General features: G+C 46.2%; 1 protein-coding gene and 2 long non-coding RNA genes across 3 annotated transcripts; all 3 read right to left on the bottom strand.

Annotated features, from left to right (window-relative positions):
• Window positions 1-26,013: 26,013 nt before the first annotated feature.
• On the bottom strand, window positions 26,014-26,661 carry LOC133722448 (uncharacterized). The gene is made up of 2 exons (XR_009852743.1): window positions 26,433-26,661; window positions 26,014-26,309 (listed from the first exon to the last, which is right to left on the bottom strand). It is a non-coding gene; the product is annotated as an uncharacterized LOC133722448 (long non-coding RNA).
• A 24,831-nt stretch (window positions 26,662-51,492) lies between these two features.
• On the bottom strand, window positions 51,493-52,712 carry LOC133720452 (uncharacterized). Its single transcript, XR_009851871.1, has 5 exons — window positions 52,633-52,712; window positions 52,464-52,526; window positions 52,017-52,083; window positions 51,780-51,912; window positions 51,493-51,672 (listed from the first exon to the last, which is right to left on the bottom strand). It is a non-coding gene; the product is annotated as an uncharacterized LOC133720452 (long non-coding RNA).
• Window positions 52,713-55,505: 2,793 nt separating this feature from the next.
• Window positions 55,506-57,640, bottom strand: LOC133723437 (uncharacterized). The gene is made up of 5 exons (XM_062150261.1): window positions 57,437-57,640; window positions 57,271-57,337; window positions 56,878-57,017; window positions 56,567-56,668; window positions 55,506-56,331 (listed from the first exon to the last, which is right to left on the bottom strand). Exons 3-5 carry the CDS (start codon window positions 56,985-56,987, stop codon window positions 56,133-56,135), a joined length of 411 nt encoding a protein of 136 aa, XP_062006245.1. The 5' UTR covers window positions 56,988-57,017; window positions 57,271-57,337; window positions 57,437-57,640; the 3' UTR covers window positions 55,506-56,132.
• Window positions 57,641-72,089: the final 14,449 nt, after the last annotated feature.

The following is a 72,089-nucleotide window of genomic DNA, read 5'->3' as shown; positions in this document are numbered from 1 at the left end:
ATCACACTCATAATTTATTGTAATAAACTCATCAAACGGTCGGTTTTTTCATTTTCTTTGAATTGATAGGGGTTGCTCTTTGGAGTGTATGATATATAAATATTGGTTTATAAGAGTAACTACGTTTGACCTAGTTGATCGAATTCGAAACGATAACCAAATTGGCTAGATTTTTTACAACCACCATAAAATATTACAATCTCTCAATCGAGCGGTTGGTTTCTCCAAATTCATCTTCCACTGCACGGTTGTTTTAGAATGGACCTCAACAATTTAAATGCAATGTATAAGTCATACAACTTTAGGAGACAAATTAGTATAGACCAACGTATTTGTAATTAAAAATTGAAATTTTTATCTTATGTCCACACACATCCATCGATGAAATATTTACAAACGTGATGTAAAAAAATAAGCAAGTTTTGTGTTCATCACGCCATCGGTCAACCAAGAAAACATGCAAGTGACTACAGTTGACCAATCCGATCGGGTTTGAAACTATGGTGAAATTGACTAAATTTTTAATCACACTCTTATTTTATTGTAATAATCACATCCAACGGTCAGTTTTCTCATTTTCTTTGAATTGCTATATGTTGCTCTTTGGAGTGTATGATGTATAAATATAGATTTATAAAAAATTAGTGCCTTTAAAAATGTATTTATCAATAAATTAGTATCTATATATAAATAAAGATTTTTTTTTGGTACAATATAGAATTATAGATATGTTATCTTTAATTGTATTTGATCATTATCCAATGAATTTCCAAAGCTTGATTAAAAAAAAAAAAATTTGTGTCTTTAAATATTTATTTATACATAAAGCCCGCAAGGCCAAGCCCGGCCCGGCCCGGCCCGAAAAAGCCCGCAAAGCCCGCTTTATATGGACGGGCTTGGATCCGTCTATTTTTAATAAAGCCCGGCCCGGCCCGGCCCGCTATTATTTAAAAATATAACAAGGCCCGGCCCGGCCCGGCCCGTTGACGACCCCTAGGTAAACTCAAACTGACTTGTGCTTTTTGTTTGTGGAATGATCAAATTGGACATGAGAGATAAAGATTGTATACCAAACAATGTTGTTCAAATGCTCTTGTTCTTATTTTTAATCTTTATTAATTTTTGTTAACTTTCAATTTTTATAAATCATAGTGACCATATGATTAATATTGGACCATATGTATAAGTTACTAGTTACTGTACCCGCGCGATGCTGCGGTAATATGATCAATACCATTCAATTTAATGCTCCTGAATTTAGATTGTATATTATATATTGTTTTAGATGTTCAAAAATCTGATAACTTGGCCAGATTTCAAAGTTAATAACTACAAAAAGTGTTCACAATGAAGGAGACACACTCCCAATACAGCTAATAACTCAACTTTAATCAATGTATCATCATTCTCCATTTAATCAAATGTATCATCATTCTTCATGAATGCAAACACGCACAGATATAGACATGGAATTTGATTATGAGACCCACCAACTGATTTTCCTCTGATGATCTCACTGCTAAGTAGCTCTTTTTAATTCTCTTTATTGCAGCATCCGACTCCCACCATGTACCAATCCCAATTCCCGTAGTTCTTCAAGATCAGTAGTTCTAATGATCTGAACATCAAAATTGAAAGATTGAAAGAAATTATTCCATAGTCAAAAGCTGCAAATATGCAAGTGCAGTAAGCAAGGTCTTCATAACCAAACACTAAATCAGTTACGATTCCATTGTAGTTGCATATCTCAACAAAAAGTGGGCTCATGGTTTCAAATCTCTACATTCGAAAGGATAAACATGAACAAACTGGTGAGGACTCATGGTTTCCGATCCCAAACTAGTAAAAATGGAGCATGGTTGAAGTCTAAACCTCGCAAATCTAACTAAGATAAAAAACAGAAACTAAATTAGTAGCTGGTTCCTGATTATATATATGTACACCTTACCCCAGTTACCTTACTTGTTGAGTAATTACCAAGTCATGAATCAACATATATACAAAAAATGAACAACCTATAACCCCAACATTTACTTTCTTGCTAGATCAACAATCAATACCCTTACAGCTTTAGGCAGCCATAACAATGTGCTCACAACCTTAAACAAAAAGTTAAACAAAAAGTTATACCTTAAACAATGTGCTCACAACCTTAAACAAAAAGTTTAACAGCTTAGACTTTTCTGTTACTTAGTTTACCCTCAGCTTTCAGAAGATCAAAACTTTATTGTATTTTAGAAGACAAACAATAGCACCAAGGATCCTAGAATCAAAAGAATTCTTTAATGTAGTCTTCTATGATTAATCTTCAATGGTGCAGAACTTTACAGTCTTTGAAGAAGAACCAAACAAGAATCAGAAAAGGAGGAATTAGCATTTTCTTGCAGAATCATGACTTTGATGTGAAGTCAACTCTCATAAGGGAAACTATTGTTGCTGAAATGCACCAATGCATAAAGAACATAGCATTAACAATTTAACATATTCAAATAGTTTAGTTTTTTAAACAACACGAAAGAATACAGCCAGACCTTGTGAAATATTTTCACTGATAATTCGAGCTGAGAGAGTCAAAACCAATCACCTTTTCAAGTTTTTCTTGTGCAACCAGCCTTCTTGACCTTGAGCTCAATAACCTTCTAAAATTTTGGGGCACCTCATTCTTTTTCTCCAAAACATACCTTTGCTGCATACAGAAATTTCTTTAGGAATAAAAAGTGAAAATCAAGCTATAAAAGGTAACATTCAGTACAACTCATGACAGTACAACAGTAATAGCAGGCAGAGAACATCTTCAGAGGCTTCCAAAACAAACTAAACTGGGAGAGTTTTTATTAAAATTTTCAGAAAACTTCATTCTTGGCAGCAAACGAAGTAAAAGAAAAGATCAAACAAATACTGAATATTTCTATACAATGATTTGGCCTATCTAACTGAAGAAAATTGACATACCGAGCTTGACTGGTAATAAAGTACTAAGATATATGGTATTAAATTACTGAGTTATATCATCTATCAATTAGCTAATATAGGATAGGTACATTGGTCTATATTTTCAAGAAGCAAAATGAAGTTGCAGCTTTAACATATGGACACAAGATGTACTATCACTCCCTAAAACTTGAATCTATTAGCTATAACTTGGAAGAGAATCGCAATTATACTTCACTTCACTTCAAAACTTGATGCATCCAGTAATTTCTATTCTATTAATGGTTCAAGAACAATGCTGATTATGTTCAACAAGGAAAACTCGTAACACCACTCAGTAATGGCTAAAACACAGAAAGTCGGAACTCACACTCCACGAGAATGTCTAATACTGTTGATCTAACTAACAAAACATGGAATCAAGCCAATTTTTTTTTTTTTTTTTTATAATATTGACCCGAACAAGGGCCTTCATTTTGATAAAAGTTCAAAGCTAGAAACCAACCAAAATCCATTCTTGTGAAAACACGTCAAGTATGATACTACTCCTTCAGCCATAAACATTCTCAAATTTTCCTCTGTGTATTCAATTAATCTCAAACGGGCCAATTGAAAGTGCATCAAGTTCATCACAGCCCATACAAATTCACTTAACCATTTTGATAATCATTCCCATAACTACGAAAATCAAAACAAATATAACAACAATTTGATTAAAGATAAGAACGAAGCAGAGGGAGAGAGACTGACATGCTCCTCCTTCCAGATCTCCCAACTAACCGGAATATCCAAACTGCCAGGTAGCCTTGCTTGATTGAGGCTTCGATTTCTTACCCGAAATCGTGACGAGATGCAAGTGAGGCAGCGTTAGAGGGAGAGAGATTGATGTGAGGCGTTCTGTGATCAGAGGGAGATCGAGGGTTTCATGGCAATCGAGTGTAATTGCTCCAACCAACGGAGAGTAGAAACCGGTATTAGCAAAACTTCATTAATCTACAGTAACAAGCGCCACAGTACTCTGCCAGCTTCTGGCTTCTAAAAGCAGGGGGGAGCGAGCTTCTCCTTTTCGATAGAAGCCGCATCAGCTTTTTCCAAAAGCCGAGTTACCAAACGTTTATAACTCTTCTGCTTATAAGCGGGGGAGCAGAAAAGCCCCCCCAAACGCAGCCTATGTCGTGCTAGGTTTTGTTTTCCTTCAGTTTTGTTTTTTTCTTTGGGACACAATGCGGCATGGCAATTAAACCTAGCAGAAAATTCTCAAGTTACTCACACAACAGAAACCTCACCAACTTTCGTGTACATAAAATCAAAATGTGGAAATATGGAGGGAAATATGCCGCCTACAGCATTTTGGCTCAAAATGTTGCCGCCTATGTTCCTACCTCACACAACAGAAAAGTATAACTTCTGTTGTCTAATTTCTACAGCTTGCACTAGGTGTACCGAGTGGAAGACATTCAAGCAAGCTTCCTGAAAATTTGGCATCCAATTTTCAATCACACAACGGAAATCTCAAGCACCGTTGTACCTAGTAGCCCAAATTTCAGATGTCAAGAGGCAACAAAGACTCGAGAGTGGAGGGAAATCTGCCGCTATATTTTTTAAGACTCAGACAACGGACAATACTTAATTGCGTTGTGCAATGTAGTTCTAAGAAAAAAGTTATCACTTTGTTGACATTCACACAACAGAACATCACTAATACCGTTGTACAATAGAGTTCACTTAAACACACAACAGACAATTTCTGTTCCGTTGTGTGATTAGTGTTGTGTGATTAACTTTTTGTAGTAGTGAATGCCTCCGTACTGACAGAGGTGGGGAATTTAATTCAAGTGAGTTCATTGAGTATTGCAAGCAGAATGGGATCAAAAGGCAGTTGACTGCTGCCTACACTCTGCAACAAAACAGAGTTGTAGAAAGGAAAAACAGGACAATTCTAAACATGGTTCGATCTATGCTCTCAGAAAAGAAAATGCCAAAAACATTTTGGCCTAAGGCAGTCAATTAGACCATGTTTGTACTGAATCGATGCCCTACCGTGTTTGTCAAGGATGTGACTTCACAAGAAGCATGGAGTGGAGAGATACCCTTGGTGGAATTCTTCAGAGTTTTCGGGTGCATAGCTCATGCTCATGTCCCTGATGTCAAGAGAACTAAATTAGAGAACAAGAGTGTTGCTTACGTGTTACTTGGTGTTAGCGAAGAATCTAAAGCCTACAGACTCTACAACCCTATCACCAAAAAGATAGTGATTAGTCGAGATATGGTTTTTGAAGAAGATAAGGACTGGGACTGGGACGCAAGCTATGAGGAGCAGCTATTGATGGATTTGGAATGGGGAGAAGATCAGAAGGACACCAATGGGAATGAAGACGAAGATTCAGATAGTGATGGTAAGAATGGAGCTGAAGACATGGAGAATGCTGGAGGGAGTGGTTCAAACACTGAGGAGGTGGAAGAAGATGTGATCAATTCACCAAATCAAGGTTTTGAAACTCCTGAAGCAAGAGAAGAGAGGAATAGACAACCACCAGTTTAGATGAGTGATTACACAAGTGGAGAATGGTTTTCTGATTTGGAACTAGAGGCAAACATGGCTCTAGTGATGTCCGACGATCCTGTTAGTTTCGAAGAGGCAGAAGGAAGCTTGAGGTGGAGAAAGGCCATGGATGCCGAGATAGAAGCAATTGAGAGAAACAAAATATAGACGCTAGTTAAGTTACCTGCAGGAGCAAAGAAGATAGGAGTAAAGTGGGTTTATAAGACCAAGTACAATGAGTCTGGGGAAGTTGACAAGCACAAGGCTCGATTAGTTGCCAAGGGCTACTCTCAACAACAAGGTGTGGATTTTACAGAAGTATATGCTCCGGTGGCTAGAATGGATACAGTAAGGTTGATACTTTCTTTGGCTGCTCAAAGGAGTTGGACAGTCTACCAACTTGATGTCAAATCAGCTTTTCTTCATGGTGACCTGAGTGAAGATGTATTCGTAGAGCAACCATTGAGGTATGAGAAGAAGGGTAGTGAAGACAAGGTGTACAAGCTACAGAAAGCGTTGTATGGGTTGAAATAAGCACCTCGTGCTTGGTTCAGCCGAATTGAAGCTTACTTCACAAAGGGGGGTTTTCAAAGGTGCAGCATTGAGCAAACTTTGTTCATCAAGACTGGTCGTGGAGGTAATATTTTAATAGTGAGTGTGTATATTGATGATCTCATTTACACTAGTGATGATGAGTTGATGATGGCTAATTTTAAAAGTTCCATGATGAAAGAATTTGAAATGACTGATTTGGGAAAAATGAGGTTCTTTCTTGGCTTAGAAGTGTTAAGGAGGATGGAATTTTTGTTTGTCAAAGGCAGTATGCCTTGGAGGTTCTCAAGAGGTTCGGTATGGAGAATAGTAATGAAGTGATGAGTCCAATTGTTCTTGGTTTCAAGTTAAGCAGAGATGGAGATGGTGTTCAAATTAATGAAACCTACTTCAAACAGATTGTAGGAAGTGTCATGTACATTACTGCTTCGAGGCCTGATTTGATGTTCGTTGTTAGCTTAATTAGCAGGTTCATGTCTCAACCGACTGAGTTACATTTGCAAGCAGATAAAAGAGTGTTGAGATAATTGAAGGGAACTATCAATTATGACATATATTACAAGAAGGAAGGAAACAAGGAGCTCATTACTCATACTGATAGTGACTACGTTGGAGATTTGGAGGATTGAAAGAGCATGTCAGGTTATGTGTTTATGCTTAGTGGAGGCGCTGTGTCATGGTCTTCAAAGAAGTAACCTATAGTCACTCTTTCGACTACTGAGGTAGAATATGTAGCTGCAGCGGCTTGTGCTTGTCAGGCAATCTGGGTGAGGAGGATCTTGGAGAAGATGAGCTATGTTCAAAATGGAAGCACCACTGTGATGTGTGATAACAGTTCCACTATCAAGCTTTCGAAGAATCCAGTTCTACATGAGCATAGCAAACACATTGATGTAAGATTTCATTTTCTTCGTAATCTGACTCAAGATGGTGCTGTAGAACTTGTGCATTGTGGTACACATGAACAGTTGGCAGATCTGCTAACTAAGCCGATGAAGTTGGTAGCCTTTCAGAGACTACGTGCTCAGATGGGAGTCTGTGACTTGATGGATGTAAACTAATTGCTCAAATTGCATTAGTTTAAGGGAGGGAATAATGGAGTTGTTGCATAATTTTAGGTTTCTTGTTACTCAAGTTTCCTTGTTAGAATAAAACCCTATATGCCAGGGTTACAATTTTAGTTTGTTTTGACTATTTCCTTATTGATTTACCACGTAGCATTGGTCTTGCGTAATGTGGGCTGCTATTTCTCATTCTGTTAGGATTATGTAATGGCTGTATAGCCATGTTCTTTGCTCTGAATAAGACAAGTCATTCCCCATATTGTTTTCATTGTTCTTAATTCATTGCTCATCTTGAATTGGTCAACAATACCTAACAAGGCCACCAAGAAATTTATCCTTTGGTACCTCTACAGGATCTGAAAATTGATCTTCTGAACCTATGAATTGCAAAAATGAAAAACAAACAGTAGAATATTGGAAGCTTTTATAAAGGGCTTTATCAAGTAACTCATAAGTAGACAACACATGGTTTTCAATTGGATCGCTCATAAGATACCTATGAAATCTGGAGCCAAGTTCTAGAATGGCAATGAGTGTGTCCAAAGCCAAAGTACCCCACAAAATTGTGGAGGGTAGGTCTGGAGGAGTGCGAGAGTAGCTGCCATTAATAATGGCCCTGTTGGGGTTTTGGGCAAATGGGTCTTTGCTTATATCATGGTTTTTTAGGGACATTAAAATAAGGGAGGGAGGTCTTCTACTTTAATGGGTGTCAGTGGTTTTGGTCCCTTGTGTCTCATATGGGTTTTAATTTTGGATATTTCTGGGTAGTTTAGAGGTGTTGTGCAGAAAACAATTAGTGGCTGGGGAATGCTAGATACACACTCACCTTGTGTCTGGATCTCACACCATACTGCCACGTGTTATGTGGCAGCTAAAAAGAAATCCTTAATTAATAAATTTTTTTCTTTGTCATTTTTGCCCTCCATTCTCTTTCTTCTTTATTTCTCCTCTTCTGCGAAAACAATTCTCTTTCTTCTTCTCTCTCATCAAACCCAATAAAACACCAGAACATATTTTGGAGACAATCACAAATTAGTAAGATTGGGCTTCAAGAACCTTGATGGGCTAGGACTGGTCCCAATCGGAGAGCCCAAAAGCACCCTTTTTCCTAGGCCTCATCAAAAAGCCCGCGGATCAAGTGGGCCGATGGAGGCCCGCCGGCCCTGAGGGCTAAAAGCCCGGCCCGGCCCGTTAAAAAGCCCGCCTCGGGTGGGTAGTGGGCCCGCCCGCAAAAGCTCGGCCCGCTAGGCCCGGCCCGTAAAAGCCAGTAAAATATTTTATATATATATATATATATATATATATATATATATATATATATATATATTTATTTATAAACACACACACACATATCTATATATATATATATATAGATATGTGTGTGTGTGTTTATAAATATATATATATACACACATATAGATATATATTTGTGTGTGTTTATATATATATATATATATGTGTGTGTGTGTGTGTGTGTGTGTGTGTGTGTGTTATATATAGATATATCTATATATGTGTGTGTGTGTTTATAAATATATATATATATATATATATATATATATATATATATATATATATTTGTGTGTGTGTTTATATAGATATATATATATATATATATAGAGGCCGGATCGAGAGCGGACGTCCGCAACCCAGAAAAAGTGCGGACGTCGCTCCTCCGGCGTCGGGAAGGCGGCGATCGCTGCGCTGCAGGTGCCGGACGCACCCTCTGGACATCCCGGACGACCTCGAGCAAGCGGCGAAGGCGAAGGTGATCGGAAACTCAGCGTTGTGCTGCGAGCTTGCCGGAAACCATGGAAGCCCATCGAGCTCGACGTCGATCCCTTCGTCGACGACTCCAGCCGCTTCTGAACTGCTCCACGTCGTGGCCTGGTTCCATCCGGCAGCAGAAACGCCGCCGTCGCTGCTCGATCGAGCCCGGAGGAGCGACGTCCGCACTTTTTCTGGGTTGCGGACGTCCGCTCTCGAATGGTTTTGTATATATATATATATATATATATATATATATATATATATATATATATATATATTCTAAATATCGGTTGACCAATTCAATCAGATTCGAAAATATGGTGAAATTGGCTAAATTTTTTACCACACTCATAATTTACTGTAATAAACTCATCAAACGGTCGGTTTTTCCATTTTCTTTGAATTGATAGGGGTTGCTCTTAGGAGTGTATGATATATAAATATAGGTTTATAAGAGTAACTACGTTTGACCTAGTGGATCGAATTCGAAACGATAACCAAATTTGCTAGATTTTTTACAACCACCATAAAATATTACAATCTCTCAATCAAGCTGTTGGTTTCTCCAAATTCATCTTCCACTTCATGGTTGTTTTAGAATGAACCTCAACAATTTAAATGCAATGTATAAGTCATACAACTTTAGGAGACAAATTAGTATAAGCCAACGTATTTGTAATTAAAAATTGAAATTTTTATCTTATGTCCACACACATCCATCGATGAATTATTTACAAGCGTGATGTAAAAAAATAAACAAGTTTTGCGTTCATCACGCCATCGGTCAACCAAGAAAACATGCAAATGACTACAGTTGACCAATCCGATCGAGTTCGAAACTATGGTGAAATTGACTAAATTTTTAACCACACTCACAATTTATTGTAATAATCACATCCAACGGTCGGTTTTCCCATTTTCTTTGAATTGATAGGGGTTGCTCTTTGGAGCGTGTGATATATAAATATAGGTTTAGAAGAGTAACTAGGTTTGACCTAGTTGATCGAATTCGAAACGAAAACCAAATTGGCTGTATTTTTTACAACCACCATAAAATATTACAATCTCTCAATCGAGCGGTTGGTTTCTCCAAATTCATCTTCCACTTTATGGTTGTTTTAGAATGGACCTCAACAATTTAAATGCAATGTATAAGTCATACGACTTTAGGAAGAAAATTGGTATAGGCCAATGTGTTTGTAATTAAAATTAATTTTTTTTTATCTTATGTCCATGCACATCCATCGATGGAATATATACAAACGTGATGTGAAAAAATAAGAACGTTTCGCGGTTGTCACGCCATCGGTCAACCAAGAAAACATATAAGTGACTACGGTTGACCAATCCGATCGAATTCGAAAATATGGTGAAATTGGCTAAATTTTTTATCACAGTCATAATTTATTGTAATAAACTCATCCAACGGTCGGTTTTTTCATTTTCTTTGAATTGATAGGGGTTGCTCTTTGGAGTGTATGATATATAAATATAGGTTTATAAGAGTAACTTCGTTTGACCTAGTTGATCGAATTCGAAACGATAACCAAATTGGCTAGATTTTTTACAACCACCATAAAATATTACAATCTCTCAATCGAGCGGTTGGTTTCTCCAAATTCATCTTCCACTTCACGGTTGTTTTAGAATGGACCTCAACAATTTAAATGCAATGTATAAGTCATACAACTTTAAGAGACAAATTAGTATAGGCCAGCGTATTTGTAATTAAAAATTAAATTTTTTATCTTATGTCCACACACATCCATCGATGAAATATTTACAAACGTGATGTAAAAAAATAAGCAAGTTTTGCGTTCATCACGCCATCGGTCAACCAAGAAAACATGCAAGTGACTACAGTTGACCAATCCGATCGGGTTTGAAACTATGGTGAAATTGACTAAATTTTTAACCACACTCTTATTTTATTGTAATAATCACATCCAACGGTCAGTTTTCTCATTTTCTTTGAATTGCTATATGTTGCTCTTTGGAGTGTATGATGTATAAATATAGATTTATAAAAAATTAGTGCCTTAAAAATTTATTTATCAATAAATTAGTATCTATATATAAATAAATATTTTTTTGGGTACAATATAGAATTATAGATATGTTATCTTTGATTGTATTTGATCATTATCCAATGAATTTCCAAAGCTTGATTAAAAAAAAAAAATTTGTGTCTTTAAATATTTATTTATACATAAAGCCCGCAAGGCCCGTCCCAAAAAAGCCCGCAAGGCCAAGCCCGACCCGGCCCGAAAAAGCCTGCAAAGCCCGCTTTATATGGACGGGCTTGGAATCGTCTATTTTTAATAAAGCCCAGCCCAGCCCGGCCCGCTATTATTTAAAAATATAGCAAGGCCCGGCCCGTTGACGACCCCTACTCTTTCCTACGACTTTGAACACCGCTCTGATGAAGAATGACGTCTCTAATCAAGGTCAAGATGGAGATAGAGAGGAAGAGGCAATCCACCAAGATGATGAACTAGGTGTATTTCAGCAGTATAGACGGTTGATCTGATCCAGCGGAATCACAAGGTGTACCTTGTCACTATCGCTATCGGTCTCGTTTATCTGTAAGACAAACAAAGGTCAGAGGGGAAGGCCAAGTGTGCCGGCCTTCGACGCTCTGATGGCTAAGTCAGTATCATTATGAGATTGTACATACATGTACATTTGCAAGCATAATTAGCTATAATGGGCCACGCTCATTGTACCGCCAAAGGTACTAATTCCAACCAAAGGAATGACATACAGGTGCACCGCTAGGCGGGCTACAACCTCAGCGTCGGATCACCCCCAGATCACCGCCGACGCGCCGCCACGCGCCGCTCCAAGATAGAATCAGAAGCTCCTGAAGCTGGGAACTGAAGCACATCAGTCCCACATCGAAAACAAGGAGGAGGTCAGCCTCCTCCTCACCTATAAAAGGTTCTCTCCTCTCTCCTCATTAATTACGCATTCAATACTTACCTACTGTTACTTTGTCAACATAAATACATTGACTAACTTAGGCATCGGAGAGTTGAAGACCGCCTGGCGCGGTCTCCCTCTGACGCCCTTTGTATTTTACTTGACAGGTAGCGGAAGCTTTGAGAGCATCACAAGTATCGATCCGCCCACTGGATCAGCGTTAACAAAGGTTCAGCTACCGCCGAACTTTTAGACATTAACATTGGCGCCGTCTGTGGGAATCCTTGAACAAAAGGTCATCCCACCACGTCCACCATGACTAACGGTAGCGGGGGAAACACTGAAGAGCAGACAGACCATTCCACCATTCCCCAACCCACTGACCCAGCGATAGGCGTTAACCGCGCATTATTCACCACACCGGCCAACCCCGGCATTGAGGCAAATCCAAGCAGCAGCCGCCCGCCGGGCCAAGATCTCGTCACTATGTACGAGCTAGCACTGGCGGATCTTCATAAAGCAAACAGAGAACGCGAGGAGGAGCGCAAGGAAAAGGCTGAGGCCCAAAAACAGGTGGCTACGCTCATGGCACGTTTTGAGGAACTGAAGAGGACGCTGGAGGCCACCGCCCGCTCAGCACAGAGCGAACAGTCACGTAGCACCAGGAGTAGTCGACCCGGCACTGGCACATTGATACCAGGGCCAGTCATACAGATGCAGGTACCGCTGGACCCACCTGAGCTGATGGGGATGGGATCACCGCCTGTTAATGTTAATGCTTGGATCCGTTGGGGATCTAATTAACGATAAGTAAAGAGAGAGAGAGCGACACAAGATGTATAGTGGTTCGCCTCCGCATGAGCGGGAGACTACGTCCACTTGAAAGCTATACTAGTGTGTCGAGCCTTGCGGCCTAACAAGATTACAAGAGATGTAATGAATGTGTTGAGTTGTGGGAGGAGGCATTCCCTTTATAGATGAAGGAATGCCCTTCCTATACTTATTCTTCGATGTGGGACAAGTTTCCACATATTTCTAGTCTAGAAAGCCTAGAAGCATGTAGAAAGCTATGTTGTGGTGGCATCTTGGCAAGGGCGGAAAGGTGGCTTCCCGGTGGCGGATTTGCGACTTCCGGATACCGCCGCGTAGCCTGAACATAGGGCTACACGATGCATGTCTCGGTTGGGCCTTGCCATGTCTTGTGGATGTCCCAAAGTGGGTGTTACTTATGCTTGGTGACGTAGTAAATACTCCATATTTATTGGAGGTATGTACACCGCCCATCCCTCAACTAATTTTAGAGCAGGAGGCGGAGTCACTACCGCACACCAACCGTTCGGAGGCTAGGACGAGAACTGAAGGCAATCCGCCTGTGCCAAGGCACAGGCAGGACCAGCGGATGATCCATTCTGGCTCCGCCGGCAATGCAACCGCCCAGATATTGGAAAGAATGAAACAACTGGAGCAGAGATTGATCTGGGCGGAGTCGGGCGCCTCAGCGCCAATGCAGAATTCACTTTTCGCTTCCAGACCTGGGCCCTTTACCGCTGGAATTCTGCAGGCTATTAGACCAGTGTATGCAAAGACCCCGAAGATGTCACACTATAGCGGCATGTCTGACCCCTTCGTCCATATGGACACCTTCAAGAAGGTCACCAACAACAAGGGATTTGACGACGCCACCTTGTGCCACTTGTTCAGCGAAACGTTGGATGGCGAGGCAATGAACTGGTTCTTTGAGTGTGCGCCGGGGTCCATCAGATCATTCCATGCACTATCACACGCCTTCCTCTCCCGGTTCATTTTATTGTCCGCCGGGCATCACAATACAAGTCAGCTGTTCAGCGTCAAGTAGGGGGAGGACGAATCACTGAAGGCATTCGTCACAAGATGGCGAGCGGCATCGTCTCAGTGCCGCGACCTAGACAAAACAATGGCATCGGCGACCTTCAAGCAGGGACTTCTCAAGGGGCCATTCCTCTATCACCTCAACTACAATCACCCAAATGCGGCGTACGACCACGTCATGAGTGAGGCGGTCATCCACGCCCAGGCGGAATTCATTACATATGGAGAAACCCCACCGCCACCAGCAACGCCAACAAAGTCAACACGGCCATCCCCCAGTCATCAGGAAACCGCTAACAAGACCCCTTCAACTCCGCCAACTGACAAGAAGAGGGAGTGGCAGCAGGGCCACCACCAGAACAAGCGGCAGAAGGACCAGCACTACAACAAGGGCAATCGCCCAACACATGGGGACAACCGCAATAAACAGGTGGAGTCCTCTCAGCGGTATGCAGTGTTCACGGTCCTCACGGCCTCGTATGAAGAAATCTACAATCAATGCAAGGATCAGATCCCACCGCCACCCCCTCCAAGGTACCCAAAAACGGGTAAACCCAGGAACACCGGCAAGTGGTGCAAATACCACGAGGACAGCGGTCACAACACCAATAGCTGCAAACCCAGGTCTCAAAACGGCCGTTGAGTCCGTGTACTGTGACGGCAAGATGGAGCAGTTCAAGGTGCGCCAACCACCACCAGTAATTGCCAACGTTGAGACCTTGGGCCGCATCAATACCATCAATGGCGGTGCTCCAATCACCAGCATGTCTCACAGGGCAAGAAAGCGCTATGCACGCGCCAATCATCCAAAGGAGGTCTGCAACATCCGCTACGAGAGATCCGCCAAGCTCCCAAAAGCAGGTTGGGAACCTATTACCTTCTCAGAGGAGGAGGAACGCGGGGTGCATCTACCACATGACGACCCATTCTTGGTCGACACCATTCTTGGCAAATTCTCAGTGGGGAGAATCTTGGTGGACAACGGGTCCGCTGTCAACGTCATCTTCAGCGGGTGCTACGACCACCTCAAGCGGAACAAGAAACTACTACAGGATCACGAGCCACTGCTCAGCTTCTCCGGGGACGTCACGCAACCGCTGGGGTCAGACTACATGAGGCTGGTCATTGGCACTAGTCCATGTATGGCGGAGGTACATACGGAATTCATAATTGTCGATTGCTTCAGTTCATATAACGCCATCATTGGGCGGCCGACACTCAACAAACTCAAGTGCATCATCGCCGGATAAATGCTTATCATGAAGTTCCCCACACCCAATGGTAAGGGCTGTGTGAGGGGAAGTCAGCAATTGGCACGAGAATGTTATTCAACGACCATAGCGCGGTCAGCGCGCCGCCATGAAATCCTGACGGTGGGTAATCAGGCACCGCCACCAAACATCTTTGAGGATCCTAGAGATGAGGAAAAGAAGTATGTAAAGAAGGAACCGGTCAACCCGGAAACGTCGTTGAAAGTCATCTGCATCTCGGACGAGCATCCTGAGCGGACGGTCCGCATAGGCGCCTAGCTAGACCCATAGGTAGCGGCGGAGCTCACTCAGTTCCTGCGTGATAATGCCGCCGTCTTTGCTTGGTCCTACGCTGACATGCCAGGTATCTCTCCTGAAATTATCACTCACAAGTTGACCATCAAACCATCTTTTTATCCCATCAAACAGAAACGGAGGGCCTTTGATGAGGAAAAATACCGGGCAATTGGAGAGGAGGTTGCCAAGCTCCAGAGCATTGGATTCATCCGCCAGGTCATCTACCCCCAGTGGATTTCTAACTTGGTCATGGTCAAGAAGCCCAGTGGAAAATGGAGGATGTGTGTCGACTTCAAAAATCTCAACAAGGCATGCCCAAAGGATAGTTTCCCGCTACCTCGTATCGATCAGCTAGTCGATGCAACCGCCGGACATGAGCTCCTCAGCATGATGGACGCTTTCTCCGGATATAATCAGATCAAGATGCACCCCGGCGAGCAGGAGTGCACCACCTTCACCATCGACAAAGGCCTCTACTGCTACAATGTCATGCCTTTCGGTTTGAAGAACGCCGGTGCAACTTATCAGCGGTTGATGAACGCCATGTTCGCTGAGCATCTGGGAAAAATCATCGAGGTCTACGTGGACGACATGCTAGTTAAGAGCATAAGGGCCAGCGGACATGTGGCAAACCTCAAGATCATAGTAACCATTCTCCTGGCCTATGGTATGCGCCTCAACCCAGAAAAATGTTTCTTTGGAGTCACCGCCAGCAAATTTCTGGGTTACATCGTCAGCGAGCGAGGCATCGAGGCTAACCCAGACAAGGTACAGGCCATCCTTGACCTGGCGGACCCGGAGTATAAGGTGGACGTCCAATGCCTCCAGGGAAAGTTGACCGCCCTTTCTCGATTCATCTCCAGACTCACTGATAAGTGTGCCCCATTTTTCAAGCTCCTCAAAACGACTCACAAGAAAGTCATCAACTGGAACCCAGAGTGTCAGGCGGCGTTCCAGGGCCTGAAGGAATACCTGGCGGCAGTCCCTCTCCTTTCTGTCCCTGTGCAAGGAGAGATACTGTTCATATACCTAGCGGTATCAGCATCAGAGGTAAGCTGCGCCATTGTCCGGCGGAAAGGCCAGGATGAGCTCCCAGTGTACTACGCCAGCAGAGGCATGAACGGAGCAGAAACAAGGTATCCTCCCTTGGAGCAATTAGCCCTCGCACTCATCGTTGCCGCTAGGTGCCTCTGCCAATACTTTCAGGCTCACACAATCCATGTGTTAACCAATCAACCGCTGAGGCAAGTAATGCAGAACCCTGAACACTCGGACCGCCTCAGCAAGTGGGCCATTGAGCTCAGTGAGTTCGACATTGATTACAAGCCAAGAACCGGCATAAAGGGCCAGGTAGTAGCGGACTTCATCGCTGAGCTCACCGAGCGACAGCTAGAGCCCGGAACAGACATGATAGCCGCTGAAGAAGCGGCTCCGCTACACTCAGACTGGAACCTGCATGTGGCCGGACGGCTCCGCTAGCGCCAAGGCCAGCGGCGCCGGAGTCATCTTAACAGGACCCGGGGGATTGAACGCGGAGTACGCGTTGAAATTCAACTTGAAAGCTTCAAACAACATGGCGGAGTACGAAGCACTCATCGCCGGCCTGCTCCTCGCCATTGATTCAGGGGCTGACAGCGTCAACATCTTCAGTGACTCTCAATTAGTCGTCAACCAGGTCAACGATAGCTTCCAGGCCAAGGACCAACAGTTAGCGGCATATTTGGGGTACGTGAAAACACTGCTCAAAAAATTCAAATTTCACACCATCACACAAATCCCCAAGGAGAATAATGCCAAGGCTGATTCACTGGCAAGACTGGCAACCGCCTAACCACACCAAAGTCCAACGGACACAAGAGTGGAGTGCCTTGACAGGCCAAGTATCACAAAGACCCTGGCAGAAATCTTCAGCATTGAGGTCAATCCTAGCTGGATGGACGAGATTATCGCATACAAGCGCAGCGGGACACTGCCGGAGGACAAGGTCCAAGTGCGACAGCTCAAGCGGAGAGCAACCCGCTACAACATCCAGAATGGCAAGCTTTACCGCCAGGGATTCACCCACCCCAACCTCCGCTGTCTAACCCCGGAGGAGGGAAGGGTTGTTCTAGCAGAGATCCACGGCGGAGAATGTGGAAACCACTCGGGCGCCAGATCCTTGGCCAACCGCACAATGCGACAGGGCTAGTTCTGACCCACATTTGGTGATGACGCCCGAAGGATTTCGAGGTCTTGCCACAAATGCCAACAGTTTGCAGATCTCCCACACGCACCGGCAGAACCACTGTCAGTCATCATCGGCCCTTGGATTCACTCCACGTGGGGCCTCGACTTGATGGGAAAATTCCAAACCCCCAAAGGCCAGTTCAAATACATCATTGTTGCTGTGGACTACAACAGCAAGTGGATAGAGGCAGAGCCACTGACGACAATAACCACCGCCAAGGTAATCCACTTCCTCTGGAAGAACATCTATTGCCGCTACGGTGTCCCACACACAATCATTACAGACAACGGCACGTAGTTCAACAACAAGGAACTCATCTCCTTTACCGCCAACCTTGGCACCAAGTTGAGTTTTGCATCTGTCGCCCATCCCCAAACCAACGGCCAGGTCGAAGCAGCAAACAAGATAATCAAGAAGCTGCTAAAAAAGAAGCTCGACGACGCCAAGGGTTTGTGGGCGGAAAAGCTTCCAGAGGTCCTATGGGCCATCCGGACAACTCCAACTACCGCCACCGGCGAAACCCCTTTTTGTATGATGTTCGGAACAGAGGCTGTCCTACCTGTTGAAGTAACTCAGCCTACCGCTAGGGTCGAAGGCTACTGCCCAGAGACCAACAGCGACGACGTCAACCTGGACAGGGACCTTCTAGAAGAAAAAAGACACAAGGCCCATTTGCACAACTTGCAAAACAAACGGCTGGTATCGCGTTTCTACAACGCCAGAGTCAGGGCCCGGAACCTCCAATTGGGAGACTGGGTAATGAAGGAAGTCATTCCCCCACCAACAAAACTCCGCCCAACTTGGGAAGGTCCATACAAAATTGTGGAAGTCGTTAGCCCAGGCACCTTCTACTTAATGGGCAAGGATGGCGTCACGTCGACCCACCCTTGGAATACCGAACACCTTCGGTATTACTACAAATAGTCAGACCGCTACCCAGGAGCATCTTGACTTAGCTAAATTTTTGTTCAATATTTAGCTAAGGGAAGCTACCCAACGGGTACTACCCCACTTTTGTACACGCTGATCAATCAGCTATCAATGAAACAAGGAATTATTCAAACCATTGTTACCAAGTCTAAGCACTGAGGGCAACTGGCAACGCCAGCAATCGTCAGCGGACCTTGTTTAATGTTTCATTGATTGGCAAAAGAAAAATCCAAGTCAAAATGCTAGACACAAACACATCACAACAAACACAAAAAAAAAAGACTTCATTCCATTTCAAAATACCCATTACAAATGTTCATGCCTTAGCGGCTACAAAAAATAATAATGATAATGGCAAAGGTTGGCATCAGGCGTTGCCCTCGGCATCTTCTGTTTCAGCATGCGGTGGCGGGATTGCGCGGCTCGTTTGATCAGACCCTCGAGCTGTGGGACTTGGGGTCTCTATCGTGCCGTCCGCCCGGGTGTGCACCGCCAGGACGCCAGCACGTGACACCTCCGACTGGGTAGGAGGAGGAGTCTGCTGGGGGCCTTCCGCCGTGCGTGCGCCGCTTTCTCCACTACCTGAGAGGGCACCTTCCGCTGGGGTAAGTACGACAACCTTCTCCGGCGGGCCATTCTTGACCGGCGGCACGTCGGGCTGGGACGCTTTTGCGAAGTCAATGGCGCCCTTCCGCTGCAGCAGCTCCACGTTTGCTATGGCCCCAGCCTTCGCTGCCTCAGTCATGGCCTTCTTGTACTCCGCCGACTGTTTGAATGCCTCGACGGCGGCGGCGTTGTTCCCCTCAGCCCTCAGCCGGGCAACTCGACCCTCCAGCCGCTTCACCTCAGTTAGTCTGGCGGCGGACTCCCGCTGCACGATGATGAGCTTCTTGTCCTTGGCGGCTACCCGCTCCTGCAGCAGGGCGACGTCCTGCTCCAACTTGGAGACGCGTTCATTCCTCTCCAAGTCCCGCTCAATGGCCACAGTGAGCTTACCGCGGGCGTCAGCGAAGTCACATTCCGCCTTGGCCAGACGCCTTTCTGTCTCCGCCAGCTCCCTCTGGAGACTTTGAATCTACTCCTTGAGCTCCCCTTCGACCAGGGGATGCTTCGACGCCGCCTCGAACATGGTGTGCAGCCCTGCTGATATTTGACCAAACGCCGAGCTGTAGGGCGATTGGTCAATCGCCGTGGGGGGCGAGTTCCCCGCTAGGCCGCCGAACCCTAGCCTTTCGCAGAGATGGAAGAGGAACTCCCGCTCACCATCCGTCATAAACTTCGTGTAGGCGGCGAAGGAGTCCAAGTCACTGGCGGCGGGCGCCTCCCCTTCCATCACAGCAGCTTTCGACGGGGCTTGACTGGCCTTCTTCTGCTGACGGGCCCCGATCGTCTCCACATCCTCCCCCTCTTCCTCGTCGGGGGAGTCTATCTGCCAGCGCTTCCTCTCAAGCGCCCTTGTGTTCCCGCCAGCGGCCCTCGTGCCCTTCGCCGGCAGTTCCTCCCTTGGCGTGGTGACAACCTCCGCCGGCTGCACCGTCCTTTCTTTATGGGAACCGCGCCTGAGGGCGGGTACTCTATCTTTCTGTGCCGCCGCTGTTGCGGCCCCTTTTTTCCCGCCACCTACGGGAGCCCCTGCCTGGACGACAGGCAAGCCATCGTCACCGAGGTGTGAGTGGTGCGGCATTGGCAGCACCACAGGAACCTCCGACTGACTCAGCGCCAGTGTCTCGGGGTTCACCAGGGTCTTCTGGGCCGCCAGACCCTCGACGTACATCGTCTCCAGGAAGTTGTCAACCTCCGCACGATCCATTGCTTTTTCAAAAGTGTCGCGACTCGCTTTGTTACCTGGCGGAGTTTCTAAAAAAAAAAAAAAAAAAAAAAAAAAAAAAACCAGTCAGCCTGGGATACTTATTACAAAAAAAGAGAGCAGTATGGCGGAGATTTCTTACCAACGGAGCGAGTTAGCCGCTGATCGACCAGCAACTCCCAACCGGTCAGAAGTCGGAAGTCCAGCAAGTTGCGGTTCCACCAGCAACCTCTGATCTGTGCTACGCGACACTCTTCTTCGCTCGTTAGGTTGTACCGCAGTCCCGCTGCACAAACACAATAGCCGTTAGTAAAAATACAAGTCTGCAAATACAAGAACCCGCCAACTACGTTCAGCGGAAACCGGTTACCAACCTCGGATGGGTTGGAACTCCGACTTAATCCTAAATGTCGGCCCTTCCTCGTTCGACCCAGCCTGGTACTCCCACCCCTCTGTGGCGACGCAGAAGGTCCCCCGCCAGTAGGACATTGAATCCCTTAGATTCTCGATCAGCTTGGGCGCCCCCTGGCGGCGGCTCAAGTTCACTTGCCCTCTGCAACCCTGGCGCTTCACGTAGACCAGCTCGTAGAAGTGAAGCACTTCCGCCACAGTAGGCCCCTCGCACCCGGACAACCGCCACAATGAGTTCATCACCAGTATCAGCCGCCACATGTTGGGGCAAATTTGCCCAAAGGCAAGGCCAAATTCGCACACCAGGATCTGAAGATTTGGCACCAGCTGGAGTGTCACTCCTTGGCGAAATATCGCCTCATGCACGGCGCCAAACCCCTCTGGGAGAATCGACGCCTTCTCATCCACCGTCGGTGGGCGCAGCTTCACCGAACCTGGCAACCGGAACATCTTCTTCACCCGAGTGACGGCGGCAGCAGTCATCCGCCCTCCTGCCTCGTCAAAGGCGGTGCCGTCCTGGAGGAACCACGCTGACTCAGCGTTCTCCCCCGCTGTTTCTTCTTCCCCAGCGGAGCCGCTGGCAGCGCTGTTGCCTGCCAACCGCTCGTCGCGCCTAGCTTTGGCGGCAGCGGCCTCACCCGCCCTAAAGCTCTCTGGACGTGGAGCACGACCCATAACTACTTCCCAAGGTATGGTCTGTAGCGGCTCAACCTCTAGCGGTTCTGGCAGTGAGGTTCCTGCATGGGCAGACGGACGCAACGAGTCAATAAATATTTTGTCTGCCGCGCTGAACGACACGTCAGACCCGGAATCCTCACTGCTCGAAATCTCTATGACGTTAGCCATCCCAAACCCTAAAACCCACACCAATTAGCACAAACACAGATCTAGCCTATTCTTGCATCAGTTTTAGCCAAGAACACCAGCAACAGTTTACCCAGAAAACTCCAAAACAAGAACAAACAAGCCCCAAACACTTAACCCAGATTCGACCATCTAGTAAACCCCAAAATCCCAACTGTGTCAAAAAATACCAAAACCCATCCCCAAAACCCACTTTACAGACTCAGAGTACGCCAATAAAGAACAGAGCACTCCAAAACCAAAAACCCAGAAAACCAACAGAAATAACTACACAGGAATTCAATGGAACAGGGACAAGATTCAGAATACCAACCTCAACGACGAAATCTGTGGTGCGCTTGAAGCCGCTTGTCTTTACCGGCAGAGGTTTCGTCCCCAAGATTCGATAACTCGGCAGATGTTCGTCTCCCGGAACTCTCTTCACAAATCGCAGAGCTTGGAGACGACAACTCAGGTTTGAAGTTTTCACAAAGTGTCAAATCTCGTTATGGTTCCCCCCCCTTTTATGTCAACATCAGCGCGTTCTAAGCCGTCTGCTAAAAAATGACATCACACACCAGCCGTACACGTGGCGCACGTCTCCACTTACTCTCCGGATTAACCGAGGCGTCGCCTCGGTTACGAAATCCATAATGACTAGCATTAATGGCGAGAAGACGGCCAGGCTTAGGAGACAAGCCTTCTCACGCTAACCCCCTACGGGTTGGACACGTGTCACCCACCATCAGACGAAGCGTCTAGTGGAAGTAACCATTTGGGATGAATTCACCAACCATCTCAAGTCTCCGCTGAGCGAAACCCCGCCAGCGGAACTTATCCCTTGTCATCTTCCAAGTGACGAAGTCTCCGCTGAGCGAAACCCCGCCAGCGGAACTTCTCCCTTGTCATTTTCCAAGTGACGAAGTCTCCGCTGAGCGAAACCCCGCCAGCGGAACTTCTCCCTTGCCATCTTCCAAGTGATGAAGTCTCCGCTGAGTGCATCACTGCCAGCGGAACTTCACCCTTGCCATCTTTCCAGCGGGTAACCTTCCGTTACAAAACCTCTAGCGGAACCTCCTGGTCATCTTGCAAACAGCGTATGATTGTTCAGAGCAATACCGCTCAACAACATACCGCTAAGGACGTCTACTGGACGCTGCTTCCTGCTACAACCAGAGGGGGGACATCCGCCGCTGGCAACGACCGCCACGCGGCGTTACGGCTAGACGGTCCCTACGGGACACGGGGACTTGTCAACAGTCTACGACGAACCTGACCAGGCACGTTGACCCCCGTCACTCGGGTACTAAGATTGGGTTCGCTACCCAACACCCTCAGCTCCGTGCAGCCCCCCCTCAACAAACAATTTGCCGACCATCCGGAGGTCTACCTTGGCCGGGGAGTGGGGGACTCCCTGAGGGGCCTAGCAGGGGCCCACCCGAAAGGGTATAAAGCGTTTGCTCACTAAATCCATGGTTGACAACGCACTGACGCTAATTATGCTCTTGCAAGTCTAGCGGAAGAAAACGCTTCAAACCGCCGAACAACTCCCCAACCAAGATTTCCCTCCTTGACTGGGGACTTGGGGGACTTGTACATACATGTACATTTGCAAGCTTAATTAGCTATAATGGGCCACGCTCATTGTACCGCCAAAGGTACTAATTCCAACCAAAGGAATGACATACAGGTGCACCGCCAAGCGGGCTACAACCTCAGCGTCAGATCACCCCCAGATCACCGCCGACGCGCCGCGCCAAGATAGCATCAGAAGCTCCTGAAGCTGGGAACTGAAGCACATCAGTCCCACATCGAAAACAAGGAGGAGGTCAGCCTCCTTCTCACCTATAAAAGGTTCTCTCCTCTCTCCTCATTAATTACGCATTCAATACTTACGTAGTGTTACTTTGTCAACATAAATATATTGACTAACTTAGGCATCGGAGAGTTGAAGACCGCCCGACGCGGTCTCCCTCTGACACCCTTTGTATTTTACTTGACAGGTAGCGGAAGCTTTGAGAGCATCACAAGTATCGATCCGCCCACCGGATCAGCGTTAACAAAGGTTCAGCTACCGCTGAACTTTTGACATTAACAGAGATAAAGATAATGGAGAGCGATAGTAAATAGTTACCTCTTTTGGATGTTGGAGATGACCCATTTGTAAGGGATTTGGAGGAGCATGATTTCCCTGTTTCTAATGCGGGACATTTGAGCTCTTGATACCGCCCAATGTGGGTATCAGGATCCCTACTTGGGAGCATGTTTGTCATTCTTTGGTGGCTTGATGATGTAGGACGAGAATGAGCCTGGTTTAGCCGGAAAACTAGAAAAATAAAGAAGCGGCGTGGAATCAAGAAGAGTGATGATGTAGGACGACATTTTAGCGAATTTCAACAAAGAATCTCGAAAAGAAAGAAGCGTCTTCACATCAAGAATAATAATTTGAATATTGAAAATTGGTATTCAAATAGGCTTCTTAATGATGGAATTAATCATAAATTACTATTTTGGATATATCGGGATTCTCGAACAAAATCTTGGTTGGGATTCCAATTATATATTTGTGTAATATTCTTTAGTATCTAGGATTCTATTTCTGATTTTTATTAGTCTATAATAAATTATCCTTTTTGTTTTCTAGTTGTATTAGGTTTATGCTATGTGCCCTACATATAAGGCACCTCTTAGATTGTAATTTTCATTCAATCATTCAAGTTATCAATAAAAAAAAAAAAAATTTAGAGAAGTTTCTCTATGTTTCTTACGGCTGTGCCCGTAATTGCTAGTGGATTCTAGCTCATCTCATATGGCTTTCGACGCTTGACGGAGCCTCTTGCTATCGTGTTCACGCTTCCCGCATCATTTAATGATGTAGGACGAGAATGGGCCTGGTTTAGCCGGAAAACTAGAAAAATAAAGAAGCGGCGTGGAATCAAGAAGAGTGATTGGAAAATAGGTAATTCACGCATAATGAGGTTACTAGCTGTAACGCCCCAAGCTGCACCTCACCAGCTTAAGCTCGTCACAGTGCCGCGAGTCTCTAAAACATAAACCGAACTCTCGATTTACATCCTAGAGAACCGCTAGGCATTTTGTTTGAAAAACTTTTTGTATAAACACAGCGGAAGCTACAAATATGCTTGAGGTGAAAAACTTGAGTTGCTGAAATCTATTTCACTCGTTCAGAACTTGGATAAAGACTCACACAAGGTTGAATTTCACTTTAAGAGAATTCAACTAAATGATGACACGAGACTAGATAACCACAAGTTCCAGAACACAAAGTTCGAGAAATAGAATTTAGAATAAGGTTCACACGGTAATTTACCGAACTTGTTCTGCACACCCAGCTCCATCCGCTATTGTCCCGTCACCAGTGCACAGTACCTGCATCCATATTGTTGTAGGGGTGAGCTTTCGTCCTCGCTGCTCAACAGGAACCCTAACTCGACTAGGTTTGAAAATTAACAAACATGTGTTTGGAGCGCTCCAGTATGAAAACATGCTTAAACCAAGTGTTTAAGAGAAACGACAAACTTTAATGTTTTTCAACTTGAAAACTGATGCATGATGCTCAAACAACTACGGCGCCAAGTCCAAGTTTTACCTGATGGCCGGTCCCATAGACCCACTACACGACCTTACCTCAATTTAATTTATCACCAGGTAAGCGTAGCGAGAGCGTCCGCTACCTAGCTACACACACGGATCGGGTCGTCATTGCGATCGCTCACCGTCCGACCGGTGTAACTAACCCTCCGGAGGTTTTGGGGATCGAACCCAAGGAAGTCAGAGCCACCCTTCGCTCTCAAGCCATCACATTTCTCACATGGTTTGGTTAGTATGCATTGCATTTGAACATAACCAAACCATACCAACTAACATGCATCATTTAATAACAATATAAGAAAATCACTAACCGAGGAGAGTCCTGAATCCCTACCTGGATTCCGATGCGTTCTCTCACGTACTCCGAGAGTGGCGAACCTTCTGTTCCTCGGGTAACTGGAGTCCTAGATTCCGACATTTCGATAGTTAATAACTTTTGAACAGTTAAACGAAATCTCAACGATTAGTATATCGTCCAAACCAACTTTTCCGGGTTTGACCAGGAGTTGACCAAGGGTTGACTATTTTGACCATTTGACCATGTTTGACCAACCGAGGTAGATTCGATAATTACCTAAATTATCGAACATTGACTTGAAGTTACGTTATCGACCAAACATATATTGAGTGCACCCGATTACTAAGGCCACCCAATACATGTATATTAATCCCTTACTTATTATCAAACCACGAAATACACAAGCAAACCAATAACGACTTCACTAACGAAAGATCTCGAATTTACTTAACCGTTTTGCGGCATAGTAATTCCACGGAATTTACTATGGACACCCAAGCTTTATAGCTTCACCATATTTTTGATTTTTCCACAACCAATTCATAAATTCTAAACAGCTATCACCTAAATAACAACAACCACAATCAAACATGATAGTCATAATCCATTCACATCGACACACAACCCATTCTGCACATGCAATCGAGCTTATACACATTCAAACAACCAACTATCCATTTCAAGGCCACAACAACAGGTTATCCACTCATTTTCAAACCCAACCTTGAGCAACCAAACTTAGAACAAGCGTAATACAATCTCAGCCAAACGACCCATTCAGTTCATCTAACCTCCAAGTATCACACCAAGATCAAAACTTGGTTCGAGAGTTGAAATATACCTTGAAAAGCTACTTCGAGCAAGCTCGATTGAACAGGGATGATGACGAACTGGGAATCCAACACCAGCTAGCAGTTCTTTGGAATTTAGCTTCAGTTTAGAACGACAAGCATCAACATGTGGAGACGAGATGAAGAGCGAACCAAGAGAGGCCAGAGAAGTCGCCTGCGTCGAAGAGCAGAACCGGAACCGAGAGGAATCCAGAAACCCAATTCATCAGAACTCACTCCAATCCGAAAACTAAGTATCAAATCGTGTATATTATGACGAAGGGATGAATTTCCATACCGAATGCGCCTTGAATGGTGGCCGGAAACTTGCAGAAATCGCCGGCGAAAGCTTGGACCTTCACCGTCGGCTCTTCGTCCTTGTCAGGTGCATGGACGATCCAAGAGCATCAGGCTATAGGCGACGAAGAGGCGAAGAAGATGGTGGTCGTCCGTCGTCGATCGGTGGCCGGACGAAGTAGCGCCGGTCAGACCCTGTTGCCGGTTTCTGGGTTTCGTTTCGGGTCAGAGAGAACTCTGATTCTCTCCTCTCTCTCGATCCTTCTGGATCTCCCAACAGAGCACACATAGATAAATAGACTGACCCAATTAAGGATGAACGGCTAGGATCAAGAGGTGGAGTCGGTGGATGGCTAGGATCGCGCCATCTGTTTCCTAATTTCTTAATTTAATATCTAAAATTCCTCAACTACGGAAAATAGTTAAAAAAATAGTTCGGGTCACCGAAAAATTCTCCGAAAATTTCCACGAACTCGTCATGACGTGTACTTCATTATCCAACTTCTAAATTGAGGATTTCACTTCACGAAATTTTCTGAAAATATTCTCGAGTACTTTAACTTTTATCGAAATCGATAAGTAAATTATCGAACTATTTCACTTAAGCTCGATAAATTTTTCCGGGGCTCACACTAGCCGCTGCAATATCCAAGAAAATTTGGTTTTGGACTTTTCAGGTTTCTCGTGCGAAAAGTCAGGTCTTAATTGTGAATCAGATTTGATCAACTTTTGGCCAGAATGTCCGTTTGAGATGCATGATACCTTTCTAGAATGGGAACGACGAGATCTTCAGGACTTACTGGAGTGAGCCCTAACAGATTTAGGCCAAAATATGTCGTTTTAATTATCCGATTCGGCATTTAATATTTTTAGGATAGTTTTACATTTGTTTTAGAATTCTTTTATTTTAGGTTTTTAGTTTCCTTTTTAATTTGGATTCTTTAGGATTTCTTGATACATTATGATTTAGGGTTTTGGATGCCTATATAAGCAACTGAAGGAGTTGTGTCCTAAAACAATCATTTTGATGAAATTATTATTAAGGGCAAGTTTATTGTTCATTGCTCATATTTAATTTTTTTTATTTTTAGAATTGCTTATATTTAATATTTGATTGAACAAGGTCCAAGGAATATGAGTTAAAGAGAAAGTAATCTAAATAGTTAGATGTGTGAGACCTTTACTCTTTCACACTCTTATCCTAAAAGGTTCCTAGTCATAGGATTATCACTTGGACATTGATAATCCGGAAAGACTAGCACATACTATGTATGCTCAATATGGAGGATGATATGTCTCTTGTCATTTGTGTAGAGACACTAATACAAGTATGTGGGTGCTCTTAACTTAAAGAGTACACTGAACGCGATCATTAGAGTTCTTGTATGGAGTCTTACTTACATGTCAAACTTGAACTCTAAATTGCAATAATACAAATTAGTCCTTTGACCTGAGACACCATAGTTGTCTTACGAGTGAATGGATTGTCTCTTGATGATGCAATAATATTGTGTCCCTTATTGGATATAATAGATGCATTCATTGGTGTAATCAATTCAGTCATGGAGACATGTGAGTGTACAATAAGGAATCTCTATCCATAAGTAAATAAGGTGTATGTTCAAAGATGTGATTCAATGAGTCTTTGGCCAAAACATTGAATGAGATTAAAAAGGAGTTTCTAATCACATTCTAAGAATCACATAAGAATGAAAATCACATAAGAATCACATAAGAATGAAAATCACATTAGGGGCCGGGATTGACATATCAATTCCATACCCCGATGATGTGATTTAGAACAGCGTGTTAGAGAAGGACCGTATTGTATTGTAATTCAAATTGAATAGGTTCTTTGTCATTCTACATTAACTAGGGTAGTCATGATATGTTGCAAGACGTCACTCATGACTTGTGAAGTCCACGAGGATTAATAAACATTTATAATCCTAATAACAAGGGAGAATCAAAAATGGAGTTTTTGATTCGTAAACAAAATAGAATGGTTTCTATAAGTTTCACTGCCTTGTTAATTAGAACCTAAGAGATTGCACACCATATAAGTGGATCCTTGAGATTGTATATGAAGAAGATTAAACAAGAGTTGGTTATGAGCAAATAATTAATTAGATTTATTATTTGAACATAATTAGGATTTTCGGGTAAAACCGAACCTATCGATTGTCTGGTTTTTGGTGTGTACTTGAGCTTCACTAAATGAGATTTATATGAAAGCCCAAGACACATTTTTAGTGCCCAATAACATGTATGGACCAGCCAAAATATTGGCTTTATGAAAGTCAATATTTTTCTTTTAGTAATTGGAGTTATTTCCTATTATATAAAAGTGAAAGCATGGACAAAGAAAGTGTTAATGCTCAAAGTCTGGCGGTAGCCAAACCTCCGTTTAACGCAGGTCCGGTGGGCGGACCGCTACTCTGTATACTTGATGATCTTCGCTGGCTACCAAATGAAAGACAGGGCGTCAGAGGGAGACCGCGTTGGGCGGTCTTCACTTCTCCGATGCCTAAGTCAGTTGACACATATAGGCAGCACAATAATAAATGAGTAGTTAATGCGTAATCTTAATGAAGAGAGAGAAGAGGACCTTTATAGGTGAGGAGAGGTCCGATCTTCTCCTTGTTTCCGATGTGGGACTGAAGTGCTTCAGTTCTCAGTTTCAGTAGCTTCTGATGCCGTCTTGGCGCAGCGCGTGGCGGCGCGTCAGCGGTGATCCCGGGGTAATCTTGTGCTCAGGCTGTAGCCCGCCTGGCTGCCTATCCGTGGGTCACTCCCTTGGCGGTAGTTGGTACCTCTGGCGGTACAATGAGCGTGGCTCATTATAGCTAATTATGCTTTGCAAATGTACATGTAGGTACAAGTCCCCCAAGTCCCCAGTCAAGGAGGGCAATCTTGGTTGGGGAGTTGATCGGCGGTTCGAAGCGTTTTCTTCCGCTAGACTTTGCAAAAGCATAATTAGCGTCAGTGCGTTGTCAGCCATGGATTTTACTGAGCAAACGCTTTATACCCTTTCGGGCGGGCCCCTGCTAGGCCCCCCAGGGAGTCCCCCACTCCCCGGCTAAGATGGACCTCCGGATGGTCGTAAAGTTGTTTGGGGAGGGGGAGCTGCACGGAGCAGAGGGTGTTGGGTAGCGAGCCCAATCTTTAGTACCCGAGTGACGGGGGTCAACGTACCTGATCAGGGCCGTCGTAGACTGTTGACTAGTCCCCGTGTCCCGTAGGGACAATCTGACTGTAACGCCGCGTGGCGGTCATTTGTCAGAATGAGGCGTGGCCTCGGGATCCGCCGCTGGCGGGTGTCCCCCCGCTGGTTATAGCAGTAAACAGTGTCCAGTAGACGTGCTTGGCGTTACTTGATTGAACGGTACCGCGCTGAATAAAGTACGCGACTTGCCAGATAAAAGAGGGTTCCGCTAGAGGTGTGTAGCGGGAGGCGCCCCGTTTGCATGATGACAAGGGAGAAGTTCCGCAGTTGGGAGACTTCGTGAATGACAGCTAGTAAAAAATTCCGCTGGCAGGGTTCCGCTCAGCGGAGACCGTCACTTGGAGAGGACAAGTGAGAAGTTCCGTTGGCAGGGTTTCGCTCAGCGGAGACAGTCACTTGGAGATGAAGTGAGAAGTTCCACTGGCGGGGTTTCGCTCAGCGGAGACAGTCACTTGGAGATGACAAGTGAGAAGTTCCGCTGGCGGGGTTTCGCTCAGCGGAGACAATCTCTTGGAGAGGACAAGTGAGAAGTTCCGCTGGCGGGGTTTCGCTCAGCGGAGACAGTCACTTGGAGATGATGACAAGACCCGCCCCGAATTCCACCCTGGAATCCGAAGTGGCCCTGCGGGACCCACCTTTAAAGGAGATTTACCAAAAATTTCGCCATAACCTCCCTTAAAAATGGATAACCCAAAATCCTGCGAAAAACCAAAATTCACTTCTAATCATCCAACCATAACTCCTGGAGCCACCCTGCTCCCAAATTCCTCCAAATCCGTCTCAAAGTTAAAAACATCATACATAATCTTCGAAATGTACAAGTTACTACAATCACCAAAGTTAGGCCATAGACCTCAAATATAATACATATAAGTTGGGTCACATATCCCTTAGTAATCAGAGCATTCTAGGAATATAAATAGACAAGGAATACAGTAGGTTAACCAGGTAACCTACAGAATGTGATGGCGGAAGCAGGTACGGTCACTATGGCTCACCCTCGTACACCGAGCAACAGTACTGCAATCTGGGCATTTGAAACCGAAGGGCCCAGGGGAAAGTACATAAAAACGTTAGCGTGAGTGGACAAAAATAAATAATTGTAAAAACATAAGAGTTTATACTTTCCCACATTTATCTTTTTAAAAAACCCGATGCATGCAACAATTTAAAGAAACACAACAATTTTAGTTCAGCTCAAGAAAACCGACTAGCCCCGCTAGCCACAACCAAGCAAAGAGGAAAGAACTCTGATACTCATGAAAATAAGACCAGCCCCGCTGGTTAAGGGAATCGGACTAGACCCCGCTAGCCCAGCAATAATATAATGAGTAGGGGAAGATGATAGCCATACGAATAAGCCACGCAGGCTTGGTTGGGTGATAGCCTCCCAGGCTAAAGAACTCCCATAACTCCCGTAATATACCCTTACGCCACTAAGTGTAGCGATAGGATACTGGGCTACAGAATTACTATCACAGAGACAGTAACCTGCGCCACAAAGGCGGAAGGGCTACGGTGATCCCATCACCGCGCCACAAAGGCGGAAAATCAATGCTGGCATGATAAAATCACCCCTCAGTATGGCACAGGGAAACATAACCGAAAATCCAGTAAATCCAAAATACATAAGGCTTCCCCCATCTCTCGTAAAAGAATTTCCAACGACGTGTCCCACACGCCAAAAGTATCACCAAATCAATAGCAGAAAGGCGAGATCAAACAAAATCACAATTCTCAAACCGAAATCATTACTAAGGCATTCCCAATGCCAAAACCAAAGATCGAATAAATAAACAAGAAATAATTCCATCGAAATCCCATTTCGAAACTCCTTTAAAAGTCTCAAATCGAAATAAAATATAATTAGAGAATAATTCCGGAAATAACCTCGGAAATAAGATAATTCACCATTAAGATTATAAATCAAAAGCAATTTCGGAAACGAATCAATAATGAAAGTATTTATATGAGATAATACGAAATCAATTTATAATCTCATACTCGAAATGTAAATTGATGAATAAATAGAGCATACTTTAAGAAATAATGCATGCATCAATTACTTAAAAACAAAAGTCCACTCACAATATGCTGTCAATCCTGACGTCGCTCGTGGTTCTCCTCGTATGGAGACTCCTCTCGTCCTGTACGAATAACAATCATAAATATGTATAATTCACAGGACTGAACTTTAACTTTACGATACTTATAATTGGAAATTCAAAATAATCCCCCTTCCTAAAACCGACTTCTCAACACTCTACAACATCCATCCTTAATACTCCGTCAATATTCAATCATCGATAAATTAATTCTCGAGTGAATTCGAAATAATTCCGGCATTCGAATTCACGCAAACCGTTAATTATACAATTTAAACTCAATCCGAAATTCCTCCGATGTCAACCAAACTTCACACATTACATTCTACAATCATTAACTGGTATAGGGGATTAAAACGACATCTAAAACCCTGCTATACGCGCCTCCACGCGCTACCTACAGTGGCGGCGCGTGGGGACCACGCGCCGGCGGCGACCTTCTCCGATGACCACCAAATTCCGGCAACAACATCATCTCAACAGACCCAAACAACTTCTCAACTACAACATTGATCAATTTTACCTCTAAGTGGCCGAATCGAGCCGGTGAAGGAAAGCCCCGAAGCTCCAAGAACCCTAGAATGGAAAATTATCAATTCGGATTCTACAATGCAAATTGGAACGAACCACCTTAGGGAAAATAATCACCATCAAAAACCGTACCTTCGATGGGAATATGGCGGCCGGAGGTGGCCGGAATGGCCGGAAATCGGCAAAATCCCAAAACTGCAACCGGGGAGGAATTCCTTCGATCCGAGCTTTTCCGGCCAAATCGTCCAAAGATACCTCCAGAGACGTGACCGGGGGAAGAAACCGAGCTTGGGGGTGGCCGGATTACGTCCGGAGTCGGCCGGAAGAGGAAGAAATCGAAGGGGAAAGAATTCGGCCGAGAGGGGAGGAAGAGTCGGGGAGAGAGAGAGAAAAAGGGGGGGGGGGGGTGGGTTTCCGGTTTTGGAAACCTACCCTGGTAAGTTTCTATTTTTATCCAAAATTACCATGAACAGTAATTTTTGAATTTCACTCATAACTTTTGCATACGAGCTCCGATTTTTACGTACCACATATGCACGCACTCGGTTTAACGTCCTCTACAACTTTCATGAAGGAAATTTTCTCAAATTTTTAACTCATAAAAAGTCAATTTTTAACCACCCCCTCAACGTTAAAATTATAACCGCAAACGGTAACCATAAGGAATTCCATGCAACTGAATAACAAGGGTATATCAGATATGGGGTGTAACAGATGACAAGTGAGAAGTTCCGCTGGCGGGGATGTGATTGCTTCCATGACACGCCTCGTCTGACGGCGGTTGACACGTGGCAAATAACTAGAGGGTTAGCGTGTGGAGACGCGTCTCCTCAGTCTGGCCGTCTTCTCTCCATTAATGCGAGTAATGATGGATTTCGTAACCGAGGCGACGCCTCGGTTAATCCGGAGGGTTAGAGCGAGCAGGGGACACGTGTACGGCTGGGGTGTGATGTCGTTTTCTAGCGGACGGCCCAAAAGCCTCTGATGTGGACATAAAAGGGGGGGAACGCATCGAGAATGGACACTGCGAAAACCATTCGAACCTTAGTCGTTTTCAAGCTCTGCCCATCCCAGATTGAAGAGAGAGTGTGCCGTGCGTTGGTGGGGTTCTCGTGGTCGGAGAGACGAAAACTTCTGCCGTCGGAGCATAGCGAGCATCACTACGCCAGAGAGTTCACGACTGAGGTTAGTGTTCTGCTTATCCTTCTTGTCGCATTCGTTTTTGTCGATTTATGGGTGTGGTGGATATTTCTGGGATTGGTGTGTGAACTCGTTATCTTGGTGTTCGTCGGGGGTGTAGGGTGAGATTTGGGGGTAGGTTATGGTGTTTGACAGAGGGTTGACACTTAAGGTTTTGCTAGATGGTGGAATCTGGGTTGAGGGGGTGTGTTCATATTTTGGTATTTTCTGGGTAGCTGTTCTTGGTGTTCTTTGCTATAACTGATGTAGGGATAGGTTAGATCCGTCTGTGGGCTAACTGATTTGGGTTTTAGGGTTTGGGATGGCCAACGTCATAGAGATCTCGAGCAGTGAGGACTCCGGGTCTGACGTGTCAATCAGTGCGGCGGATAGGGTTTTTATTGACTCGTTGCGTCCGTCTGCCTGTGCAGGAACCTCACTGCCAGAGCCGCTAGACATCGAGCCGCTGCAAACCATACCCTGGGAAGTAGTCATGGGTCGTACGTCGCGTCCGGAGAGTTCTAGGGCGGGTGAGGATGCTGCTGCGCGGAATAGGCGTGAGGAGCGGCTAGCAAGTAACAGCGCCGCCAGTGGTTCCGCTGACGGGGGAGGAAACAGAGTCGGCATGGGTTCTCCAGGATGGGACCCCGTTGACGAGGCGGGAGGGCGGATGACTGCCGCCGCTGTCAGCCGGATGAAGCGGATATACCGGCTGCCGGGAGTGGTGAAACTTCGTCAACCGACGGCGGACGAGAAGGCCTCAATTCTTCCAGCGGGGTTCGCCGCTGTTCACGAGGCAATATTCCGCCAAGGAGTGAAGTTGCCGCTTGTACCCAACCTTCAGATCTTGGTGTGCGAGTTCGGCGTCGCTTTTGGGCAGATCTGTCCCAACATGTGGTGGTTGATGCTGGCGATGAACTCACTGTGGCGGCTATCCGGGTGTGAGGGGCCGACTGTGGCGGAGGTACTGCACTTCTACGAACTGGTGTACGTGAATCGCCAAGGTTGCAGAGGGCAAGTAAATTTGAGCCGCCGGCAGGGAGCGCCCAAGCTGATAGAGAATTTGAGGGATTCGATGTCCTACTGGCGGGGGACGTTTTGCGTGGCAATGACGGGGTGGGAGTATCAAGCGGAGTCCAACGAGGGGGAGCCGACGTTTAGGATTAAGTCGGAGTTTCAGCCAATCCGAGGTTGTCCGTCGATCTCCGCTGAACATAGTTGGCGGTTTATTGTATATGTATTGCAACCGTTTTACTGACGCCTCTCTTCTTGTTTTGTAGCGGGACTGCGTTATAACCTGACGCGTGAGGAAGAGTGCTGTGTTGCGCGTATCAAAGGCTGTTGGCGAAATCGCAATTTGCTGGACTTCCGTCTCCTCACCGGCTGGGAGTTGTTGGTCGATCAACAACTAACGCGCGCTATTGGTAAGAGATCTCCGCCACATTGTATCTCTCGATAACTTGGTTAAAGCTGACGGGTGTTTGCATATTCTCAGATACTCCGCCAGGCAACAAAGCGAGCCGCGACGCTTTTGACAAAGCCATGGACCGCGCTGAGATCGACAATTTCTTGGAGGCGATGTATGCCTCAGGGGAGGCGGCCCAAATGACGGTTGTGAACCCGGAGACTCTGGCGGTGAGCGCATCCGAGGTTCCGGTGGTGCTGCCCATGCCGCACCACTCCCACCTAGGGGCCGACGGTCTGCTCACCGTGCAGGCGGATGGAAATGCGGGCGGGGATAAAAAGGGGTCCTCTATCGTGCCGCAGAAGGAAAGAGTGGTCGCCACTCGACGTGGGCCACAGAAGGAAAGAGTTGTGGAGCCGGCGGGGGCTGCCGCTACTGCGGTGGAGAGACAACCGCACAAGGGGTCCAGGGCTGCGCCCACTGGAGATACAAGTGGGATCCTGTGGAAGCGGCGCCAATGCGACTCGGCCGGGGAGGAGGATGAGGACGAGACCATTGGGGTCCATATGCAGAAGAAGGCCCGAGAAGACCCGTTGAAGGCCCCCGTGACGGCCGAGAGAGAGATGCCTGTGAGCAATCTGGACTCCTTCGCCGCCTTCACCGAGTTCATGACCGACAGTGAGCAAGAGTTTCTCTATCATCTGTGCGAGCGGTTGGGGTTCGGCGGTCTAGCAGGGATGACGCGGCCAATGGCGATCGAGCAGTCGCCCTATAGCTCAGCCTTTGGGCACCTGGCGGTTGGGCTGAACGAAATGTTCTTGGCGGCCTCCAAGCAACCCCGGATTGAGGTACAGCTCCGGGAGGAGGTTAAGAGACTTGAGAGGGAGCTGGTGGATGCCAAGGACAGGCTGGCGGGTGTGGAGCGACGCCTGATGAAGGCGGATTGTGATGCTGCGGACGCTCGTGGCAAGCTAGAAGTGGCCATCCAGCGGGACATAGAACGAAATGATCATGTCTCCAAGCTGGAGCAGGACATGGCCTTGCTGCAAGAGCGGGTGGCCGCCAAGGATAAGAAAATTGATATCCTGCAGCGGGAGTCTGCCGCCAGGCAAGGGGAGGTGAAGAGATTGGAGTGTGAGGTGACCCGGCTGAGGGACGAGGGAAGCCGAGCCGCCGCCGCCGCTGTGGAACAATTCAAACAGTCGGCGGAGTACAAAAAGGCGATGAATGAATCGGCGAAGGCCGGCGCCCTAGCGAACGTGGAGATGCTGAAAGCGAAGGGTGCCATCGACTAGGCGAAGGCGTCCTTGCCCAAGGTGCCGCAAGCAAAGAATGTAGCGCCGACGAAGAAAATCCCGCCAGTACCCAGTCCCTCAGCAGGAGGCGGCAGCTCAAGCAGTGGGTATCATACTCCGGCGGATGGGACCATAGAGACGCCAAGTCCTACCGCTCGAGGGACTGACCAAGTAAGCTGCGTACAGCCGCCGCAGTCCGAAGGAGGCGATGCCGAGGCCAACCCCTGAGATGCCGGACTTGCCCTCTTATGATTTTGTGTAGCCGCTGAGGCTGAATATATTTGTTTTTTTTTTTTTTTGAATGTAAGGAATATTTTTGGGTGGGGAGTCCCAGCCCTGAATATATGAATTATGGAATTTTTGATGTTTTGTGATGACATGTCTATACCGCTAGAGTTTTGACTTAGGATTTTCTTTTGCAATCAATGAAACACTAAAGGAATTAAGATTGGTCCAAGTGCACAACGTAGCGGACGTGGTCCGCTGATAATTACTGGCGTTGCCAGCTGCCCTCAGTGCTAGACTTGGTAACAATGGTTTGAATAATTCCTCGTTTCATTGATAACTGACTGGTCAGTGTTTACAAAAGTGGGGATGTACCCGTTGGGTAGCTTCCCTTAGCTAAATATTGAACAAAAATTTAGCTAAGTCAAGATGCTCCTGGGTAGCGACATGACTATTTGTAGTAATACCGAAGGTGTTCGGTATTCCAAGGGTGGGTCGTAGTGACGCCATCCTTGTCCATTAAGTAGAAGGTGCCTGGGCTAACGATTTCTACTATTTTGTATGGACCTTCCCAAGTGGGGCGGAGTTTTGTTGGCGGTGGAATGACTTCCTTCATTACCCAGTCCCCCAGTTGGAGGTTCCGAGCCTTGACTCTGGCGTTGTAGAAACGCGATACTCGTTGCTTGTTTTGCAGGTTTTGCAAATGGGCCTTGTGTCGTTTTTCCTCTAGGAGGTCCAAGTCCAGGTTGATGCCATCGCCGTTGGTCTCTGGGCGGTAGCACTCGACCCGAGCGGTGGGTTGAGTTACCTCAACAGGCAGAACGGCCTCAGTTCCGAACGTCATACAAAAAGGGGTTTCACCAGTGGCGGAGGATGGAGTCGTCCTGATGGCCCATAGCACTTCTGGAAGCTTTTCCGCCCACAAACCCTTGGCAGTGTCGAGTTTCTTTTTTAGCAGCTTCTTGATTATCTTGTTTGCTGCTTCGACCTGGCCGTTGGTTTGGGGGTGGGCGACAGATGCGAAGCTCATCTTGGTGCCCAGATTGGCGGTGAATGAAATGAGCTCCTTGTTGTTGAACTGTGTGCCGTTGTCTGTAATGATTGTATGTGGGACACCATAGCGGCAGTAAATGTTTTTCCAGAGGAAGTGGATGACCTTGGCGGTAGTGATGGCCGTCAGTGGCTCTGCCTCTATCCACTTGCTGTTGTAGTCGATAGCAACAATGATGTACTTGAACTGTCCTTTGGCGGTTGGGAATTTTCCCATCAAATCGAGGCCCCATGTAGAGTGAACCCATGGACCGATGATGATTGAAAGTGGTTCCGCCGGTGCATGTGGGAGATCAGCGAACTGCTGGCATTTGTGGCAAGATCTTGACACCTGCCGGGCGTCCTCACCAAGCGTAGGCCAAAAGTAGCCCTGTCGCATTGTGCGATTGGCCAGGGATTTGGCGCCCGAGTGGTTTCCTCATTCCCCGCCGTGGATTCCTGCCAATACGACCTTTCCCTCCTCTGGGGTTAAACAGCGGAGGTTGGGGTGAGTGAACCCCTGGCGGTAAAGCTTGCCATTCTGGATATTGTAGCGGGTTGCTCTCCGCTGAAGTTGGCGTGCCTTGACCTTATCCTTTGGTAATGCGCCGCTGCACTTGTATGCAGTGATCTCGTCCATCCAGCTGGGGTTGATTTCAATGTTGAAGATCTCCGCTAGGGTCTTTGTGATGCTTGGCTTGTCAAGGCATTCCACCTTTGTGTCCGCCGGACTTTGATGCGGCTGGGCGGTTGCCAGTCTCGCCAGTGAATCAGCCTTGGCGTTCTTTTCCCTGGGGATTTGTGTGATGGTGTGAAAATTGAACTTTTTTAGCAACGTTTTGACGTATCCCAAGTATGCCGCTAACTGCTGGTCCTTAGCTTGGAAGCTGTCGTTGACCTGGTTAACGACTAATTGAGAGTCGCTGAATATGTTGACGCTGTCAGCCCCTGAGTCAATGGCGAGGAGCAGACCGGCGATAAGTGCCTCGTACTCCGCCACGTTGTTTGAAGCTTTGAAGTTGAATTTCAACGCGTACTCCGCGTTCAGTCCCCCGGGTCCTGCTAAAATGACTCCGGCGCCGCTGGCCTTGGCGCCGGCGGAGCCGTCCACATGCAGGTTCCACTCTGATTGTAGGGGAGTTGCCTCCTCAACGGTTACCCTTTCTGGTCCGGGTTCTGGCTGAGTACCGTGTTCTGGCTGACGCTTGGTGAGTTCAGCGATGAAATCCGCCACTGCCTGGCCCTTAATGGCGGTTCTTGGCTTATATTCTATGTCGAACTCGCTGAGCTCAATGGCCCACTTGCTGAGGCGCCCCGAATGTTCGGGGTTTTGCATCACTTGCCTCAGCGGCTGATTGGTTAACACATGGATCGTGTGAGCCTGGAAGTATTGGCGGAGGCGTCTGGCGGCAACGATAATTGCGAGGGCCAGTTGCTCCAAGGGAGGATATCTTGTTTCTGCTCCGTTCATGCCTCTGCCGGCGTAGAAAACTGGGAGCTCATCTTGGCCTTCCCTTCGGACAATTGCGCAACTTACCGCCGATGCGGATACCGCTAGGTATATGAATAGGGTTTCTCCTTGCACAGGGACAGAAAGGAGAGGGACTGCCGCCAGGTATTCCTTCAGGCCCTGGAACGCCGCCTGACATTCTGGATTCCAGTTGATGACCTTCTTGTGCGTTGTTTTGAGGAGTTTGAAGAATGGGTCACACTTATCAGTGAGTCGAGAGATGAATCGAGAAAGGGCGGTTAACTTGCCCTGGAGGCACTGGACGTCCTTCTTATACTCGGGGTCCGCCAGGTTAAGGATGGCCTGTACCTTGTCTGGGTTAGCCTCGATGCCCCGCTCGCTGACAATGTATCCCAGGAATTTGCTAGCGGTGACCGCAAAGAAACATTTTTCTGGGTTGAGGCGCATACCATAGGCCAAGAGAATGGTTACTATGATCCTGAGGTTTGTCACATGTCCGCTGGCCTTTATGCTCTTAACTAGCATGTCATCCACGTAGACCTCGATGATTTTTCCCAGATGCCCAGCGAACATCGCGTTCATCAACCTTTGGTAAGTTGCACCGGCGTTCTTCAGACCGAAAGGCATGACATTGTAGCAGTAGAGGCCTTTGTCGGTGGTGAAGGTGGTGCATTCCTGGTCGCTGGGGTGCATTTTGATCTGATTGTATCCGGAGAAAGCGTCCATCATGCTGAGGAGCTCATGTCCGGCGGTTGAATCGACCAACTGATCGATACGGGGTAGCGGGAAACTATCCTTTGGGCATGCCTTGTTGAGATTTTTGAAGTCAACACACATCCGCCACTTGCCGCTGGGCTTTTTGACCATTACCAAATTTGAGATCCACTGGGGATAGATGACTTGGCGGATGAATCCAATGTCCTGGAGTTTGGCGACCTCCTCTCCGATTGCCCGGTATTTTTCCTCATCGAAGGCCCTCCGCTTCTGCTTGATGGGATAAAAGGAGGGTTTGATGGTCAGTTTATGAGTGATAATTTCAGGGGAGATACCTGGCATGTCCGCGTAGGACCATGCAAAGACGGAGGCGTTATGACGTAGGAATTGAATGAGTTCTGCCTCCACTTCTGGGTCTAGTTGGGCGCCTATGCGGACTGTCCGCTCAGGGTGCTCGTCTGAGATGCAGACAACTTTCAAGGATGTGTCCGGGTTGACCGGCTCCTTCCTTACATACTTCTCCTCCTCATCCCTAGGGTCCTCGAAGATATTTGGTGGCGGTGCCTGGTTTCCCACTGTCAAGATATCATGGCGGCGTGTTGACCACGCTATAGTCGTTGAATAACACTCGCGTGCCAACTGCTGGCTTCCCCTCACACTGCCCGTGCCATTAGGTGTGGGGAACTTCATGAGAAGCATGTATCCGGCGATAATGCACTTAAGCTTGTTGAGCGCCGGTCGTCCGAGGATGGCATTATACGAGCTGAGACAATCAACGATTTTGAATTTTGTATGTACCTCCGCCATACATGGACTAGCGCCAATAGTCAACCGCATGTAGTCAGAACCGAGCGGTTGTGTGACGTCACCGGAGAAGCTGAGCAGTGGCTCATGGTCCTGGAGCAACTTGTTATTCCGCTTGAGGTGGCTATAGCAACCGCTAAAGATGACGTTGACAGCGGACCCGCTATCTACCAATATTCTCCCCACTGAGAATCTGCCAAGAATGGCGTCGACCAAGAAGGGGTCATCATGGGGTAGATGCACCCCGCGCTCCTCCTCCTCTGAGAATGTAATAGGTTCGCAACCCGCCTTTGGGATTTTGGCGGAACTCTCGTAGCGGATATGGCAGACTTCCTTTGGGTGATTAGCACGTGCGTAACGCTTCCTTGCTCTGTGAGACATGCCCGTGATTGGAGCACCACCTTCGATGGTGTTAATGCGGCCCAAGGTCTCTACGTTGGCGATCACGGGCGGCGGTTGGCGCACCTTGAACTGCTCCAACTTGCCTTCACGGTACAAGGTCTCAATGGCCGTTTTCAGTGCGTTGCAGCTGTTGGTATTGTGGCCGCTGTCTTCATGGTACTTGCACCACCTGCCGGTGTTTCTAGGTTTGCCCGTCTTTGGGTATTTTGCCGGGGGCGGTGGCGGTATTTGATCCTTGCACTGATTGTATATTTCCTCGTACGAGGTCGTGAGGACCGTGAACATTGCATACCGCTGAGAAGACTCCGTTTGCCTGTTGCGGTTATCCTCCTGGGTTGGGCGGTTGCCCTTGTGGTATTGGTCCTTCTGCCGCTTGTTCTGGTAGTGGCCCTGTTGCCATTCCCTTTTCTTGTCAGTTGGCGGTGCGGTGGGTGCTTTATTAACGGTCTCATGCTGATTGGAGGTGGGTTGTGTTGTCTTTGCTGGCGTTGCCGGTGGCGGTGGGGCTTCTCCATAAGTAATGAATTCCGCCTGGGCGTGAATGACCGCCTCACTCATGATATGGTCATATGCCGCGTTTGGATGGTTGTAGTTGAGGTGATAGAGGAACGGTCCCTTGAGGAGTTCCTGCTTGAAGGCCGCCGATGCCATCGACTTGTCTAGATCGCGGCACTGAGATGCTGCCGCCCGCCACCTTGTGACGAATGCCTTTAGTGATTCGTCCTCTCCTTGCTTGACGCTGAACAGCTGACTTGTGTTATGATGTCCGGCGGACAATAAGATGAACCGGGAGAGGAAGGTATGTGATAGTGCGTGGAATGAGTCAATGGATCCCGGCGGACACTCGAAGAACCAATTCATTGCCTCTCCGTCCAGTGTTTCACTGAACAAGTGGCACAGTGTGGGGTCGTCAAATCCCTTGTTGTTGGTGACCTTCTTGAAGGTGTCCATGTGGACGAAGGGGTCGGACGTACCGCTGTAGTGTGACATCTTTGGAGTTTTTGAGTACGCCGGCCTGATAGCTTGCAGAATTGCAGCGGTGAAGGGCCCTGGTCTGGACGTGAAAAGTGGACTTTGAGTTGGCGCCGGGGCGCCCGACTCCGCCCGTACCAACCTCTGTTCCAACTGTTGCATCCTCTCCAGAATTTGGGCTGTTGCGTCGCCGGCGGATCCGGCATATGTACTCCGCTGGGCCTGCCTACGCCTTGGCGCAGGCGGATTGCCCTCAGTTCTTGCCCTAGCTTCCGAGCGGTTGGTGCGCGGCACTGACTCTGTCTCCTGCTCCAACATGAGCTGGGGGATGGGTGGTGGTCCCATCCCTGATAGTTCAGGTGGGTCCAGCGGAACCTGCATCTGTATGACTGGTCCTGGTGCTAATGTGCCGGTGTTGGGCTGACTACGCATGGTGCTGTGTGAATGCCCGCTTTGCGCTGGATTGGCGGTTCTTTCCAACGTCCTTTTCAGGTCATCAACACGTGATATCAGCGTAGCCACCTGTTTTTGGGCCTCAGTCTTCTCTCTGCGCTCCTCTTCACGCTCTCTATTTGGCTTGTGAAGGTCTGCCAGTGCCAGTTCGTACATGGCGGCGAGGTCCTGGCCTGGTGGGCGGCTGCTGCTTGGATTTGCATCACCGCCGGGGTTGGCTGGGGTGGTGAATAGTGCGCGGTTAACACCTACCGCTGGATTGGAGGGTTGGGAGATGGCGGATTGGTTTGCCTGCTCCTCAGCGTTTCCCCCGCTACCGCTAGTCATGGTAGTTGTGATGGGATGATCTTTTGTTCAAGGATTCCCACAGACGGCGCCAATGTTAATGCTCAAAGTCTGGCGGTAGCCAAACCTCCGTTTAACGCAGGTCCGGTGGGCGGACCGCTACTCTGTATACTTGATGATCTTCGCTGGCTACCAAATGAAAGACAGGGCGTCAGAGGGAGACCGCGTTGGGCGGTCTTCACTTCTCCGATGCCTAAGTCAGTTGACACATATAGGCAGCACAATAATAAATGAGTAGTTAATGCGTAATCTTAATGAAGAGAGAGAAGATGACCTTTATAGGTGAGGAGAGGTCCGATCTTCTCCTTGTTTCCGATGTGGGACTGAAGTGCTTCAGTTCTCAGTTTCAGTAGCTTCTGATGCCGTCTTGGCGCAGCGCGTGGCGGCGCGTCAGCGGTGATCCCGGGGTAATCTTGTGCTCAGGCTGTAGCCCGCCTGGCTGCCTATCCGTGGGTCACTCCCTTGGCGGTAGTTGGTACCTCTGGCGGTACAATGAGCGTGGCTCATTATAGCTAATTATGCTTTGCAAATGTACATGTAGGTACAGAAAGTGAGTGTGTCTCCACACTATTATTTTCAGATTTGAGAGAGAGAGAGAGTTCTCCCTTGGTCCATTACAAAATTAAAGGAAAGAAGAACACTTGCATAATTTCTTCTTTTCTTTCATCTTTCTTCATCTCTTGATTCACTTGGTGAAGATCCTTAGAGGCCATATCCTTTTGTGGCTTTACTTGTTACATCAAGGAGAAGATTACAAGCACAAGAAGGAGTTCTTAATTCAAGGTGCTTCAAGGTGGAGGAAACACACACAAGGAGAGATCAAGGAGAGGAACTTTGGTGGTTCACTTGGATTGGATTAAAATCACGCTCCAAGGGTGAGTAGAATATAAACTCCCTCTTTGTTCTTCCTTACTAAGCATGCTATGTTTATAGACATATCATAATAAGCTAAGATCATGGGTTAAAGCAATGAGTTTTATGTTTAGTTAGTAGTTTAATGGTTAAACTAATTCCGCACTAATTAAAAAGTTTTGAAATCCATCCATTCCTTCAATTGGTATCAGAGCCATTGGCTTAATTTTGGTATGTTATAAACATGGCTAAGTATGTTGGTGATGTGATTTTCTTAAGCCTAGAGTAATATGTAATTTAGATCATAAAATTTGCCTTATCATAAAAGTTATGAAGCATGTGATGTAAAGTACATTTTATGATAGTAAGAAAAAGTTTCTAGAAATTACATGTAATAAGTGGTTTAAGTTTTATGAAACTTTGATGCATATAAGATTGTATTAAGGGGTTCTATATGTTTCTTAATTAAGGTGTTAATCTTAGAAACATGTTAGATTATATATGCTTTAGGGTATGCATGATTTTTGGCTTCAAAGATGAAGCAAACAAGTGTTCAATGGAAGAACACAAAGCTGAAATTTTATTTCCAACTTTGGAACATGTCTAAGCTAGTTATGAACTAGCTAATTTTTCATGGTGTTTGTTTTTTCACTTTTCATCCAAAATTCATGAATTGAAATTTACCTAATAGTTAGTGATGACATAAAATCTTTTCCATGTTTCACTCACCAAAAGTTGGAATGAGATAAAAGACATGTCTCCCTAAATCACTCACCAAAAGTTGGTGATGCATGATGTAAGACATCATCCTCTAAATCACTCAGCTAATTTACTTGCATTAAATTAAAGTATTTTAGTGGTTAACTTATTTTGATTGAGTTAATTATGCTTGTTTAATTAACCTTATTAATCTTGGTTAATTAAAGGATGATTATGGACTATGGCCTAATATAATTGAGCATGAGATTGGCCGACTATTCATTTTGAATGAATGTGGTTATGTAATTAAAGTAGTTAATTCATTTGGGATATGCAATTAATTTTATTAATTCATTTGGTTGTGTAACTAAATAGCTTGCTTAATTTATTCAAGTTTCATTAAATTTAAATGGGACTTGTATGCCCCTTATCCACTCTTGTAATCGAAGATGGAGGCACATGAGGATGATCCAAAGAAGAAGTTTGAAGTCATCTAGCCTTGAAAGAAGTTCAAGTGCAAAGTGTAATAGCTTAGCTTAGTTGTTTAATTTTCGTAATCATTACGCGTAATTAAAATCAACCACCCAAACATGACATTGATCCAACATATTGGCTTATGTTGGATCAAACTTCAAGTCCATAATCATCCTATGTGACCTATTATAATTGCATGTTCATTTCACTTGATCAAGTAATGTTATACTTCCCATGATTCCATTTGAAAAATGTATTTGCTGAAATCAAATTGTTTTCTGAAAACAATTAGTGGGAGTATTTTATTATAGATCAAGTATAATGAATGTGTGATTGCATTAGGATCAAAGCAAATGCAATGTGATTGTTATTAATTAGATTATTAAAGATGAGACCTTAAAATTCCCTCAAAGTGATATTAAGTTGAAAAACGAAGAAAACATTATGAATGCTTCTTTGTGGCCTTCCAACATTGTAATCTCCTATTAGATGTTCTTGCATGTGAATATCATTCCGAATGGAGGTATTTCTTGCTAGCAGGATTAAAGAGAGGTTATTCAACATTTGATGTTGTAAGGTAGGGACAAATCTTGGTCAATATTCTATTATGATGAGATTTAATTTTTGATCCCTATACTTACATGAGATGATGTGTCACACCCCAAAATTTGGACGTGAAAACTATACTTCTCTTAAGTCAAAATGATATAAAGAAAAGCTTCAAAATACACTTTAGTTAATTTGAAAATAAAATCTTAAATTAAAAAAGTAACTGAAGCTCAACTCTAAAGTTTAGAACAATCTTAAACAATAAACTAAAACTTTTATTCTAGGGGACGCCGACATAACCACTAGCTGCCACCAAGTCTTCTAAGCATTCAATTCCTCTTAAGTACCTGGAACCATAACAAATTACTAATGAGATATAAACTCAGTAAGTAACCATAACACATCACGTATAACAAATAGGAAGACATTCCACACTTATATACTATATAGTAAAATGCATAGTACATGGAGTGCACTCAAAACAAATCAAACTGATCTTTCTAGGTCCCTCTAGACACACCATACTAGTGAGACCCAAATTTATCAGAGGTGGGAGACAGACGTCACCCGTCGATGACGAACCCACTATGTGGGCCATATAACAGACAATGCAGAACCTGCAAAGACAGAATAGTGCATAACTAGCACTTACAGAATAGATCTCTCCCCAGACAGCCTACTGGTATTGATATGCCAAGAGAGTACCTAGCGGAAATCTCTTTCAAAACTTATCACATTTTGCATGATGCACATGTACTAGTATAAGCCAAAGCAATCACAACAGAAACAAAAATGTTGCACTCCAAGCATAAGCGTATAATAAATATAGTAACATAGCAACCATAATATATTTATCATGGTTCCAGAGCAAACAAAAGTTACTTACCTCAACTACGCAAGCTATACAAGCAACTGGTACAACGTCCAAAGTTGTGGTTTCTTGGCCTAAAGCAAACAAAAACTCAAAATAAGACACGAACTAGAACCTTGTAACCTGCGGTAAAAGCAATCTGGCAGGACCTACGTCTAAAGGAAAAATCTCACTTGCTACAATCATTAACAAAAACCCTTGGAAAATTTACAGAATTAAACTAGACATGCTCAACTATCTACAGTAAAAATATTAAGCCAAAAGAAGACTAAGAACTTGTCCAAATAATTTTCCAAAACCGACATCTGTTGCTGCCAGGAAACAAAACCTTCACCAACAATGACTCTTCCAAAAATTCCACGGGATTCAATATGAACTGAAACTCGTTGAAATTTTACAAGTCTATTTAAGGCTCAATATTTAGCATATTATAAAAATTTGGGAGCAAAATCAGTTTTTTCCGAACCCCAAAAGCTGTCTTCAAAACAGAACCCAAAATAAGCCTCTCCACCTAAACAGCTGGGTTCAGATGGTTAACGAATTTTATAAAAATAACTACGAATGATAAATTCATTAAACTTTGACCCAGAAAGAAGACACAAAGAGAAACGTTTCAGAAAAATATGACGGCTAAAACAAAGCATTTGGCTCTTCAAATAATGACTGTAACACGTTCCTAACTTCTGTCAGCAGAAAACCTGTTTCCTCTATGACAACTTTGAAAAATCACCACAAATTCGATTCTTAATATTTTTCTGTGAAATCAACTCCAAAATAACCCTTGATAAGTCTAATTTCAAATAATGAAAGAACCATAATCGTTTAAATAAAAATACCTGGTCGAAATTGTAACAAAATCACCTGATCTCAGACTTGATACTTCGTCTCAAGCCTTTGTGGTCAGCGCAGCCTAACCTATTTTCTCTTTTCTCTATCCTTGCACGCAGTCGTTGTTCTCTCTTCTTTTTCTACCTTAAAAACGTCTGAAACACTTTTCTTCTCTCTCAAAACTCATAGGTTCAGTTAACTTATTAGAAAATATCTATTAAGTTTCAGACTTCTAAGTAAACACAACCTCTTTATAACTAGTTTAAAATTCCTATTTTCCTTTTTGCTAAAATAACTAATTAACCTTAAAACTAAGTGTACTAAAAAAATAAATAAATAAATAAATAAAGTCTCATAAAAATATTATATGATCCAACAACAAAATATTTCACAATATCAAAACAAATAAGGTCTGCAAACAACAAGGCCACAAAACAAACTAAGTAAATTGGTGGATATCACATGATGGGTATAACTTAATTAGAGTAATTTATCAATATCCTATTATGGTGAGACTTACTTACTTTAGAGGCCAAAGTCATGGATATTCACATTTGATGTGATTGGATAAGAGTATCCTCTCATGGAAATTAAGTTGACCTATAGTGCTATTATGATGCGGTTGGCTTAATGAAAATGCACTACTACACAAAAGGCTTCACACGACGGTTTAAAACTGTCGTCTCACGTTTTGCATTTCCGTGGTCTATCGAGGCGTCGTCTGATGAAACGCTGTCAGACGACGGTTTTCAACCGTCGTATACCGATCATTGAGTCGACGGTTTGCAGCTGACTCCATCGTCTAATGGACCGGCAGATCTGCCGACATGCTGTCGACAGAAATATGTCGTGGTGTGACTTCTACTCATACCACAGTTTTTAGGATTCCAGCGTGGTGTGACTTCTACTCATACCACGGTTTTTAGGATTCCAGCCTTTGTCTCTTTGTTGTTCAGAAGTCAGTTTTTATTTTTAAGACGTTGTGTAAATTGTATACACACGACAGTTCTTCTAGCATAAAATGTGGTGTGATGACTTAAAAATTCAGTGTGCGCGCTTTCACACGACAGATATAACTCTAACCGTTGTATTGTGACATTTGAGACGATAATTTTTGCTTATTCGTTGTCTGTGTGTGTATCCAACAATGATATAAGTAAGAACCGTCGTGTGAATTGTAGAATTTTTGTTTGATTCCACCCTATAATCCTCATCATACGACATATCTTTCTATATATTGTTGTTGTAATGGCAAGATTTAGATTCTGGAATGAAAAATGACCAAAAGAATAGAAAATTAATCATAATAGATAGTTGATATAATCCCATAACAATCTAAATGGGTCTGATAATACAAAATAGGAGAACAGAAAAAAATCCAAGTCAAGTTCTAATTCACTGATCTCCTGCTCTTCTTAGCTTTTGTCTTCAAAATTAGGACCTGCTCTTCTTAACCAAATGCATTTTCTCGAAGAATATGCCTTGCAACAATAGGATCTGATATATACCGCAACAAATCCTTTCGGTCCAAACGCAAGCTTATACACTGAGCCATGCTGTAAAGTCCAACAGAAGGTTACAGAGAGAGTTAAATAACAAACCTCAGTACCACAGTTGTAAGAATATCTTCTTATAACCAAAGGACAAGAAAAATAAGGAAAAAGAGTAAGTTTCATAACCATGATTAACTCAAGTAAATAAAGAAAGGTCTAATATTCTATTGTACAAATGCAAAGGCGTATGATGGCATATGAGGATGCATATATATACCCTAAACTCTTTCAGGAAACTTTGTTAGACATTATATTTAGTGGCACCCATAGAGCACATGAAAATACACTTGGTCGTGTAAGCTGATCCTTATTGACAAAAGTAAAGTGGAACTAGTGAGAATGGAATCCTCATATCTTGTAGACCAACAATACATAGACCAAAAGCAGACCAATAGATAACACCCAGACCAATGCCAATACTGAAAAAGAAAAAGCAAGCTAGTAAAGAATCATTTTTATCAATCGCCCTTATTTCACTTGTCTATGACAAAAGACTTAATTACAGTACGTAGACGTAGAAGCAATGTTATAAAAGGCTGAGGCGTAGCCGAGGCATTTTCGGGAGAGCCTCAGCAAGGCGTTTGCCTTGAGGCGTAAGGCTTACGCCTTACGTATAAATTAGCTGTATTTATGTATAGAACTAGTCTTATATATTGAACATGTACTGTAACCCAAAAACATGTATATAGAACTAGTCTTATATAAACCAATATCTTTAACTACTAACTCCACTAATTTGATTCAAGGCTGGCATAATAACCAAGAACAAATAACTAATAGTTGAAGACAATCCGGATTATTGAGATATTTGCATTACTGCTAGAAAGTTAAAAGGTTACCTGATATTGCATGAATCAAACCCTGCTAGTTTGGATGCTTTTGTCAAAGCATCCCTCCACTTGAGCACCTTGTCCTTGAAACATTCTTCAAGTTGAACAAATGTAGCTGCATAACTCTCCCTCTGGAGGCGTACTTGTGAAGGATCTATTCTGTAAAAAATGGGTATAACGATCTGCCCATGTCTTTCCTTGCATTCCAAAATCTGTACAAGTTCGTCCAAGCACCATGTAGACTTGAGCACAAGATGACTGTGCCGATATGATAGTAGCTGCCATAAACAATGCTTCTTTTCCAAGTGGCAAAATCTCCATTTTTCTAAACCATGTAATGTTATAAAAGGTTAAAAGAATAGCACTGAAGTTACTAACAATGGGACTCCAGCTACAGTTGATAAACTGTAGAGGAATTATAACAAGTCACTCCCAAAAAAAATAACACAAGCATAAGTAAAAGTAAAAGTTGATTCTAATTCTGAACTTACTTGTCTGCAGTCTTCAGATTTCTATATGCAGATATTATATTCTCAACTTCAATGAGGGAGCTGTTACTTCTTTCTTCACTGGAAGCAGAGGTGTCTTCGACATGTTGTTTACACAGTAAGGACAAATAAGCCTAATTAAAAAACAGAAAAGATTTGATCAATATTCTGATGAGGGTTAAAGTACAAGAGATGCTACTGAGCGACTTAACATTGCAAGCCTCATTAAATCCATTTGGATATTCTATCATAGAATACACACAAGCACCTACACGTCTATCTATTTACATGTTTTGTTACCATAACAGAGTATATGCATAGCTAGGAGGCTAGAGCCACAGTAGGTGAGATGCTACTCAAATCTATTTACATGTTTTGTACGATACCCATTTAAGGCCGTTGATTGCAGTAACCATAGTGACATATACTCATAAATACACAAAATCCTGCATATCTTTTGAATTCCAGAGGCTTTTGAATTAGATAATAACAGAAGCTTATAACACGAAATCCAAATTTTAATTCCAATTGCACATAACAAAGAAACACGAAACCATCCAAAGAAAAAAAAATTCCCAGGCGTTCGCTTTAGACGCCTTAAGGCGCGCTTTGGCTGCCTTTTCCGTCTTCATCGGCGCCTTGTCCGCCTCTGCGCCTCACCTGCAAACATACTCATTTTCTACAGCATCTCACGCTTTCTAAGCCTTAAGGCGCGCTTTTTAAAACATTGCGTAGAAGTCTGAATCTAACATGCAAATGACAAAGCCACCTAAGTTAGAAACTATTGAATCTACGGATATTATGGGGGATATGAAAGTTCAACGCAGAACTACTGCACCAACCATGACAGGCTCAATACAATAACAAAATGACAAAACTTTTCAAATTGTCATTTGTGAAAGTAACTGCAACAAAGAAGAAAGAACAAATGAGTATAATCAGGATGCATTCATAGTTTGAAATAGACTAGCAACCAACATATCATTCTGGAACATCAGTTATAAGCTAATAGAATTCCAATGCTTTAGCATCATCTTTGAAAAGAAAAAGGAAAAAAGTTGAGTTACAAAGAAAAGCCAGTACCTTCCTTACAATTCCATGCGTGTCATAAGCAAGACGTGCATCTACCTCAGTGGACACTTGGCCAGGAACTAGTTTTGCCAAATCAGCACCAACATTGACTAAAGCCTACACAACCGGAACATAATACTGAACCATATGATCTAGCTAACAAGGAATTCACATTACGAATGATTATGATACAAGACAACCAACCTTGTTACAGAAACATGACAATCTCAATTCGGAATTCTCATGCTTGTTACACTCCGAATCTGCCAGTGCCATATCCACAGCATTCTACACCAAAGAAAAGACCATCAATGACTACGTATTAGAAAGCAAACACAGTTTTTGTAATCTAAAATTCATTTTCCAAAGAGAAATGCTTACTCTAAATATGGTATCAGGGAACCTGGTTATAAATAATCAGTAAACTAGAAAATTCAGATACATAGAGAAGCGATTTTATTACTCCCCTGGTTCATACTAAAATCTTAGAAACAGAAAAAGAACGGAAATAATTAAATAACTTATCCGAAAACAGATAAATAGAAGATCAAGTCACTCTTATCAACTAACTAGCTAAAACATTATGATCATATTAACAGAAAAATCAGATGCATAACAAAATCATAAAAATTTCAAATTCTACTTCTTTGTGAGTAACAAAAGAGAGGAAAACTATACTCAATGCCAATCAATAAACCCCCTCGCTACTGAAAATCCAAATTGCAATCTCAAGATTTAAAACTTCAGTCAACGTGAAAACTGCATTGCAGAAAGGAAATTAAAACTTACAGGTATAAACCTTTTGCACAACAGGAATGATTCGAACACACCCCAAAATGAATTGCAAGTTCTCTAACATCCAGTTTGTTCCTGCACCACCACAACACAGTCCAATCCACTCCAATAATCAGTATCCACTATATTTAGAAATGACATCAAAATTGAAACAAACAATAAAAAAAAAATCAAAAACCCACTTTAGACCAAGGCTGTTCTGCAAGGAATTGAAGGATCTGGTATAAGCCTTCTTCAACATCCCACTCAAAAACCCACTTGAGAAAAGCCTCTACCTTTCTTTTCGTTTTTCAGCTTTGCCCTCAAAGATTGTTCCTTTAAGACACAAAGCAAGACAAAACATACAAACGATCAGATATTGGGATCAAAACTCGAGATCATATCAATGCAAACTAATCAATCAGTGTCGTAATACATACATGGAAATGTCTGAGCAACTCCCTCTCCTTTTCAGCATGACTAGCTTGCTCTTCCTCCTCCGGGTCACTATAGAGACATCAAGAACAACACAAGTGAGTCATGTTCAAATTAACCAGAAAAGAAAAGGATAATCAATAATAAAGTACATTGGTTTGAACAAAAAGTGAGGAGTTTATACGGTTTAACTTCAGCCTTTGGGCGAGCTTTTGGTAGAACCTCCTCTGAGTCAAAACAAAGCAAATCAGTAATATTGTATAAACTACAAGTTCACATTTAACAAAGGGCAGTGCACCATGCCTTTCTGGGAGCAGGAGCACCAGATTGTGGTCGTTGGCTCATTAGAGTTTAAGATACAATCTACCAATCAACCAAAATCCAAACCACAATCACAAACGCCCTAAACCAAGCACATAACCAGGGACTTTACACGAACAAAACTTGCTCACCACAGCTGAAATCCCAGATAAAATATGGCTGATGACCACTATCTTCACCACCATAACCGATATCTGAAGAGCATTGGGTACAACAGTCTGTCATTTTCAAAAAATAAAATAAAAAACCACATAACAAATAACACACCTAGCCATTCGAAAATTGAAAGACTCAACTCACATAATTAAGAACAGCATACATAGTATGCGCAACATCCGAGGCCTTAGCAGTGATCCTATAAGCAACATCCTCAGTCTGTTCAATGCAGCCTCCCATAGTCACGCTCACGCCTGCTGCGAATAGATGGTGGACGAGCCTCGCCAGGACCAAAACCCCCAAAGCCAAGCCCTCATTTCGCAATCGCAGAAGATGGTAAAGCCAAAACCACTATTGATCTCTTAATTAAAGTAGTAGCAACTTAGTTACCTTCTTGGCCCAAATTTTGACATTTTTGCCTTCAATCTCAAATCCACAGCTCCAATGTACGTTCGAATCCAATACTGAGACCACAAAATTCAAATCCCAGTTACCCATAGCTGAATTTCGAATCAAAATCCTGAAGCCTGTCCAAAATCGACGCAAATCCCTAACCCTAATTAATCCGACTCCGATTTCGAACCCTGGCAATTCGAGGTCTTCTTTCTCTGATTCAACTCCACCCGAAAGCAATAACCACCTTCGGCGAAAGATCTGAAGAACCCTAGAGGCTACCCATTAGGTTTTCTTCCCCTTCACTACTTCCCAGATCGAGTAACCAGATCGCTGCCCAGATCGCTAGAGGCAGAGATGGTTTTGGTCGAGGTTTGTCGAAGAGAGAGACAGCTTTGGTTGGGGTTTGTCGAAGAAGGGATAGGTTGGGGTCTATCGAGAAAGGGTTTGTCGAGGAGAGAGAGAGGTCAGGGTTTGTGAAGAAGAGAGAGGTCGGGGTATGTCGAAGAAACGGCAGGCGTTTGTAAGGGTTTCTCAGTGTCGGGGTAGTTGTGGAGTGAATGCCGCTTTCTTCTAGGGCTTTGTTTTTTTCGTTTTTTCTTAAGTATAATTTGTCTAAATGGGCTCATTTGGCATGGACACATGTATAAGCAATTAGTCGATGCATATGTACAAGCCATCAGACAATGGTTTTACATATAAGTGTCGTCTGAATGCCACTTCAAAGTTTTCAATTTTGCCTCCTCATGCTGCCTGGTGAGAGGGAAATAGATTTGGGGGGAGAGAATGGAGGGAAATGTTGGTGGGAATGTCAGTGAACATGTTTTGACTTACAAATCTATAGATTCACACCACAGTTTTAAAGTAACCGTCATATAAACACTACATGCTGAGGAAATTTAAGTGGTGCCAATTGGTGCGAAACTTGCCGCCTCTCTAACAATTTAACCTCACACCACGCTTCCATTTATAAACGTCTTCTGAAGCAATACATAATTCCAGTATGAAAAACACCCGTTGGTTGAATTCATATTAGAAGACGGAAATTTTACAACTGTCGTCTCAATAATGAGAAATAATTCACACCACGGAAAACAGTGTAGCGTCGTATGAGAGGTGTCGTCTGATTCATTTTCTGTAGTAGTGATGAGTCTTCCATACTCACTAAGAGTTTTAATTTATACTCTCAAATTCCTTAAGGGATTTGGAATTTGATAAAATAGTGAGAAGGTGTCATTTGATTCTTAAGACCCGAGTCACTTGGTTTTAAAATCAATCTCATTTATTTTATTTTATGTTGTGTAGATTGCAATATGTCAGGACATCCTATCACCAAAATTCTCAATGAAAATCGTCTTGAGGGCCCAAATTTCAATGACTGGCTCCGCAATTTGAAAATTGTATTGACATTCGATAAGATCGTTTATGTCTTACAAAATGCACCCCCTCACACTCCTTTGGCTCAAGATGCAACCGATGAGCAACGTGTTGCTTATCAAAAGCATAAGGATGATGACACTCAAGCTAAATGTGTTATACTTGCATCCATGAACTCACAACTTCATAAGCAACATGAGAATATGGATAGCGCCAGTTCTATATTACTCCATCTCACTGAATTGTTTGGTGAGTGTACATACATGTACATTTGCAAGCATAATTAGCTATAATGGGCCACGCTCATTGTACCGCCAAATGTACTAATTCCAACCAAAGGAATGACATGCAGACACACCGCCAGGCGGGCTACAACCTCAGCGTCGGATCACCTCCAGGTCACCGCCGACGCGCCGCCACGCGCCGTGCCACAATGGCATCAGTAGCTCCCAGAGCTGGTAACTGAAGCACATCAGTCCCACATCGAAAACAAGGAGGAGGTCAGCCTCCTCCTCACCTATAAAAGGTTCTCTCTTCTCTCCTCATTTATTACGCATTCAATACTTACCTACTGTTACTTTGTCAACATAAATACATTGACTAACTTAGGCATCGGAGAGTTGAAGACCGCCCAGCGCGGTCTCCCTCTGACGCCCTTTGTATTTTACTTGACAGGTAGCGGAGGCTTTGAGAGCACCACAAGTATCGATCCGCCCACCGGATCAGCGTTAACAAAGGTTCAGCTACCGCCGGACTTTTAGACATTAACATTGGCGCCGTCTGTGGGAAGCCTTGAACAAAAGGTCATCCCACCACATCCACCATGACTAACGGTAGCGGAGGTAACGCTGAGGAACAGGCGGACCAGTCCACCATCCCCCAACCCTCCGACCCAGCGGTAGGCGTTAACCGTGCACTATTCACAACCCCGGCGGCGAGGCAAACCCAAGCAACAGCCGCCCGCCGGGCCAAGATCTCGTCACTATGTACGAGATAGCACTGGCGGATCTTCATACTACACCAAAAATGGTCTTTTACGGCCCACCATTTGTGCCGTAAAATCCTATTTACGACGCACAAAAATAGGCTGTAAAAGCTCGCGCCGTAAAAGACCCATGTCTTTTACGGCGCGCAAAAATGCGTCATAAAAGAACAATTAACGCGCCGTAAAAGTGGTTCTACAAATATTATTGAGGTCATTTACGGCCCACGTTGCACGCCGTAAAAGACCTCCTATTTAAGGCATATCCCTGCATGCCGTAAAAAAGTGACTGAATTTCTATTTAAGGCGTACTCTGCGCGCCGTAAATGAGGTCTTTTCAAACAAAAAAAAATTATATTGCTCAAATGTCATATTCATATTACCCTCATGTCATATATATAAGAAGCTGAATGTAAAAGAAACACTTCATAAAATTTTCATCCCTAACAGATGCCACTACATATATCTTACACTTAACTCGATAAGATGAGAACAAAATCAAATCTGTAAGACTTATTATCACACCACTTTGCAATAATTTCTTTATGGGCTAAAGAATCCATCCTTCCCAATCCTATCGTAGTGTATCTGCACATGACAAATATAATGAAAACCTAGTCATGAATTAAACCTGCAAAATCAAACTGACTTGCAACTACTTAACCATCGCAATAATTATAAGGGAAAAGCTATACCTTAAGAAAACGATTCCAATTCTTGCAGTTCTGCAGATCAAGTTTCGCAACATCCTTTCCATATCTACAAAGATAACATCATTCAATATAATACCAAAAGTAGTATTGTCTTTGCCACTAAATAATAGATAGCAAGCAGCACAAACCTTATTGCAGTTTGAATTAAAGAGTTATCATCAACTAATGGATCACCACCATCAGTGGAATTCCATGGACCACCAATTGTCATGAATGAGCGGTGTTTTTAAGGATGGCAAACCTAATGATATTGCATAAATAAGGGGTATGCGATCATCAGAACTTCTTTCAGATGACAGCTCCTCTAAAGCATTCTTGCTTATCCCACTCATCAAGATAATTTGGAAGAGGGATACAAAAGTAGGATAGTCATGATCTCTGTATTAACAGAAAGAAAATAGACAATGTCAGGATCATATATATGTATTAACAGAAGCAAAACCGACAATGATCATGCTTAGAATCTTCAATTATGTTGAATGTAAACTCTAATTTGAAGAAGGTTCCAAATATTTCTCTATTCCAGGAATTAACACTGGTTAGTTACCTAACTTTTGGGCAATTTAAAGAATAGGAAACGCAAGGATTCTATACAAAAACACTGGTTAGTTACCCATCACGTTTGAATGTAAGTTTGTCAGGCCCACCATTTCCGTCTTTCTTATAATCAAATAATTCATGTCTTCGTGCATGACTGCATGGCTGCGAAATGAAGCTGTCAAAAAACTGTTACAAAGACATAAAACAACTTTTAGGATCATTTTTTTTTTCAGATACTGTAGGAAATGACTCATGAAGTTTACAATTTTATGCATCAACAAGAAACAATAATAAAAACTTATATAAAATAAGAATACAATAAATGGACAGAAAATATATTTATATCTCGTCCAAGTCCACATGGCAATCGAATTTGGGACATACCTGCAAAGAGCAGTATGACAGCACAAAGCATGAGAGAGCAAGAGAACAAGTAGACCCAAACCTGGATGAACCAAGCATGCTAAAGTAATTGCAGCAAGTGCTGTAACCATTAGTGGATTAGCTCTTACAACCCTTACCACCTGTTCATAAAAGAGTCGTGTCAAAGTTCATGAGTCAGCATTTCAACCTTTTGCAAGAACTGAAGGAAACAAAAAGGGGAAGTAATAGTCAAAGGGGGTTATAATCTTTTAAAATTGGAAGTGCACAAAATCACCAAACACAGCGATATAAAGACATTCAAACACAGTTTCTAATAGCTACATGTGCAAGACACCAGTTCATAAAAATGCTTGAGCTGGTAATGATGATATTGTACTACAAGATAAAGTTTACCTTCCATGAACAGAAAACAGAGGCTATATTCACAAACCATTGAGAAGTTTTTCCCCCCAATTGAAACCTGCAAAAAAATAATTCCTATCATTCCATTATTGGCACTAGTAAACACGTAATCTTTTATCCAATTTTGTATAAAGAGCAATAAAGCAAGCTTACTGACCTTTTCTTGATGAAAATATGTAGCAAAGCAGCCCCATAAAAGGCGAACTGGGATATCAAAATCAGAATGGCTATGAAGCCATTAGCAAGGAAATAGCAGACAACTGATACAATGGTGAAGCTAGCAAATGAAGGAGAAGGTTGAGAAATCCAAAAACCAACGAGTAAAGAAAGACCGATTGGTGCAATAGACAACGAATATTTCTCACACCAGAATCATTGATACAAATTATATACAAAAACATCTAATCATAAACAAGAATGGCTTTTGAATCCGAATCCGAATCCAAGATCCAACCACAGAAAACAACAAACCGAATAGATGAGCATATACAAATTGAAACAGAGATAGCTAAGCGATCTGGGTGGTGGCCCAGAAAATTGGGAAAATCAAAAAACAGGTGAAGATATCATAAAGATGAGATTTTGATTTCAGAATTTAGAGGATTACATGTAAAATACCAATCTTTACTTGGAGAGAGAGAGAGAGAAGGAGGGTCCTGGTGGTGGTGGTGGTGGTACAGGATCTCTGTGCAACTGGGGGTGGCTTTAGAGAATCTGAAGAACAAGGGCCTATCGTCACCCTACTGTCAATGAACTCCTTCACCTCTACTGACAGTGAACTTCAAAGGCGTCCCCCTATCGTCGCCGCTCAAATCGAACTGTGTAATGTACTTAATTGAAACAGAATCGCAATCAACTTCAATCCAATGCAACTAAAACAATTCCAAAAAAGCTCAAATTCAAATTAAAAAAGCACAAAGAAAAATAGAGTGAAGTTCACGCACCTTCAACCTCGTGACTGCTCTTCAGGGGTTCCAAATCCTTCACTTTCCTTGAGGAACTTCTTATTCAATCCCTGATTTCTGATCTCTCCTCGCCGACATAGAGAACCGGGCCGTCGCCTCCTTGGTGATACCCTGCCTTTCCGATGCTCACACCTACAAATCCAAAACAATTGGTTTGATTGGTTGGACTTAGGGTTTTCAGATGAATGGAAAGAGGGCTTACGATACCGACGAGCTCACATCGCTACTCGTTGACGCATGCAGTAAAAAACTTAACATATATGCCTTTTACGGCATGCAAAAAATGAGTGCTGTAAATGTGTATATATATTTACGGCAAGCAAGAGATGTGCACCGTAATTGTATTGTAACATTTACGGCGCGCAAGAAATGTGAGCCGTAAAAGACTAAACACCTATGACTTTAACGGCGTGCAATACATGTGCGCCGTAAACGTATATACATTTATATACATTTACGGCGCACATCAATCGTGTACCATAAATGTATGTCATTTACGGCGTGCTTTTTTGTGCGCCGTAAATCTCGCACAGTAAAAGCCTACTTTTGGTGATATAAGGCAAACAGAGAGCGTGAGGAGGAGCGCAAGGAAAAGGCTGAAGCCCAAAGACAGGTGGCTACGCTCACGGCACGTTTCGTGGAACTAAAAAGGAAGTTGGAGGCCACTGCCCGCCCAGCACAGAGCGAGCAGTCACGTGGCACCAGGCGTAGTCGACCCGGCACTGGCACATTGGTACCGGGGCCAGTCATACAGATGCAGGTACCGCTGGACCCACCTGAATTGTTGGGAATGGGACCACCGCCCATCCCCCAACTAATGATAGAGCAGGAGGCGGAGTCACTACCGCATACCAACCGCTCGGAAACTAGGGCAAGGACTGAAGGCAATCCGCCTGCGCCAAGGCGCAGGCAGGTCCAGCGGAGTACTCAGGCCGATTCCGCCGGCGATGCAACCGCCCAGATATTGGAAAGGATGCACCAACTGGAGCAAAGGTTGATCCGGGCGGAGTCAGGCGCCCCATCGCCAACTCAGAATCCACTTTTCGCTTTCAGACCTGGGCCCTTCACCGCCGCGATTCTGCAAGCTATCAGACCAGCGTCTGCAAAAACCCCAAAGATGTCGCATTACGGTGGAATGTCTGATCCCTTCGTCCACATGGACACCTTCAAGAAGGTCACCAACAATAAGGGATTCGACGACGCCACCTTGTGCCACTTGTTCAGCGAAACGTTGGATGGCGAGGCAATGAACTGGTTCTTTGAGTGTCCGCCGGGGTCTTTCAGCTCATTCCATGCACTATCACACGCTTTCCTCTCCCGGTTCATCTTATTGTCCGCCGGGCATCACAACACAAGTCAGCTGTTCAGCGTCAAGCAGGGCGAGGACGAATCACTGAAGGCCTTCGTCACAAGGTGGCGAGCGGCAGCGTCTCAGTGCCGTGACCTAGACAAAACAATGGCATCGGCGGCCTTCAAGCAGGGACTTCTCAAATGGCCATTCCTCTATCACCTCAACTACAATCACCCAAATGCGGCGTACGACCACATCATGAGTGAGACGGTCATCCACGCCCAGGCGGAATTCATTACATATGGAGAAACCCCACCGCCACCAGCAACTCCAACAAAATCATCACGGCCGCTCCCCAGTCATCAGGAAACCGCTAACAAGAGCCCTTCAACACCGCCAACTGACAAGAAGAGGGAGTGGCAGCAGGGCCACCACCAGAACAAGCGGTAGAAGGACCAGAATTACAACAAGGGCAACCGCCCAACCCATGGGGATAACCGCCACAAGCAGGCAGAGTCCTCGCAGTGGTATGCAGTGTTCACGGTCCTCACGGCCTCGTATGAAGACATCTACAATCAGTGCAAGGATCAGATCCCACCGCCACCCCCTCCAAAATACCCAAAAACGGGCAAACCTAGGAACACCGGCAAGTGGTGCAAATACCACGAGGACAGCGGCCACAATACCAACAGCTGCAATGCTCTCAAGACGGCCGTTGAGACCTTGTACCGTGACGACAAGCTAGAGCAGTTCAAGGTACGCCAACCACCACCAGTAATTGCCAATGTTGAGACCTTGGGCCGCATCAACACCATCGATGGCAGCGCTCCAATCACCAGCATATCTCACAGGGCCAGAAAGCGCTATGCACGCGCCAATCACCCAAAGGAGGTCTGCAACATCCGCTACGAGAGGTCCGCTAAGCTCCCGAAATCAGGTTGGGAACCTATTACCTTCTCGAAGGAGGAGGAGCGCGGAGTACATCTACCGCATGACGACCCATTCTTGGTCGACGCCATTCTTGGCAAATTCTCAGTAGGGAGAATCTTGGTGGACAGCGGGTCCGCTGTCAATGTCATCTTCAACGGCTGCTACAGCCACCTCAAGCGGAACAAGAAACTACTCCAGGATCACGAGCCACTGCTCAGCTTCTCCGGCGACGTCACACAACCGCTGGGGTCGGATTGCATGCGACTGGTTATTGGTACTAGTCCATGCATGACGGAGGTACATACAGAATTCATTATTGTCGATTGTTTCAGTTCGTAGAACGCCATCATTGGACGACCAGCGCTCAACAAGCTCAAGTGCATCATCGCCGGATACATGCTTCTCATGAAGTTCCCCACACCCAACGGCACGGGCTGTGTGAGAGGAAGTCAGCAGTTGGCTCGAGAGTGCTATTCAACGATTATGGCGCGGTCGACCCGCCACCATGAAATTCTGACGGTGGGTAATCAGGCACCAAATATCTTTGAGGATCCTAGGGATGAGGAGAAGAAGTATGTAAAGAAGGAACCGGTCAACCCGGAGACGTCGTTGAAAGTCATCTGCATCTCGGACGAGCACCCTGAGCGGACGGTCCGCATAGGCGCCCAGCTTGACCCAGAGGTAGCGGCGGAGCTCACTCAGTTCCTGCGTGATAACGCCGCCGTCTTTGCCTGGTCCTACGCTGACATGCCAGGTATCTCTCCTGAAATTATAACTCACAAGCTGACCATCAAACCCTCCTTTTATCCCATCAAGCAGAAGCGGAGGGCCTTTGATGAGGAAAAGTACCAGGCAATAGGAGAGGAAGTTGCCAAGCTCCAGGGCATTGGGTTCATCCGCCAAGTCATCTATCCCCAGTGGATCTCCAATTTGGTAATGGTCAAGAAGCCCAGTGGCAAGTGGCGGATGTGTGTCGACTTCAAAAATCTCAACAAGGCATGCCCAAAGGATAGTTTCCCGCTACCTCGTATCGATCAGCTAGTCGATGCAACCGCCGGACATGAGCTCCTCAGCATGATGGACGCTTTCTCCGGATATAATCAGATCAAGATGCATCCCGGCGACCAGGATTGCACCACCTTCACCACCGACAAAGGCCTCTACTGCTACAATGTCATGCCTTTCGGTCTGAAGAACGTCGGCGCAACTTATCAGCGGTTGATGAACGCCATGTTCGCTGAGCATCTGGGAAAAATCATCGAGGTCTACGTGGACGACATGCTAGTTAAGAGCATAAAGGCCAGCGGACATGTGGCAAACCTCAAGATCATAGTAACCATTCTCCTGGCCTATGGTATGCGCCTCAACCCAGAAAAATGTTTCTTTGGAGTCACCGCCAGTATATTTCTGGGTTACATTGTCAGCGAGCGAGGCATCGAGGCTAACCCGGACAAGGTACATGCAATACTTGACCTGGCGGACCCGGAGTATAAGGTGCACGTCCAATGCCTCCAGGGAAAGTTAACCGCCCTTTCTCGATTCATCTCCAGACTCACTGATAAGTGTGCCCCATTTTTCAAGCTCCTCAAAACAACTCACAAAAAAGTCATCAACTGGAATCCGGAATGTCAGGCAGCGTTCCAGGGCCTAAAGGAGTACCTAGCGGCAGTCCCTCTCCTTTCTGTCCCTGTGCAAGGAGAGACATTGTTCATCTACCTAGCGGTCTCAGTATCGGCGGTAAGCTGCGCCATTGTCCGGCGGGAAGGCCAAGACGAGCTCCCAGTGTTCTACGCCGGCAGGGGCATGAACGGAGCAGAAACAAGTTATCCTCCCTTCGAGCAACTAGCCCTCGCACTCATCATTGCTGCTAGGTGTGTGTAGCGAAAGATGCCCCGCTTGCAGGATGCCAAGGGAGAAGTTCGGCTGGCGGAGTTTCACTCAGCAGAGACTTCGTCTCGGAAGGTGACAAGGGAGAAGTTTCGCTGGTGGGGTTTCGCTCAGCGGAGACTTCGTCACTTGGAAGGTGACAAGGGAGAAGTTCCGCTGGTGGGGTTTCGCTCAGCGGAGACTTCGTCACTTGGAAGGTGACAAGGGAGAAGTTCCGCTGGCGGGGTTTCGCTTAGCGGACACTTCGTCTCTTGGAAGGTGACAAGGGAGAAGTTCCGCTGGCGGGGTTTCGCTCAGCGGAGACTTCGTCACTTGGAAGGTGACAAGGGAGAAGTTCCGCTGGTGGGGTTTCGCTCAGCGGAGACTTCGTCACTTGGAAGCTGACAAGGGAGAAGTTCCGCTGGCGGGGTTTCGCTCAGCGGAGACTTCGTTACTTGGAAGGTGACAAGGGAGAAGTTCCGCTGGCGGGGTTTCTCTCAGCGGAGACTTCGTCACGGTTGGGAAGTCATCCTAAGTGGTTACTTCCACCAGACGCTTCGTCTGGTGGTGGTTGACACGTGTCCAACCCGTAGAGGGTTAGCGTGTGGGGGCTTGTCTCCCAAGCCTGGCCGTCTTCTCGCCATTAATGCTAGTAATTATGGATTTCGTAACCGAGGCGACGCCTCGGTTAATCCGGAGAGTAAGTGAACACTTGCGACACATGTACGGCTGGAGTGTGATGTCGTTTTTGAGCGGATGGCTTAGAACTCGTTGATGTTGACATAAAAAGGGGGGGAACTTTAGCGAGATTTGACAATTTGCGAAAACTTCAAACCTGAGTCGTCGTCTTCAAGCTCTGTGCGATTTGCGAAGAGAGTTCCTGGGAACTAGATCTGCAAGAGTTACAGGATCTTGGGGGCGAGGACTCCACCGGTGAGGGCAAGCGGTCTTAATCGCACCAAAGACGTCGCCTTTGAGGTTGGTGCCCTGACTCTCATCCCTGTTCCATTGAGTTTATGTGCTTCTGTCAGTTTTTCTGGGTTTCGTGAATTTGAGGTGTTCTGAGTGTAAAGTGGGTTTTGGGGATGGGTTTTGGTGTTTTTGACACAGTTGGGATTTCTGGATCCGCTAGATGGTCGAATCTGGGTTCAGTGTTTGTGGGTTGTTTGTTCTTGCTTTGGTCTTTTCTGGGTAAACTGTTGCTTATGTTCTTGGCTATAACTGATGTAAGAATAGGCTAGATCTGTGTTTGTGCTAACTGGTGTGGGTTTTAGGGTTTCGGATGGCTAACGTCATAGAGATTTCGAGCAGTGAGGATTCCGGGTCTGACGTGTCGTTCAGCGCGGCGGATAGAATGTTTATTGACTCGTTGCGCCCGTCTGCCCATGCAGGAACCTCACTGCCAGAACCGCTAGAGGTTGAGCCGCTACAGACCATACCTTGGGAAGTAGCCATGGGTCGTGCACCACGTCCGGAGAGCTCTAGGGCGGGTAAGGCCGCTGCGGCCAAAGCTAGGCGCGATGAGGCGGCCAAAGCTAGGCGCGATGAGTGGTTGGCAAGCAACAGCGCTGCCAGCGGCTCCGCTGGGGAGGATGAAACAGCGGGAGAGGACGCTGAGTCAGCGTGGTTCCTCCAGGATGGCACCCCTGTTGACGAGGCAGGAGGGCGGATGAATGTTGCGGCCGTTGCTAGGATGAAGCGGACGTTCCGGCTGCCGGGCTCAGTGAAACTGCGCCCGCCGACTGTAGATGAGAAGGCGTCGATTCTCCCAGAGGGGTTTGCGGCCGTGCATGAGGCGATATTCCGCCAAGGAGTGACACTTCCGCTGGTGCCAAATCTTCAAATCCTGGTGTGCGAGTTTGGCCTTGCCTTTGGTCAGATCTGCCCCAACATGTGGCGGTTGATGCTGGCGATGAACTCACTGTGGCGGTTGTCCGGGTGCGAGGGGCCTACTGTGGCGGAAGTACTCCACTTCTACGAGCTGGTCTACGTGAAGCGTCGGGGTTGCAGAGGGCAAGTGAACTTGAGCCGCCGCCAGGGAGCGCCCAAGCTGATCGAAAATCTAAGGGATTCCATGTCGTACTGGCGGGGGACCTTCTGCGTCGCCACGGAGGGGTGGGAGTATCAGGCTGGGTTGAACAGGGGAAGGCCGACGTTTAGGATTAAGTCGGAGTTCCAACATATCCGAGGTTGTCGACCGGTTTCCGCTAAACGTAGTTGGCGGTTTCTTGTATTTGCAGATTTGTATTTGTACTAACGACTATTGTGTTTGTGCAGCGGGATTGCGGTACAACTTGACGCGCAAAGAAGAGTGTCGCGTAGCACGGATCAGAGGTTGCTGGCGGAATCGCAACCTGTTGGACTTTCGTCTTCTGACCGGTTGGGAGTTACTGGTTGGCCAGCAGCTAACTCGCTCCGTTGGTAAGAAATCTCCGCCATACTGTTTTTTTTTTTTTTTTAGAAAGCAACCCAGGCTGATTGGTGAAAATACTTCTCTTTTTTTTTTTTTTTTTTTTTTTTTTTTAGAAACTCCGCCAGGCAACAAATCGAGCCACGACGCTTTCAAAAAAGCACTGGATCGTGCGGAGATTGACAACTTCCTGGAGACAATGTACGCCGAGGGGTTGGCGGCCCAGAAGACTGTAGTGAACCCCGAGACACTGGCGCTGAGCCAGGCCGAGGTTCCGGTGGTGCTGCCAATGCCGCTCCACTCTCACCTTGGTGACGATGGCCTGCCTGTTGTTCAGGCGGGGGCAGAAATGGTTGGCGGGAAGGAGGGATCCGCTACCGGCGGGGTGCCTGCCATCAGGCGTGGTCCTCCAAAAGAGAGAGTGGTGCAGCCGGCGGGGGCCGTCATCGCACCAAGGGAGGAGCCGCCGGCGAAGGGCCCAAGGGCCACTGCCGGGAACCCAAGGGCGCTTGAGAGAAAACGCCGGCATGTTGACTCTCCCGATGGTGAAGAGGGGGAAGACGTGGAGATAATTGGGGCCCGTCATCAGAAGAAGGCTCGCCAAGCTCCGTCGAAAGCTGTTGTGGTAGAGGGAGAGGCGCCCGCCGCCAGTGACCTGGATTCGTTTGCCGCGTATGCAGAGTTTATGACGGATGGTGAGCGGGAGTTCCTCTTCCATCTCTGCGAACGGCTAGGGTTCGGCGGCCTAGCGGGGATTTCGCGCCCAACGGCTATTGATCAGTCGCCCTACAGCTCGGCATTTGTTCAGATCTCGGCGGGGCTGCACGACATGTTTGTGACGGCGTCGAAGCAGCCTCTGGTCGAGGGGGAGCTCAGGGAGGAAATCCAAGGCTTCCAGAGGGAGTTGGCGGAAGCGAAGGAAAACCTGGCGGAGGTAGAGCGGCGCCTGGCGAAGGCGGAGTGCGATTTTGCGGACGCTCGAGGCAAGCTGACGGTGGCCATCTAGCGGGACTTGGACCGGAATGACCACGTCTGCAAGTTGGAGCAGGACGTCGCCCTGCTGCAGGAGCGGATAGCTGCTAAGGACAAGAAACTTATTATTGTGCAGCGGGAGTCCGCCGCCAGAATAACGGAGGTAAAGCGGCTGGAGGGTGAGGTCGCCTGCCTGAAGGCTGAAGGGAATATTGCCGCTGCTGCCGCTGTTGAAGCATTCAAGCAGTCGGCAAAGTACGGGAAGGCGATGACCGAGGCAGCGAAGGCTGGGGCCCTAGCAAACATAGAAATGCTGAAGCGGAAGGGCGTCATTGACTTCGCTAAAGCGTCACAGCCCGATGCGCCGTCGGCCAAGAGTGCCCTGCTGGAGAAAAATGTCGTGCCTGCCCCAGCGGGAGGCGCCCGCTCAGGTAGTGGGGAAAGCTGCGTACATCCGACGGAAGGGTCCCAGCATACCCCCAATCCCACCCTGTCGGAGGTGTCGCGTGCGGGCTTCCTAGCGGCGCACACCCGAGCGGACGGCACAATACAGACGCCAAGTCCCACAGCCCGAGGGTCTGATCAGACGAGTCGCGCGATCCTGCCGCCGCATGCCGAAGCAGAAGATGCCGAGGGCAACCCCTGATGCTGAAACCTTCATTGTATTCTCTTTTTTTTTTTTTTTTTGTGGCCGCTGAGGCACAACAATTTGTAACAAATATTTTGCAATGGAATGAAGTTTTCGAAGTAACGTTTGCTATGATGTGTTTGTACCGCTAGAGTTTGGACTTGTAGTGTTCTTTTGCCAGTCGATGAAACATTAAAGGAATTAAGATTGGTCCAAGTGCACCACGTAGCGGACGTGGTCCGCTAACGATTACTGGCGTTTCCAGTTGCCCTCGGTGCTAGACTTGGGAACAATGGTTTGAATAATTCCTCATTTCATTGATAGCTGACTGGTCAGCGGATACAAAAGTGGGGTAGTACCTGTTGGGTAGCTTCCCTTAGCTAAATATTGAACAAAAATTTAGCTAAGTCAAGATGCTTCTGGGTAGCGGCATGACTATACGTAGTAGTAGTAGTAGTAGTAGTAGTACCGAAAGTGTTCGGTATCCCAAATGTGGGTCGTTGGTTTGGGGATGGGCGATAGACCCAAATCCTGGTGCCAAGGTTGGCGGTGAAAGACATGAGTTCCCCGTTGAACTTCGTGTCGCTGACTGATTGTATGCGGGACACCATAGCGGCAGTAGATAGTGAATTACCTTGGCGGTAGTTATTACCGTCAGTGGTCCTGCTGACGTTCCCTCTTATTGTCAGTTGGCGGGGCCGAAGGGGTCTCATTAGCGGTTTCCTGATGACTGGAGGATGGCCGTGATGATTTTGTTGGAGTTGCTGGTGGCGGTGGGGTTTCTCCATATGTAATGAATTCCGCCTGGGCATGAATGACCGCCTCACTCATGATGTGGTCGTACGCCGCATTTGGGTGATTGTAGTTGAGGTGATAGAGGAATGACCCCTTGAGAAGTCCCTTCCTGAAGGCCACCGATGCCATTGCTTTGTTTAGATGACGGCACTGAGATGATGTCGTCCGCCATCGTGTGATGAATGCCTTCAGTGATTCGTTCGCCCCTTGCTTGATGCTGAAAAGCTGACCTATGTTGTGATGTCCGGCGGACAACAAGAAGAACCGAGAGAGGAAGGCATGTGATAGTGCATGGAATGAATCAATGGATCCTGGCGGACACTCGAAGAACCAGTTCATATCCTCACCATCTAGTGTTTCACCGAACAAGTGGCACAGGGTGGCGTCGTCAAATCCCTTGTTGTTGGTAACTATCTTGAAGGTGTCCATGTGGACGAAAGGGTCAGACATGCCGCCGTAATGTGACATCTTTGGGGTTTTTGCATCTGCTGGTCTGATAGCCTGTAGGATCGCAGCGGTGAAGGGTCCAGGCCTGGAAGCGAAAAGTGGGTTTTGAGTTGGCGCCGGGGCGCCCAACTCCGCCCGGATTAATCTTTGCTCCAGTTGCTGCATCCTTTCCAGTATCTGGGCGGTTGTATTGCCGGCGGAGCCTGCTTGGGTACTCCGTTGTACCTGCCCGCGCCCCGGAGCAGGCGGATTGTCCTTAATCCTTGCTCTGGCTTCCGAGCGGTTGGTGTTCGGCAGTGATTCCGCCACTTGCTTCAACATTAGCTGGGGGATGGGCGGTGGTCCCATCCCCAATAGTTCAGGTGGGTCCGGCGTTAGCTGCATCTGCGTGACTGGCGCTGGTATCAACGTGCCGGTGCCGGGCCGGCTGCGCTTGCTGATGCGTGATTGCTCACTCTGTGCTGGATTGGCGGTGGCTTCCAGCGTCCTCTTTAGTTTATTGAAACGTGCCACCAGCGTAGCCAACTGTCTTTGGGCCTCAGCCTTCTGTGTGCGCTCCTCCTCACGCTCTCTGTTTGCCTTATGAAGATTCGCCAGCGCCAGCTCGTACATAGTGATGAGATCTTGGCCCGGCGGGCGGCTACCGCTAGGATTTGCCTCACCGCCGGGGTTGGCCGGGGTTGTGAATAGTGCGCGGTTAACGCCTACCGCTGGGTCGGAGGGTTGGGGGATGGTGGAATGGTCCGCCTGCTCCCCAGCGTTTCCTCCGCTACCGTTAGTCATGGTGGATGTGGTGGGATGACCTTTTGATCAAGGATTCCCACAGACGGCGCCAATGTTAACGTTCAAAGTCTGGCGGTAGCCATGAAGTCTAGCGGTAGCCAATCCCTCGCTTAACGTGGGTCCGGCGGGCGGACCGCTACTCGTGACGCTCTCAGCCTCCGCTATCTGTCAGATATAATACAAAGGGGGGCGTTAGAGGGAGACCGCGCTGGGCGGCCTTCGACTCTCCGATGCCTAAGTTAGTCAATGTATTTATAGACAGAGTAACAGTAGGTAAGTATTGAATGCGTAATTAATGAGGAGAGAGGAGAGGACCTTTTATAGGTGAGGAAGAGGTTGATCTTCTCTTTGTTTTCGATGTGGGACTGATGATGCTATTTTGGCGCGGCGCGTGGCGGCGCGTCGGCGGTGATCTGGGGGTGATCTGACGCTGAGGTTGTAGCCCGCCTGGCGGTGTATCCGTATGTCATTCCCTTGGTTGGAATTAACATCTTTATCGGTACAATGAGTGTGGCCCATTATAGCTAATTATGCTTGCAAATGTACATGTATGTACAGCTGGGACCCTTCCGTCGGATGTACGCCGCTTTCTCCACTGCCTGAGCGGGCGCCTCCCGCTGGGGCAGGCACGACATCTTTCTCCGGCGGGGCACTCTTGGCCGGCGGCCCATCGGGCTGTGACGCTTTGACGATGTCGATGGCGCCCTTCCGCTTCAGCATGTCTATGTTTGCTAGGGCCCCAGCCTTCGCTGACTCGGTCATCGCCTTCGCATACTCCGTCGACTGCTTGAATGCTTCAACAGCGGCGGCCGCGGCAGTATCCCCTTCAGCCCTCAGGCGGGCAACCTGGCCTTCCAGCCGCTTCAGCTCCGTCGCCCTGGCGGCGGACTCCCGCTGCACAATAATGAGTTTCTTGTCCTTAGCGGCTATCCGCTCCTGCAGCAGGGCCATGTCCTCCTCCAACTTGGAGACGCGGTCATTCCTCTCCAAGTCCCGCTCGATGGCCACGTTGAGCTTACCGCGGGCGTCGGCGAAGTCATATTCCGCCTTGGCCAGCCGCCTTTTTGTCTCCGCTAGCTTTTCCCTCTCCTCCGCCAGCTCCATCTGGAGGCTTTGAATCTCCTCCCTCAGCTCCCCTTCGACCAGAGGCTGCTTCTTCGCCGCCTCAAACATGTCGTGCAGCCCAGCTGATATCTGACCAAACGCCGAGCTGTAGGGCGATTGGTCAATAGCTGTCGGGCGCGAGATCCCCGCTAGGCCGCCAAACCCTAGCCTTTTGCACAGATGGAAGAGGAACTCCCGCTCACCATCCGTCATAAACTCCGCGTAGGCGGCGAAGGAGTCCAAGTCACTGGCGGCGGGCGCCTCCCCTTCCACCACAGAAGCTTTAAGCGAGGCTTGACAGGCCTTCTTCTGCTGCCGGCCCCCGATAATCTCCACATCCTCCCCCTCTTCCTCGTCGGGGGAGTCTATCGGCCGACGCTTCCTCTCAAGCACCCTTGTTTTCCCGCCAGCGGCCCTCGTCACCCTCAGCAGCGGTTCCTCCCTTGGGGCGGTGACAGTCCCTGCCGGCTGCACCGGTCTTTCTTTCTGGGAACCACGCCTGTTGGCGGGTACCCTTTCCTTTGGAGCAGCCGCTGTTGCGGCCCCCTTTTTGCCTCCTGCCACGGGGACACCCGCCTAAACGACAGGCAGGCCGTCGTCACCAAGGTGAGAGTGGAGTGGCATCGGTAACACCACCGGAACCTCGGACGGGCTCAGCGCCAGTGTCTCGGGGTTCACTACAGTCTTCTGGGCCGCCAACCCCTCGACGTACATTGTCTCCAGGAAGTTATCAATCTCCGCACGGTCCATTGCTTTTTCAAAAACGTCGCGGCTCGATTTGTTACCTGGCGGAGTTTCTAAAAAAAAATAAAAAAAATAAACTAGTCAGTCTGGGCTACTTATTACAAAAAAGAGCAGTATGGCGGAAATTTCTTACCAACGGAGCGAGTTAGTTTCTGCTCGACTAACAACTCCCAACCAGTCAGAAGTCGGAAGTCCAGCAGGTTGCGGTTCCGCCAACAACCTCTGATCCACGCCACGCGACACTCCTCCTCGCGCGTTAAGTTGTACTGCAATCCCGCTGCACAAACACAAATCGATTAGTAAAGGTACATCTGCAAAATACAAGCACCCGCCAGCTACATTCAGCAGAAACTGGTTACCAACCTCGGATAGGTTGGAACTCCGACTTAATCCTAAACGTCGGCCCTTCCTCATTTGCCCCAGCCTGATACTCCCAACCCTCTGTGGCGACGCAGAAGGTCCCCCGCCAGTAGGACATTGAATCCCTTAGATTCTCGATCAGCTTGGGCGCTCCCTGGAGGCGACTCAGGTTCACTTGCCCTCTGCAACCCTGGCGCTTCACGTAGACCAGCTCATAGAAGTGAAGCACTTCCGCCACAGTTGTCCCCTCGAACCCGGACAACCGCCACAGTGAGTTCATCGCCAGCATCAACCGCCACATGTTGGGGCAAATCTGACCGAAGGCAAGGCTAAACTCGCACACCAAGATTTGGAGATTGGGCACCAGCGGGAGTGTCACTCCTTGGCGGAATATCGCCTCATGCACGGCCGCAAATCCCTCTGGGAGAATCGACGCCTTCTCATCTACCGTCGGCGGGCGTAGCTTCACCGAGCCCGGCAACCGGAACGTCTTCTTCATTCGAGTGACGGCGGCGGCATTCATCCTCCCTCCTGCCTCGTCAACGGCGGTGCCATCCTGGAGGAACCACGTTGACTCAGCATTCTCCCCCGCTGTTTCTTCTTCCCCAGCGGAGCCGCTGGCAGCGCTATTGCTCGCCAAACGCTCGTCGCGCCTAGCTTTGGCAGCAGCGGCCTCACCCGTCCTAGAGCTCTCTGGACGTGGACCACGACCCATAGCTACTTCCCAAGGTATGGTCTGTAGCGGCTCAACCTCTAGCGGTTCTGGCAGTGAGGTTCCTGCATGGGCAGACGGACGCAACGAGTCAATAAATATCCTATCCGCCGCGCTGAACGACACGTCAGACCCGGAATCCTCACTGCTCGAAATCTCTATGACGTTAGCCATCCCAAACCCTAAAACCCACACCAGTTAGCACAAACACAGATCTAGCCTATTCTTACATCAGTTATAGCCAAGAACATCAAGAAAAATTTACCCAGAAAATGCCAAAATAAGAGCAAACACTCAGCCCAGATTCAACCATCTAGCAAATCCCTAAACGCCAACTCTCTGCCAACCACCATAACCCAACCCCCCACAAATCTCAATTCACACCTCAGAACACGCCAAAGAAGAATAGAAATCATCCCAAAAAACCAAAAACGACAAAACCCAGAAAATAGCAGATCCAATGAAACAGGGAAAATGGGAATCCAGGTACCAACCTCGGTGGTGAAGCCTACGATGTGATGGTGCACAGTAATCTTAGGGGGGGAGATCGTCGTTTCTCCGGAACGGTATCTCCAGGCTCCGGCAACATCTTTCTTCAGTCTCGGACTAACAGAGCGAGAAGACGACGACTGTAAGTTTGAAGCTTTTACCAAAGTGTCAAATCTCGCTGGGTTTCCCCCCCTTTTATGTCAACATCAGCGTGTTCTCAGCCGTCCGCTCAAAAACGACATCACACGACAGCCGTACACGTGTCGCAGACCTCCACTTACTCTCCGGATTAACCGAGGCGTTGCCTCGGTTAC

The sequence above is a fragment of the Rosa rugosa genome, chromosome 7 (genome assembly GCF_958449725.1).
Source record: "Rosa rugosa chromosome 7, drRosRugo1.1, whole genome shotgun sequence".
NCBI lineage: Eukaryota > Viridiplantae > Streptophyta > Magnoliopsida > Rosales > Rosaceae > Rosa > Rosa rugosa.
This window is presented reverse-complemented; position numbering and strand designations above follow the sequence as displayed.

Bases quoted from the DNA above. Each gene is read 5' to 3' on its own strand.
- LOC133723437 (XM_062150261.1), bottom strand. From the start codon at position 56,987: ATGGTTACAGCACTTGCTGCAATTACTTTAGCATGCTTGGTTCATCCA. The intron at 56,669-56,877 runs GTATGTCCCAAA...GTTTTTTGACAG, and splicing joins TGTCATACTGCTCTTTGCAG to CTTCATTTCGCAGCCATGCA. The intron at 56,332-56,566 runs GTAACTAACCAG...CTGTTAATACAG, and splicing joins CTTACATTCAAACGTGATGG to AGATCATGACTATCCTACTT.